The sequence below is a fragment of the Chlorocebus sabaeus genome, chromosome 20 (assembly GCF_047675955.1).
Source record: "Chlorocebus sabaeus isolate Y175 chromosome 20, mChlSab1.0.hap1, whole genome shotgun sequence".
NCBI classification, from domain to species: Eukaryota; Metazoa; Chordata; class Mammalia; order Primates; family Cercopithecidae; genus Chlorocebus; species Chlorocebus sabaeus.
The window spans coordinates 9,983,063-10,052,656 of NC_132923.1; the positions used below are offsets into that span (position 1 = coordinate 9,983,063).

Below are 69,594 nucleotides of genomic sequence, written 5' to 3' on the forward strand. Positions count from 1 at the left end.
CTTTCTCGGAGGCCACACACACAGACAGTGCTGGGAAGTGACCCATGCGTACCCCAAGAAATGTATCTGTTCAACCAAATTTCACGTTGGCAATGATCATTCCTCACCTCACCCAAGTTTAAGAGGAGGCTGGGCCCTGTAGGTTAAAACTGGCAAGGCGGAGAAAGCAGTGGAGGCCACTCCAGGAAGGTTCTCTGGCCAAGGGGGACTTTACAATTTTGACTTACAGTCAGGGCTGTTCGTGTTACAGTTGGCCCCAGTCTGAGGCCCAGGATGAAACTCTGGCCCTGAGTGCAGACTTGGTTTTCTGTTTCCCAAGCTTCCACACGGTGGCGCCACCGAGCACCCACCTTGCCCTGGTTGCTGAGGGAGGCAGTACCAGGTAGCTGGGTCCTTCGAGGTTTCCGCCCTTCTTCAGGTTGTGAGTCCCATGTCGGGCACCAATCTTGCACTTTTTTAAAAAAGAGATCTTCACCAAAGGCTTCTGAAAGGCAGAGGGCTTTTCTTAATTAATCTGTATTCTTTTCTCTCTCCAATGCCTACCAGAGGGCACTGCACAAAATCATATACTGGGGATGCAATTGTTAATCGAGTTGGTAGAAACAGGAACAAATTAAGATAATTAAATTTTTAGTAATGATGAGTTAAGTAAATCTTGATGCCTGTACACATGGAATCCCTGTGATGATACGAAATGGACATTTGGTCTTTGTCCCTGTTCCTGATGCTGAGGGTCTGAAACCCCTGGAATCTCCTGAATGACAGGGGTGAGGGAGCGTCTTTTGTTACTCATAACAATCCCCTTCCAGCCATACTGAGTGTGTGCTAATCAGGTGACTCCTGGTGGACCCCTAGACAGCTTCAGGATGGGGCTGGTTGCCAGAGGAAGCAACCACGTGATTGGAGGGCTGGACCTTTCAGCCCCAGGCTGGGCCTCCAGAGAGCGGCTGGGGCAGGACTTCAATGACCAGTGGCTAATTGTTTAATCAACCATGCCGAAATAAAGTGACAGCCATAGAAACCCCAAACAATGGGGCTCAGAGAGCTGTCGGGCTGCTGAGCGGGTGGGGTGCCGGAAGGGTGGGCGCCTGGGGTGGGCCTGGGAGCTTCGTGCTGCCCCTCATACCCTCTGTGTCTCTTCCACGTGGCTTTTCCTAAGTTGTATTCTTTGTAATAAACCAGTAATCATGTGTAAAGTGCCTCCTTGAGTCCCGTGAACTCTTGTAGCAGATTATCCAACCTGAGGAGGGTTTTTTAGGAACCTCCAATTTTCGCCAGTCAGTCAGAAGGATGGGAGGTCAGGTGCTGCGATTGGCATCTGAAGTGGGGCCAGTGTTGTGGGGCTGAGCCTTCACTTGTGGGGTCTGTGCTAACTCTGGGTAGTTAGGGTCAGAATGGAGTTGCAGGATACCCCAGTGGTGTTCAGAGAGTTGGAGAATTGTTTTATGTGGGGATTTTAAAAAAAGGAAATATAACTCCCACACATTTGGAGTCAGAAGTGTTGTTAGTCAGAATGGTTCAGGAATTCCATATAATGTAGCTGTTTGGAATCAATCACTCAAAAATATTTAAGAATTGGGGAAATGTTTTAAACATAGTCCTCATTGAAAAAGCAGATGATAAAGCAGCTGGGAAAGGGCAAGGCCGTGGCCCACAGGGTGGACTTGGAGTGGGGATGAGGAGTGGGTTAATGGGACATGATTGCTCTGCGTGAGACAAGGCCACGGAACTTGGGAAACAAAGTTTGTTTTTTGCAAGAGTCATGTCAGATTTTGACAGGAGGCAGAACAGAGAGAAGATATCTTTACATAGGTGAAGCTTAGAGTTCGTGATAAAGTGTTCTCAGCCTTCACGTTCACAGTCAATTGATTTTCAACAAGCCCGCCAAGCCCATTCAATGGAGAAAGAATAGTCTTTCCAACAAACAGTGCTGAGACAATTGGGCGGCCACATGCAAGATAATGAAGCTGTACCCCTTCCTTCCTTTGTACACACAAATTAACTCAAAATGGGTCACAGCCCTACACATAAGAGCTAAAACTAAAACTCTTAGAAGAAAATATAGAAGTAAATCTTCAAGAAGGAGGGCTTGAATGTCTTTGCATATGCTATTGAGGCTTTATGACTTTACTTTCCACAGTTAGACCTACAGTCCACTTGGAATTGCCGTTTTGTCTGCTTGTGAGGTCTAGTTTCATGAGAATGAGCATCCAATTGATCCCATAAAATGTATCGAAAAGCTTGTGTTCAGCAGTGCCGCTTTTGTCACAGAATAAATATACTACACGTGTGTGTCTTTTTCTCAGGCCTCTGTTTAGTTCTGTTGATCTGTTTGTCCTTGAACCAGCCAGGCAGTATCTTAGTTACCGGAGTTATTATGATAAATTTTAACGTCTAGTACTGTGGATCCTCCCATGTCTTTTCTTTTTCACGATTCTCTTGGCTACTCTTGGCCTGTCTATATACTTTTTAGAGTTAACTTGTCAATTTCTATAATTTCAGCAAGAGCTTTGGGATTGGGATTGCACTGAATCTATATGTTACATTTGGGAGAACTGCCAGCTTTACAATGGCATATAAAGCTACTATGAACATGGCATATCCCTTACTAAAAATCTTTTAGTGGCTTCCTATCCTGCTTAAAGTCCAAATTTTGCAAAGTCCTCATTGGCTTGTCCTCTGCCTGCCCCTCAGACCTCATCTCCTGTCTCTCTGGGCTCCATTTATACCGTTCCAGCCCTTCTTTCTGCCCGTCCATCAGCCCAGGCTGGCTCCCACCTGAGCGCCTCTGTTCCAGCTCTTTCCTCTAACCATGGGGCTCTTCTCCTGCTCTCCCCAACGCTGGATTCCCTGTTATTTGGGGACAAGGTAATGTAGTGGATGAGAACGGGTATGTGGGACCCATGGGCCTGGGTTTGAAATGTGCCTCTGCATTACTAGCTGTGTCCCCAGCATGCTGCTGTAATTGTCATTCCTTGGACTTCTTCAGCAATTGTTAAGAAGATGAGATGAATGGGTGGATGTAGTGGAGCAGTGCTCAGCAAAGAGGAAGAACTTAATACTGTTAATCATCTTCTCACTCTCCAGCAGCCTCTGGGTCCTACAGAAGCAGCCTAGGGACTCCCTATGCTCGAATCCTACTCTTATTCTCTAAACAGCAATAATGCACCCTTTCTTTCTCTTTATCACATTCTCTGTGAGGGTTCTAATGCATCTAGCAGCTCCCCCTTCAAGCACAGCCCATCTAACATACATTTCAGATACTCTTGAGGCTGTTGACTGGGATATCAGGTTGCTCTAATCCTAAAGATTAAAAAGGTCTGGAGAGAAGAAAATAGGTATACGCTGATGAGAACTGGCAAAAATCCCTCAATATGCCATCGGTATAACCCGATTCATCGTCAAGTACCATACGACATTTCTTTACTTTTTAAGGTAATTACTTGATCCTCTTCACCACCACCTCACTGTTCTCTTAGTCAGAAATTGAATATTATCCTTCTTGAAGTATTTCCAATCCTTGAGGTGTCTAAAACCCCAGGTGTGGCAGGAGCGGGGGTGGGGTGCTTCAGGGCCAGTTTCAGATAACCTCCTTTCTCAATTTCACCAGAAAGCACTACTCCTTTGCTGTACTGGCTTCTGGATGCCACAGGACATTGCTTTCAGTGACTGGTCTGCGCACTGGAAAGACATGAAGATTGTGTCTGTCAAGATTACAATCTTGCCCTGGCCATAGGTGGTTGGGTAATGACATGGGAGATGCATGTTTGGCACCATGTTTATAGTTCTTTTCTAAGTACAGTACCCTGAAGTTTTGGCTAGATGTCTGTCTCCACCTACAGACTTGAGTTATTCAATTCATTTCCACCCCCTTTCTCCACAGCACTTAGCACAGGGGCACCTAGCACCTAACACGTGGCAAAATTCTGATAAACATTAAGGAAGAGTTGACATTAAAATGTATAAATAAAAGTAATTTAATGTCTAACAATAATGGATTCATAAGACAAATTCTGATAAATGCAAACAGATGATCGCAATGTACTCGCTAAAAATTAGGCTAGCATTGATTAAGCATGTGAGATGTTCACAGCATAACATCAAGCAAAAAGTGCAGTTACAGCGCAGCTGTGCAAGGGATCATCACCTGGGTACTGGCATGGTGTAGGGGGCTGTTTTATCCCAGAGTGAACAGAGGGTAGGGAGAAAAGGAGTGCAGTCTGCCCCCCATCCCCAGCCATAGGTCAGAAATGAAGTTTCTTCTGAACAACAAGCTATTATCCAGCAATTGTCCAATGGTGAACCATATGAGTAAACCAAATTTGTTAATTAGATAGTTTTAAGGTTTTGCTTTTATTTTTGTTTCTTGGTTATAGACATTGCTATGGTGAACATTTTCCTGATTATTGTTTTTAACATCTGCTTAATTAATTGTTTTGGGATAAATTGCCAGGGTAATGATGGCTGAACCAAAGAATTCAATTTTTTGTGACTCTAGCTTGGCAATGCTGAGAAATTCAAGCCATGTTTTTAGTTTAGAAACAAAGTGTATTGATGAACCACTTGTTTCCTGGGGAAATCACTATGTTGAGTAGATAAAGGCTCACCCAGCAAACTGGAAAAACTGTTGGCTTCAGTATCTACCTATGATTTTCTCTCCAACCTTCAGGGATGCATAGTGGAGTCTCTGGTTTGATGACCTGTCCTTTGGCGCCCCCTTATGGAAGACTCAGTCATCAGCCTGTGCCTGGCCCTCCCAAGAGAGCTGTGTGGGGTGAAATGGGGCCAAGTAGAAGGGGCCGGCTGGGAGAAGTCTTGTGTTGGGGTGAGTTGGCAGAGGGGACCCCACCCGTCACTCACACAAGGGCCCAGGTAGCATCTGTAAGGATGTCGAGCTTGAAGGTCTGGCCCCCTCAGAGTAGGGTGACTTCCACATTGCAGTTGGTGATTTACTAATGAACAAATCTGGTTCTACCACTTCTCTTTCACCTCCCATCCATCACTCAACTGATTAAAAAAATCCTCTATTAGCTTCCTCTCTTGTTTGTGTATCACAGTCTTGCCCTGGCCGTGGGTGGTGGGGGTTGTGAGGTGGGGGGTGCATGTTTGGCACCAAGTCTGTAGTGCTTTTCTAAGTACAGTACCTCGGAGTTTTGGCTAGATGTCTGCCTCCACTGACAGACTATGAGCTGGATAGGATAAAGTCCCAGGTATAGCTTGGCACAGAGTCTTCCGGTCTTGTCTCCCTCCTGCCTCTCCAGCCTTGTTTCTTCTAACTTCTTATGGTGCACCCTGTGGACTCCATCCCCTGAGCAGGTCGCACTCTTTTTTATTTTATTTTATTTTTATTTATACTTTAAGTTCTAGGGTATATGTGCACAATATGCAGATTTGTTACATATGTATACGTGTGCCATGTTGGTGTGCTGCACCCATTAACTCGTCATTTACATTAGGTATATCTCCTAATGCTACTCCTCCCCGCTCCCCCCACCCCTTGACAGCCCCCAGTGTGTGATGTTCCCCTTCCTGTGTCCAAGTGTTCTCATTGTTCAGTTCGCACCTAATAGTGAGAACATGTGGTGTCTGGTTTTCTGTTCTTGCAATAGTTTGCTGAGAATGATGGCTTCCAGCTGCATCCGTGTCCCTACAAAGGGCATGAACTCATCCTTTTTTATGCCTGCATAGTATTCCATGGTGTATATGTGTCACATTTTCTTAATCCAGTCTATCATAGATGGACATTTGGGTTGGTTCCAAGTCTTTGCTATTGTGAATAGTGCTGCAATAAACATATGTGTGCATGTGTCTTTATAGCAGCATAATTTATAATCCTTTGGGTATATACGCAATAATGGGATGGCTGGGTCATATGGTACTTCTAGTTCTAGATCCTTGAGGAATCGCCACGCTGTCTCTTTTGCACCCCCAGGCCTTTGCCTGTGCCGTGTCCTCTGTCTGGAGCGCCTGGTCCTCCTTTCCTCCGTGCAACTCAAAATGTCTCTTCCAGTCGCAGCTGAAATATGACCTCCCCAAGGAAGTCCCCCTCAACTCCCCAGGCGGAAGGTGTTCCTTTCTGGGTGCCTGGAGCACCTGTCTGTGTCACTCAGTTGGCTTCCACGTGCCTAGTGACAGTGTGTGACTGTCCCCTCACACGTCCCCACCCTGTGAGCTGGCCCTGTGTCTGATGCATATTGCCTAGCAGAAGGCCTGGCACACTGTAGGTACTCAAGAATATTTATTGAATGAATGAAGGAATGAATGTGCTTCATGACGGTGGAGTTTGGGGGTTCGCTAATTGAGGGAGGACACCCCAGGGAGATGTAGTTAAGTGTGTGTCTGACCCCACCCAAGCCCTGGAGGTGGGAGGACAAGCTCTGAGGCAGGGAGACGATAATGGGACCTTTTGTGATTCTTAGATGCTTCAGATCCTGCTCTGAGGGATGTGGGCTCCTGAAACTGGTTGAGTTAATCTTAGCAAGTTAAGTGTTGTGATGTCACCTGAGGAATGCAATCAAGGCTCAGTCCTGCTGCTGAAGGACCTGTGAAGCATCACAACACTGGCTGCCATAACTGGAGGCGCTGAGGATGGGTGGGATGTGGGGCTTGGTGGTGGGTTCCCGGCTCACACAGCTGCCTCCTGCCTGAGCTCTGGGGAATCTCTGGAATCAACTACAGGCTGGATCTGTGGTTTTGGATCCTCACCTCAATAGTGACAGGTCAGTGCCTCTTCCAAGAGAATTGTGGGGTGAGGGTCTGTGTTGGGTCTGTGCAGGTTCTAGAAAGCAGAGGTGGGTACAGCTTACTTGTTTTAGAGAACACGTACAGTGTGGATGGACATCCTAACAGTACAATTGTGGCCCAAGAGGGGTGTAGGACCCGAACTGAAAGCATGCCTTTGGGCTTGTTCCCAAAGACATGGGTTTGAGCAAAGCTCCAGGTAGATCGGTTGTGTGATCTTGGGGAAATTGCTTATCCTTTCTGGGTTTCATTTTCCCCTTAGGAAAATGGGAGTAATGATGCCTGCTTCCTATGGCCCGCGTGAGGGTTACGTGGGGTGTGGGATAATTTGTATAAAGTGTTCACCTGGTGCCAGGCTGGCTCCATGAGCGGTGGAAGCAGCAGTTGTCCTGATTCCTATCTGCAGAGTCCAGGGAGCACCGTTGACCTGACAGGGAGATCTTGTCACCCGAAAACTGGGGTCTCATCTCCACAGGAAGTGGGGAGTGGAAGGTCACAGGCATCAGAGCACCAGAGAGGAGCGGCACAGAGGCTCTGGGGCGGCCGTGGGATGTAAGGGCTGAAGGGATGGTGCTGATGGCACAGGGACTCCCTTTGGAGAGGGTGGCACAGTGTGGTGGCAGCAGGAAGACAGGTGGGATCCACTTGCTGCCTGTACATTCAACTGGGAAAGAACACAATCGCTCAGGAGCAGGGCCCAGTTTTCTGCGTAGTGTGGTTATTCTAATATTGTTTGTCGCACAAGACAGCTTATGGTAGTGCTGATTCTGCCTTTTCAAGGGTTTAAAAATGTTTCTATTGGAAAGCAACACAAACACTGACTTGCTTCAGAGTCTTTAGTTTCTCCCCATTCTTGACTTGAGGCATCTGCTAAATTGGGGTAGGTTGGAGGGAGGAGGATGCAGCTCCTGTGTCCAGGAAGCCCTCAGTCCCAGCAAACAGAGTCCTGTCTTGAGAATTTTCGGGGAAGCTTCTTGTAGGGCAGTGACTTTGAGTCACGTTTGCATGGGGTCGGATGAGTGCAGGGGTCCTGGTGGCCTGAGATTGCGTGTGGGAATGTGGGCAGGTACAAGAGGGAGAAGGCTCTTGGAGGAAGCACCATCTGCTGTGGACTGGCTGGGACAAGGTGCTGCTCTCTCCTCCCAGATTCTCCACCCACTGTCCCCAGCTGCTGCACCCCTGCACCTCCACGTCTGCCCCCTGCCTGGGGCCAGGGCCCAGCAGTCATGACAGACACCCCAGTGGAGGAATCCCTCTTCCAAATCATCCACTGCTTCCACCAGTATGCAGCCCGGCAAGGCGATGTGGAGACCCTGTCCCTGCAGGAGTTGCAGGCCATGCTCATGGACAACATGCCCCGCTTCATGGACAGCTTGGTACGCAGGGTCTGGGATCAGGGTGGGGGTTGAAGTGGGGCCCGGGCACCAATACAGGGTGGATTCTGGGGTGGCAAGTGAGTGTTGAAAGCAAATGCTGAGGTTATTACAGAGGGCGCTGTCTCTCATGAGAATCTTTTTTTTTTTTTTTTTTTTTTTTTTTCTGGAGATGGAACCTGACTCTGTCGCCCAGGCTGGAGTGCAGTGGTGCAATCTCTGCTCACTGCAACCTCCGCTTCCCAGGTTCAAGTGATTCTCGTGCCTCAGCCTCCTGAGTAGCTGGGATTATAGGCGGCCACTATCACGCCTGGCTAATTTTTGTATTTTTAGTAGAGATGGGGTTTCACCATGTTGGCAAGGCTGGTCTTGAATTCCTGGCCTCAAGTAATCCACCCGCCTTAGCCTCCCAAAGTGCTGGGATTACAGGTGTGAGCAACCGTGCCTGGCCCTGAGAATCTTTAATTCATGGGACGGTGGGATCTGTGGCCACAGTGGGGTGGCCCCAGCACAGCTGTGTTTCTTGTCCTTCCCTCTCCCAGAACTCCCTGCCTGGCCTCTCTCCAGCCCAAACTTAGCTGATTTCCTGGAACTCAGTCCTAACCCCAAACCTGTTTATGCTTCTGTCCATCTACTTCCTGAGCACAGGCCCTCCACCTCCCCTCTGCCCACAGGCCCATCGAGGCAGTGCCTCTGCCCCTCACCCCATGCCACCTTCCAAGCCCTTTGAATTTAGCCCCTTCTCCTGGGCTGCACAAGCCTGGCCCTCCTGCTCCCGTGCATGGGGGAGGGATAGCAGGGGCTGCGGTGGCCCCCCTAACCAGAGTAGGAGTAGGGTGGGGTGGGGTTAGGAAACATTACTTCCCCTTCCACCTCCTGTCCCCAGAATCTCTCAGACCTGGACAGGCCCAGCTCCCAAATCCAGACTTAGACAGCCCTCAGGCCCTGCCCATCTTCTTTGTCATCAGACCCAGACCCGTGATTACTGGGCTCCTTGGGACCTGCAAGGCCTGCAAGGGTGTCTGTGGGATGCTCCTGTCTAGCCATGCCCCGGGGTGTCTGGACTGTCATCTCCAGAGGACTTCTGGTCCATCCTGACTCAAGGCCACTCCATCCAGGAAAACGCTCTTCTTTGATCACTTCCTGTCTCCTCAGCCTTGCCTCTGCTTACTGCAGTGTTCCTCTGAGGGTTGTAGAGAGGGACGGAGCGAGGGGGAAGTGATTGTGGGCGGTCCTGTTTCCAGGAAACCTTGTCCTTTCTAGGGCAAACTGTACCAGGACAGCCCGGACCCTGCACTCATGGGGCTCAAAGCCCCACCGGGGTACGGGGCCCTTGGGGACATACCCTGGACACAGGGCAGTCCTGGGGAAGGTGGGCTGAGGTGAGGGAAGCTGGGAGAGGCTGTCCCAGGCGGGAAGCCTCCAGCTGCTCTCTGGGTGACCAGCTTTGTGGAACAGTTAAGATCACAGGAACAGGTGGTGGGGTTGGGCCCTGAGGAGACAGAGGCTGCAAACCTGCCCACAGCTGCTTCCCCCAAATGGTTTCTAGGGCTTCACACTGGCTTCTCATACCCACCAGCCAAATCTTGCTGAAAGCTGCCCCATCTGCCCTGCCCAGTGCTCCCGATGTCCACCTGGTGTCTTCCCGCTCTGTCCCTGTGCTGTGCTCTGGCCCGTGACTTTCTTCATGCTGTTCCTTCCACCTCAAATGCCTCTTTCCTCTCCTCTACGATCCCCATTTCTCAGCCGTCAGGGCCATATCTGGGCCACCTGCCTCGGAACAACCTGGACAGCTCCAGGGCTCCTGGCTTTGTCCTTTCCCTTGTTCTGCGCTCTATGTGGGCCCAGCGCCCGGGGCTCAGAGGTTCGCACGCTGTGCCTCTGCCTGGGAATTGCTCCCGAAGCAGGCAAATGCACAGGCATGCAAACCTCTGACCCCCTGGGCACTAGCCTTGCAGCAGCGCTGGGGATGCAGACTCGAGGGCCAGGTCGACTCTGCTCCTGGGGAGCTCCCAGTGTGGAGGAGGAAGGCACCGCCCTGCCTTGAGGAAGCCCTGGCTGGGGTGTCCCTCCAGAGGAGCCTCCAGCCCAGCTGTGAAGAGAGGTATAAACAGCTGCTGCCAGTGGATGCAAAATCGTCTGGGATGCCAGGGCTCCCTGGGCACTGAAGACAGTTAACCATGAGTGGTGCCCAGTTTACCTCCTTTGTCTGCACACATGCAGCTGGCTCCAGGCTTGGTTATGGGGGCATCCACCATGCCCCTGTCTCTTGAGCCTGATTTTGCAGCATTCAGAGTCCTGGTCACTGACTATTGGAGTGAGGAGTCATTTCCTGTAAGCCCTTGCAGGCCAGGCCAGGCCACAGTTAGCCCATCCCCTCCCAGTGGGCTGTGGGGAGCCTGGCAGGTGGGCTGCAGGCCTGGGTGGGTGGTTGACACTCTGCCCGCTTTTCAGGGCCGGAAGGAGCCGTACTATATCACAGAACTGTTCCAGGCTGCAGACAAGAATAAGGACAACCAGATCTGCTTCGATGAGTTCCTCTATATCTTGGGAAAGCTGGTGAAGGACTACCACCTGCGGTACCACCGGCAGCTGTGCGCTCACCACTGTGCTCAACACAGCCTGTACTAGAGGGAGCTCAGGCAGCCTCCTGCCCACCGGAGCCTGACCCAGGAGGAGGTGTGGCCTGGCTATCAGGAACTGAATGGAGAACCCAGCTGTGTGTGTCTCTGCGTGTGCACATGTCTGTATACGTCTGTGGAAAGGAGGGCAGTGTGAGAGAGAATAAAGCAATTTCATACATATTTCCAAGGATTTGTCAGTATGTGGTTCTGGGCTTCACCTACAATCCAAAAAAAGAAGTTTCAGTCCCAACCTGGGAAAGATCCATTTTAGATGAATGAAATAGCCCTTGCCTCCAGGAAGCTCCTGTCTGAGGGGAAGAAACAGCTTCTATCTCCAGGGAGCCCCTGTCTGAGGGGGAGACACAGCTTATATCCCCAGGGAGCCCCTGTCTGAGGGGGAGACACAGCTTATATCCCCAGGGAGCCCCTGTCTGAGGGGAGACACGCTCCTATCTCCAGGGAGCCCCTGTCTGAGGGGAGACATGCTCCTATCTCCAGGGAGCCCCTGTCTGAGGGGAGACATGCTCCTATCTCCAGGGAGCCCCTGTCTGAGGGGGAGACACAGCTTATATCCCCAGGGAGCCCCTGTCTGAGGGGAGACATGCTCCTATCTCCAGGGAGCCCCTGTCTGAGGGGGAGGCACAGCTTATTCCTCTAGGGAGTTTATATCTGATGGGGGAGACACCACCTCTGATTCCAGGGAGCCCCATCTGATGGGGAGACAGTCCCCACCTGCAGTGTTCAGCCTGAGAAGGAAGAGTCTCCTCTCCTGGGGAGATAGAGAGCGAGGCCTCGTCCATGGTCACTCACTCACCCACCACGCAGGTGGTAGCAGGGGGTGAGGGTAGGGGTGAACTAACATGCCCCTCTGACAGCATCCCTGCTCTGAAAGAGAGCCTCAAGAATCAGCGAGCAAGGGTGGGGCTGAGCCTGGGACGAGACCAGGATAGGGAGGAAGGTGCATTTCTAGCAGAGGGAACAACAGTAGAAAATCATAAAGTATGTCCGGGAGCAACAGAAAGTTTGCTCAGAAATTAGCGTTCATGGAGAAAAGAGTAGAAAGTCAGCTTGAATAGGTGGGTTAGGACCAGAGTCTGGAAGTCCCTGAAAACTGAGCATTGGAATTTGGACTGTCTCCTTTTGGTAAGGGATCCTGAGTTGTTAAGTGTGGGGAAGGGGCGAGGGCCCTGGGACCAGCTCTGCTTTAGGAAACTAGTGGTGGGTGTTTGGGGTGGAGGAAGACAGAGCAGACCTGCACAGCCTAGCTGGAGGCTGTGAAGAGGAGGTAAACAGCTTCATGGGGACGGAAGCGAGGAGGCATCAGAAAAGGCAGAACATCAAAGCCCAGACCTGGGCACAGACTGAGGGAGAGGAGGATCCAGAATGAGGTGGAGGTTTCAGGTGCTGGCGATTGGCATGGGACCTCGGTGCCTGGGTGGGAGCCAGTCTGCAGGGAAAATTGTGTGCTGGGTTTGCACATGCTGAGTCAGACACTGACAGGAGCTGAGCCAACAATCCAGCCTGGCAGAACCACAGACACCTGTTAAGGGAACAGCAATGAGTAGAACCTGGGTGACAGTCAACCCAGGAAGGCTTCCTGGAGGAGAGAAGGGTTGGGTCTGTTTTTTTTCTACAACATGATGATGGATGTGAGGCTTACTCCTGACCGAGGGCTATTCATGACCCACTGATCCAAGTCCTCCCGTGTCCCTGACACCACCCACCTGAGACCTGCCCCTGCGCTTGCTCTGTTTCTTTTTCCTCTTCCTCTCTCCTGGGACACCAGGAAATTAATGCAGAATCTCTTAGGGAGGGTCTCCTCTGCCTTCAGGAACTGCCAGAGCCTATTTTAATGGGTTGTTTTCTTCTGAGGGTTGGTCTGGGAACCGGTGTCCTGAGCTTACTGAGATAGAAATCACGGATTTTGAAAGAGTGATGGAAGGTGATACACCACCTGTGCACAGGACTGCAGGGTCACTTAAGGAACTTGGTCTGGTTCCCTCTCCATCTGGTCCTTTGCGCCAAATGTGGTGGGTTGTCCCTGGAGCTGAGCTGGAGACCTTTTTTCTCATCAGTCAGGCTCTGGGGCAGAATTTGCCCCCGTTTCTCCAGACCTGGCCTGCTGTCCCTCCCACACTTGCCATCAGCTTAGTTTGCCTTTCAGGACCCTCCTTGGGAGATGTCTGCACCCCATTCCCCTTTTCATTCTCTCCTGTGGAGGGGCACCTTCTGCCGCACTGTGCTTGTTTCGTACTCTCCACCGAGACAGCATCTCAGCGTCCCCATTAAACGCTCAGCAGGTGCTAGGGGAAGGAATGCAGAATTGGAGCCTGGGGGACTGGAATTGATGACCTAGATCTGTGCTCCTTCCCACAGGCCCCTGACTGTCTAGAGGCATGAAGACCATTGCCTGAGTTACTTAGGCCACTCTTCTTCCAGGCCCAGAGGAGAAATGTCTGTCTCACCCGAGAGGTGCTGGGCTCCACAGGCATTGAGTACGAAGCAGGGGCGCCCAGCCTGAGCCCTCCCTGCCCCTCTCCTGCCCCCTTCTGGGGGTTTCTTCACCAGCTCTGCCTGCTCTGTCCTCATTTCCTTGGCCTCAGGATTGGGCCTGTCAGGTCTGTTGGGACACACCCAGGGACTGAGCCCTTTCCTGTAAACATGACCAGGTTCTGCTCCCTCTAGGTTGCCCCATGTCCGCCAGGCTGCTTACAGCCTCTGCCTTTCCCCCCATATGCTTACCCAAGTCCTGATACCTTTTGCTGCAAGGTCAGTTCAACCTGGCTCCTGCTGTCCCCAAAGCACCCAAGGCTGTCTGTCCAGGGGCACAGTTTCTGGGGAGGGGGCGACATTTCATGATCTTGCTGGTCAGCCTGTACACGGTGTGGGGAGGAGGTCACCGCTCAGGACTCCCTCACTGGACCTGGGAAAGGACCTGGAGTAACGCCCTATGCCTCAGTTTCCCCATCTGTCAAATAGGGATAATTACACTTGTAATGTCTACCTTACAAGGTTTCTGGGAATATCAAATGAGTCAGTGGATGCAAAATACTTCGAAAATATGATGCGGTGCTTTGAGGCAGGTCCTGTTAGGCCAGGTCACATAGGATAGTACGTGGTGAATAATAGGTATTAGCCAAGGGTGGATCCTTGGTTGAAAACTTGTCATGTCAGATATGGTGTTGTTTTCCTATAAGAGCTTGATTCACCTTTTGTCAAGGAAGTTAGACTGCATTTGGTTGATGAATTTATACCCTGCCTTCTTCCAGAAATGATTTAAGATGGCTGAGTGTGATAAAGAGAATTTCCGCCTTGGATAAGGGAAAGGCCAAATTTAATTTTGTATTCATTTATCCCCTCAATAAGTATTAATTGAACACTTAGTAGGCGCCAGGCCCTAGGGTTGTGAAAAGAAATGTGATTTCTTTTCTAAATGGTCTCCTGGTCCCAAAGAAAAGACAGACAATAAACAAATGAATCATAACATAGCAGGGCAAATGCTGTGATGGGTAAGGATTTGGGTAGTGTGGAGGAGAGAAGAATGAACTCTGCATTGATTGCGTGAAGGCAGGCAGATCAGGGATGGACTTGGAGCAGATGATGCCTGAGCTGGATCAGGAAGGGTGAGGAGGACATTACCGGGACAAGAGACATTACAGGTGGGAATAGGAAGTGGATGCTGTCACATCCCATCATGAGTCACTCAGTCATCTGATACACTGAATTACTAAGTCTCCCTGTGGGGCTCAGTTTCCTCATCTGTACAATGGGCATTATAATAGTACATACATCATTGGATTAGTGTGAGAATTAAAAGATCAATGCAAATAATGCAACTAATCTAAGTAAGCACTTAGAATAGTTCCTGGATGTGGGAAATGCCCAGTGAGTGTTAACTAGTATTTTGCCATGATTTGCTCTGATCAGTGATTATGGCTGCTGTTATCGTGTGTGCTGGGCTCCTTGCTGGGTCCCCAGTGGCTCACATTCAGAGAGAGCTGGATTTATTTTGGAGGGTGAAAGGCTCCCTGTATGTTTATGCAATGGCTCAGGCCCTTGTGCAGTGCAGAGGGACCCCAAGAAGCCTCCATCTCCCGGGGCATGGTGCATCCCCAGCTTCACAGAACAGGAGAGCTGTGAAGGAGTGTGGGCAGCAGGGTAGGAATGGATTTAGCCCTTGGCAACAACACGTGCCCACAAAACATTTTCTTCATCCATTCCTCTGTTGAGGGACACTTGGGTTGCTTCCACCTTTTGGCTCTTGTGAATAATGCTGCTATGAACATGAATGTATGAGCATCTGTTTGAATCCCTGCATTCAATTCTTTTGCATATATACCAGGAGCAGAATTACTGGATCATGTGGTAATTCTGTGTTTATTTATTTGAGGAACAAACTTGCAGTTTTCCATAGCAGCTGCACTATTTTACTTTCCCACCAACAGTGCATTCGGCTTCCAATTCTCTACGCCCTCGCCAACACTTGTTATTTTCTGGGTTTTAAAAGAAGTAGTAGTCATCCTGGTGGGTGTCAGGTGGTATCTCATTGTTGTTCTGCTCCATGTTTTCCTAATGATTAGTAATTTTCATGTGCTTATTGGCCATTTGTATATCTTAATTTTGAGTCTTTTCCCCATTTTTTGATTGGTTTGTTTGTTTTTTGTTGTTGAGTTGTAGGGATTCTTTTATATTCTGGATATTAATCCATTATCAGATATTTGTTTTACAAATATTTTCTTTGTAACAACAGAAACACACCACAGTCTTCAGGGTTGAAAGCCAGTTAATCTGAGTGGCATTTTGTTAGTGGTGGGGAGAGGATTTGTTTCTTCTGAAATCCTGGGGAATTGGCCACCTCCTCTTCTCCTCTTAGGCATGAAGCATGTCTAGCTTCTCCAAAGAACCCCTTCCCTCCGCTACCTCAGAGTTAGTTTCCTCTCTTCAGCCTGTGATCCTGTGGTCCCAGACACAATAGTTAACCGAGAGAGGGTGAAAGGCTCCCTGCTGTGTTTATGCAAAGGCTCGGGCCCTTGTGCAGTGCAGAGGGACCCCAAGCAGCCTCCATCTCCCATGGCATGGTCCATCCCCAGCTTCACAGAACAGGAGAGCTGTGGAGGAGTGTAGGTAGCAGGGTAGGAATGGATATAGTCCTTGGCAACAACACGTTTCCCCACAAAGCACCCACCCACCAAAAAGAACAACAACAATAGTTTTAGTTTTTAGTAATGAGAACAATAGTTTTCATTACTAATAGCCATCAGCCAGGACAAGTGTTCTAAACCCTTTTGCGGTCTTTGGACCCTTGGAAACTGATGGAAGTCATGAAGGAATGTTCTCATTGAGTGCATGCACTCAAAATGATGCATTCAACTTCAATTCAATTTCAGGGATGTATAGCCTGACCAACAAAGGAGGGGATTAACAGTCACAATAGTGGAGAGAGAATGGGAGTGGGAATCTGGTGGATCAAGCAAGTGGATGTCAGTAGCCCAGAAAAAGAGCCCCACTTCCTGCTTTTTCCTTCTGGGCACTATTGCCTAGCAAATGCCTTCCTCTTTCCGCTTCTCCTACCTCCCCACCCAAAATTTTCATTCTGCACAGTGATTGCCACATTCACCTGGTTGAGAAACCAGAGACTGTAGCAACTCTGGCAGGGAGCAGCTGTCTCTGATGGCCTGAAGCTGTGGGCAGCTGGCCAAGCCTAACCGCTATAAAAAGGAGCTGCCTCTCAGCTCTGCATGTCTGTTGTCTGCTGTCTTTCAGAAGACCTGGTAAGTGGGACTGTCTGGGTTGGCCCCACACTTTGGGCTTCCCTTGGGGAGGGTCAGGGAAGAGGAGTAGCCTTCCTGAGAGAGGAGAGAGAAAGCTCAGGGAGGTCTGGAGCAAAGATACTCCTGGAGGTGGGGAGTGAAGCAGGGATAAGGAAGGAGTGCATCCTCCAGCACCTTCCAGTGGGTAAGGGCACACTGTCTCCTAGGCTGGACCTTTCTTGGGCAGAGGGTGGGATGGTAAGGAAAGTCGACAGGTCCCGTGTGTGTGCATACGCCTCTGTGTGAACGGACCCTTCTCCTTCCCACACCTGTATCCCTATCATCCCCCCTCTTCCCACCAGAGCCATAGCCATCTGCTGATTTGGTTATTTGGAGAGTGCAGGCCAGGACAAGGATATCGCTTGGGGCATGAACCCTCTGATTACTGCCCTGGGCAGATGCAAACTCCCTGCCATGGGATTCCCAAGAGGGTTCTGTTTTTCAGGTGAGGCAAGTCCGTGGGCATCATGTTGACAGAGCTGGAGAAAGCCTTGAACTCCATCATCGACGTCTACCACAAGTACTCCCTGATAAAGGGGAATTACCATGCTATCTACAAGGATGACCTGAAGAAATTGCTAGAGGCTGAGTGTCCTCAGTATATCAGGGTGAGGAGGGGCTGGGTGTGGTGGGGGCTCTCTGCCTGGTCCTGGGGCTGCCCTGGGCCAGCGGTCCTCCCTACTGCCCTTTGTAGATGGCCATGCCTTGGTTGTCTCTGAGATCTTTAAACTCTGGCTTCTTCTCCTCAATCCTGACAGAAAAAGGGTGCAGATGCCTGGTTCAAAGAGTTGGACATCAACACCGATGGCGCAATTAACTTCCAGGAATTCCTCATACTTGTGATAAAGATGGGCGTGGAAGCCCACAAAGAAAGCCACAAAGAAGGCCACAAAGAGTAGCTGAGTTACTGGGCCCAGGGGCTGGGCCCCTGGACATGTACCTGCAGAATAATAAAGTCATCAATACCTCAGGCATCTTTCATTCGTGCTTTTGTGGGATGAGGTTCCTCGGTGTGGAGGGAGGGTTGGAAAACCCAAAGGAAGAAAAAGTAATCTATATTACCCAATCCCACCTCTCACAAGCCTTTCCTGCTTTACCCCTCATCTGGCCTCTACCCCACACTCCCTTCCAGCTCCACCATATTGAGCCATTGGATTTGAGGCTTAAGGATTCCAAAAAGTCCATGACACTACAGCTGATGATTTTACTAGTAGTTCTGAAATGGATCGGGGATTTGGGAACAGGGTGGTATAAGAACAACTGATACTGTTCTCTAAGCTAAATTTTAGTTTCCAGTTAAATGTCTTAGATGTGGCTCTTGGGAAATTAGGTTGATAGCTACATAGAAGTGTGTGTGTGTGTGTCTGTGTGTGTGTGAGAGAGAGACAGACAGAAAGAGAGAGCGAGCAAGGGAAGGGCTGATTCTGTGTGTGGTGTGATGTAGGTGGACAATGTTTAGAGTCCTCCATTAATAGGATAATCCCCACACCTGTCCCCATACCTGTAGTTTGTCCTTGGGAATTTTGAAAATTTTTCCTCCCTCTCCACTCCCAAGCTCCCAACTCAATTAAATGATAAAGGAATAGACAAGTAGGAAAATAAATTAGTAAAACTTAAGTCAAAGAATAGGTTATTCAAATGCTGCCCTATGGGATTCTATGGTTTGGTGATCAGAGAATTATCTAAAAAAAACTTCCCAAGGCCTGGTACAAGGGGAAGGCCCGAAGATGAATAGTTATTCTCTGAGATGTGCATCAAAAAAAGAAGAAAATGAAGGGGAACCTTTTGACAAGAACGTCACCCCAAACTGGATTTCCATGCTGTGGTGTGGGGAATTTTCTGTTGTCCTCACTTAGGTGCTGGGGCAATGATGTCAGTGATGGGTGAAGAGGTAGGAAGCTGTCACCAGAATCACTAAACCAGGGTTCTTAACTTGTCTGTCTATACATCTCTGAAATTGCGTTGAAGTTGAGTGCATCATTTTGAGTGCATGCACTGAGAACATTCCTCCACGGCTTCCATCAGAGTCTCAAAAAGGCCCAACATCTCAAAAAGGTTAAGAACGCTTGTCCTGCTTACTGGCTTTTAGTAATAAAAGGCAGAGTATTTCTCTTTGTCTCTCTCTTTGTCTCTCTCTTTTTTTTTTTTTTTTCTGAGACACAGGGTCTTGCTCTGTCACTTGCACTAGAGTACAATGGCATGATCATGGTTCACCGTAGCCTTGAACACCTGGGCTCAAGTAATCCTCCCAGCTAGTCTCTTTGGTAGCTGGGACTACTGGCATGAGCCACTGGCCTTGGCTAATTTTTAAATTATTTTTTTGTAGAAATGGAGACTTGCTATGTTGCCCAGGCTAGTGTCAAACTCCTGGACTCAAGCGATCCTCCTACCTTGGCTTCCCAAAGTGCTGAGATTACAGGTGTGATCCACACCACACCTGGCCAAAAGGTGGAGTATTTTTATTGCTATTGTTATGTTGGGTGGGTGGGTGGATGTTTTGTGGGGACATTTGTTATTGCCAAGGGTTAAACCAGTTCTTATCCTGCTGCCCACAGTCCTCCACAGCTCTCCTGCTCCGTGAAGCTGAGGATACGCCCTGGCCTGGAAGATGGAGGCTGCTTGGTGTCCCTCTGCACCGCACTAGGGCCCCAGCCATTGCCGAAGCACAGGCTACAGTGGCTGAACAAAAGACCTTATTTCAATGGAAAAGATTTTCCTGTTTATTCCTCCACTTGGGAACCAGAACAATTTTGGTTGGGTCCAGAACCCAGACCATTTTCTGCCCTCCTGCCTGGCAGAATTCAGTCTAAATTCAAATGGGCTGAAGAGGGGAGAAAAAGCTACCAACACTTATGGTGGGGTATGGTGGGGTCTGCGTGTGTGTGTGTGTGTGTGTGTGTGTGTGTGAGGGTGGGAGTGCAATCTATCCCAGTGCTTTTGATTCCCCTTGGAAGTACACTGTTGGACTTGCTGTCAATTGATTCTTTGCAGGAAGAGTTACTAAATACAGCAGGGAGCCTTCCACCCTCTCTGGGATAATTATTGTGCTTGGAACCCCAGGATCACGGGCTGAAGAGAGGAAGCTAACTCTGGGGTAGTGGAGGGGAGAGGATCTTTGGAGAAGCTAGATATGCTTCATGCCCAAGAGGAGAAGAGGAGGTGACCAATTCCCTAGGATTTCAGGAGGAGCAAAACATTTTTCTATCACTAGCAAAATGCCACTCAGATTAACTGGTTTCCAGTGCTGAAGATTACACAGCTCAGGCCACTGAGCTTTTTCTTTATACCTTAATCATATAAATTATGAATGAGCAGGGAAAGGTAACAGTTTAAGCCCTTATTCATGGATGTTTTAATTACCAGCCAATTTTATTTGTTATCAGCTAACATATTAGTGAAAATGGTTGGCAGCCAGCTGAAAGTTAAGATTGGGATCTAAGATGGGATGAGAAAATCTAGTCATCAGAATATGGAGATGGGCTTCTCCTGGGGCAAGGAGAAAGGCCTAGGCATTAAATTGCTTTCTTCTCAGTTTTGCTGAAGGATATCTATGCATCCCCCTATGCCAGTGCTTCTACTTAAGTCAGGAGTGTGGAATACACTCAGCATTGCAGAAACGGAGATTATGGAGCTCTGAGAGACACCACAGTGATCTTGCTATAATTTTCTCCAATACGTAGTCTAAAGGTGAGCAGCTGACCCGAATGTGGCCCAGGCTAAAAAAGGTGGTAAAGGTCTCAGGGTTCACCAAGCCACATCTCAGGTCAACTCAACATTTAGGGGACCTCACAAGAGAAAAGATAGTAACAGGAGTACACAAAACGAGCGAGCACCCCGATTCTGCCTCTCAGCTATCCACATTGGTGGTGGGGGTGGGGTGTGTGTGTGTGTGTGTGTGTGTGTGAGGGTGGTGAGGGGCAACCTATCTCAGTGCCTTTGATTCACCTTGAAAGTGCACTATTGGACTTGCTGTCAGTGGATTCTTTTGGGGAGAGTTACTATTCTCAGTTATCTGCCATCACTTGAAAGTCCAATAAGTCTTCTTTTTCTGAGCCCACCAGAAGAGGAAGGTGGCCCACAGTGCCCTTTGGAGTTTCACCATAAGTGATGGGTACTGGTTGTGAAGAATTGGGTCAACAGTTGATTCTTGAGTGCACAGTGGGGCAGGGGAGGTGGCACAGCTGTCACTGGCCATCTGGAGAAGAGAAGTGAGAGAGGCAGGCCTTGGAAGCTTCCTGCAGGACGCAGGCCTGGAGATGATGATTTACAAACAAGACCGTGCCCATTACCGAAACCACTGACTGGGCAGAATCAGACAGGACTCGTGGCCCAGAGCAAGGTGATTTTGTTTCCTGTTTCCCCAGCTGCAAAAGAAGAACAAGGGAGTGGGAAGTTTAGAAATAAGTAGTTTAGCAGGAAATCGCATGTAACATTTGAGCCCACAAAGGAGAGCTTGGCTCACCAGTTGAAGCAGATCCGGCCACTATGATTTCTGGTTCCTATAAGGATGACCTCTCTGAAATCTTGCTTCTCCTTCCAAGTTCTTCGCCCAAGGGTCCTGACTTCAGGTGTGTTCCTAGTGGTTGTGACAAAAGTCTTAAAAGGCATGGAGAGGATCTGGACTCGGGCAGTCCGTCTACAGTGGCTGAGTAAAAGGCCTGATTCCAAAGGAAAAGATTTTCCTGTTTATCCCTCCACTTGGGAACCAGAACAATTTTGATTGGGTCCAGAATCCAGCCCATTTTCTGCCCTCCTGCCGGGGGTGAATCCAGTCTAAACTCAAATGGGCTGAAAAGGGGAGGGAAATCCTACCAACACTTACTGGGCTCCAGCTGTGTGTCAGTGTGAAAGAAAAAAAAATCATCTCAAACCTGGAAAAAAGCAGACTGGTGATTGCTTACATTTTTGACCTCATGCTAGAGTCTGTCTGAATAAAAGCAGGTCCTTGCTACTAGTCCTCATCTGACACTTTCGAGAAAAGTAATCAGCAAAGTGTGTTTGATAGTAATCCATAAGAGATGAAGTAGACAGTTTACCTCTGCTGGCTAGGGCAATATGGCTTTAAGGGCTGGTCAAGACCTTAAATCCAAAACTGTTATGGTTTTTGTCACCCTATGAACAGTCAAAAGACTTGTATCTTGTCTTGTGTCTAAATTAAGAATCTTAGACATTACTTTCTGTCTTTCATATTCTTAATATCCTTCAAACCAGTTCAAAAAAGTCTTCCTTGCTGGTTCTCTCATTAATGAATTGAAACAAAAATTTTGACACAGGCCCATGATTTTGTTGATGATTTTGCTTTTTAGCTCAAGACATTGTGGTAACTTATCTCATTTCTCATAGCAACCCTGTGAGAGAGGTAATTGCTCTTTCCATTTTGCACATGAGGAGACTCAGACACTCATGTCTCCGAGCAAGAGACCCTAATTAAAACATGACGGTGCTCTCTTCTAGCCGTTTTCCACCCTGGGTGTGGATGGGACAGCCCTTCCTCACCTGACTGCCTGGCCTCTTTCTCCTCATTCCCCGGAGGGTCTCTGCGGTCCAGAGTGAGGAGCAGGGGGAGAAGGTACCAGATGAACTTCTCTCTTGGGCCACTCTCCCTTGCCCAGAACTTTACCTGGCACACCTCAGGGACTGAAGGATTGGTAGTTTTTTCCTGGTGTGAGCAATCCTCTAGGCAAGGAAAATCTCCTTACGTATAGAGCAAGAGGATTGGCATTTTGATTGCCCTAAACTATTAGGGGTTGCCCCAGTAACAATTCTGTCTTCTTCCCTGGGCGGAGGAGCTTTCCTTCCAGTCTTAGGAGATGGGGAAATTCCCCTGTGATCTAAAACATTGCTGAATCAGCCACCCATATACTCAGGGCACCTCCGTGCTGGAATAGTCCATCTGTGGCCTGTTACCAATTTGACTGGGGCCCCAACAGCCATCAGTGTTTCTAACTGGAGAGTGATGGCCTCAGTGCAGGTTACCTAAGACATAGACATAAAATCAGACAGATTTTAAACATTGTCAATGGTATTGGAAAGTAGGCACATCATACAATTTACCTTGCCACCTAACTCATGGCTAAATCTGACATGGGCTTTGTACACTTGAACAAGAGACTTTTATAATGACAGCTCCCTGACTGGAGTTACATGTGCTCCCCTGGCTAAAATATTCCTTTGTGGGGTATACTGCAGAATACCTGTCACTCTCAGATAGAGTATGCTGTTTTGGAATTTGGGATCCTCAAGTGTTTGTGCAAAAGCTGGAAAGGCTTCTGACATTGTAGGGTTGCCTGAGATACTCTTCTAGGAAGGCATTCTGATAGCTGATTCCATTTTGCTGTCTGTATCCACCTACCTGGCATAGATGTACATACCCTGGAAAAAATGGTACCCAGCTTGTCATTGACTATGTCAGTGATAACTAATGCTACCACCTGGGCTATTTAGGACCAATGAAACTCACCGAATTCATTAGCTAAGCTGGTGATGAACACCTGAACAGCCTCTGATCATCTGCTGGCAGAGCAGAGTGGCCTTTGATTGTTGCCAACACCTCCTGCTACACCTGAGTAAAAACCTTAGGGATTGTACAGACGGGGGAAGGGATCCAGAGGCAGACCCAGCCCTTTGGTTTCAAACAGTGAGGCCATCTGAAGGATCCTTCTTTGGTTTCTTTGCAAAAAAAAGTTATTTTAGATTCAGGGTATACGTGTGCAGATTTGTTACATGGGTATATTGCATGATGCTGAAGCTTGGGCTGCCAATGATCTCATTGCCCAAATAGTGAACATAGTACCTGTTAGGTCACTTTTCAACCCTGGTGCCCCTCCTACCCTCCCTCCTTTTGGAATCCCCAGTGTCTACCGCTCCCATCTTGATGTCGGTGTATACTCAGTGTTTAGCTCTCACTTATAAGCGAAAACTTCTGGTACCTGGTTTTCTGTTTCTGCATTAATTCACTTAGCATAATGGCCTCCAGCTGCATCCATGTTGCTGCAAACGGCATGATCGTGTCCTTTTTTATGGCTTCATAGTATTGACGTATATGACATATATGTACTACCTTTTCTTTATCCAACTGCCATTGATAGGTACCTGGGTAGATTCCATGTCTTTGCTAATGTGAATAGTGTTTTGATAAACATACTAGTGCAGGTGTCTTTTCCTTTGGGTATATACTCACTAATGGGATTGATGGGTTGAATGGCAATTCTATTTTTAGTTCTTTGAGAAATCTCCAAACTGCTGAACTAATTTGCATTTCTACTAACAGTGTATAACAATTCCTTTTTTTCTTCAACCTTGCCAACATCTGTTATTTTTTGACTTTTAAATAATAGTCATCCTGACTTGTGAGATGGTATTTCATTGTGGTTTTGATTCACATCTTCCTGATGATTAGTTTTTGCATACGTTTGTTGGCTACTTGTGTTTCTTTTTTGAGAAATGTCTGTTCATGTCCTGTGCCCACTTTTTAATGGGGTTATTTGTTTCCTTCTTGTTAAGTTGTTTGAGTTCCTTGTAGATTCTGGGTATTAGCCTTTTGTCAGATGCATAGTTTGTGAATGTTTTCTCCCATTATGTAGATTATCTGTTTACTCTGTTATTAGTTTCTTTCACTGTGTGGAATCTTTTTAGTTTAATATTAGGTCCCACATCAATTTTCATTTTTGTTGCATTGCTTTCGAGGACTTAATCATAAATTCTTTGCCTAGAACATGTCTAGAAGAGTATTTCCTAGGTTTTCTTCCAGGATTTTAATAGTTTAAGGTCTTAACATTTAAGTCTTTAATCCATCTTGAGTTAATTTTTGTATATGATGAGAGGTAGGGGTTCAGTTTCATTCTTCTGCATATGGTTAGCCAGTTTCCCCAGCACCATTTATTGAATAAGATTTCCTTTTCCCATTGTTTATTTTTTGCCAGTCTTGTTCAAGGTCAATTGGTTGTAGGTATGTGGCTTTATTTCAGTGGTCTCCATGCTGTTCCATTGGTCTATGTGTCTATTTTTGTACAAATACCATACTGTTTTGGTTACTATAGTCTTGTAGTATAGTTTGAAATTGGGTAATGGGGTACCTCTGGTTATATTCTTTTTGCTTAAGATTGCTTTGGCTATTTGTGCTCTTTTTGGTTCTATATGAATTTTAGACTAGTTTTGTAAAGTTGTCCGAAAAATGACTTTGGTAATTTGATAGGAATAGCATTGAATCTATAGATTGCTTTGGGCAATGTGGACGTATTAAATTAACTATAACAATTCTTCCAATCCATGAGCATGAAATGCTTTTTCATTTGTTTGTGTCATCTATGATTTCTTGTAGCAGTGTTTTATAGTTCTTCTTGTAGAGGTCTTTCACCTCACTGGTTAGATGTTTTCTTAGGTATTTTATTTTTTTGTGTGACTGTTGTAAATGGAATTATATCTTTGATTCGGTTCTCAGCTTGAATATTATTGGTGTATAGCAATGCTACTGATTTTTCTATGTTGATTTCATTTTTTGAGATTTGCTGAAGTTGTTTATCAGGTCTAGGAGTCTTTTGGCAGAATCTTTAGAGTTTTCTGGACATGGAATCATATTGTCAGTGAAGAAAGATAATTTGATTTCCTCTTTTCAATTTGGGTTCCTTTTATATCTTTCTCATGTCTAATTGCTCTGGTTAGGACTTTTAGTACTATGTTGAATAGGAGTAGTGAGAGTAGACATCCGTATCTTGTTCTAGTTCTTAGGCAGAATGCACCCAAAATATACTTATTCAGTATGATGTCAACTGTGGATTTGTCATAGATGGCTCTTATTATTTTGAGGTATGTTTCTTTGATGTCCAATTTATCAACAGCTTTTATTGTGAAGAAATGTTGAATTTTTATCGAATGCTTTTCTGCATCGATTGAGATGATCATATAGTTTTTGTTTTTAATTCTGTTTATGTGGTGAATCACAGGTATTTATTTGCATATGTTGAACCATCCCTGCATTCCAGGAATAAAGTCCACTTATTTGGGAAATTAACTTTTTGATATGCTCCTGTATTTGGTTTTCTAGTATTTTATTGAAGAGTTTTACATCTATGCTCATCGGGGATATTGGACTGTAGTTTTGTTTTTTTTTTGTTGTGCCTTTGCTGAATTTTGGTGTCATGAGGATAATGGTGTCATAGAATGAGTTAGGGAAGAACCCCTGCTTGATTTTTTGCAATAGTTTCTTTAGGATTGATACCAGCTCTTCTTTGTAGATCTAGTAGAATTTGGCTATGAATCCATCTGATACAGGTTTTTTTTGTAGTTGTTGTTGTTATTATTGGTAGGTCTTTTATTACTGATTCAATTTCATTTCTTGTTATTGGTCTGTTCAGAAATTCTATTTCTTCCTGGCTTCCACCAATGTATCCATTTCCTCTACATTTTCTAGTTTGTATGCATAGAGAGGTTCATATCTCTGAGGATCTCTTGTATTTCTGTGGAATCGGTTGTAATATCACCTTTGTCATTTCTGATTGTGTTTAGTTTGATCTTCTCTCATTTTCTTTGTTAATCTAGGTAATGGTCTTGTTTATCCTTTCAAAAAAGCAAGTTTTCATTTCACTGATCCTTTGTGTGGCTTTTTGGGTCTCAATCCATTTAGTTCTGCTCTTACTTTAGTTACTTCTTTTCTTCTGCTAGCTTTGGTTTAGTTGTTCTTGATTTTCTTGTTTTTTAATTTTTTAATTTTTACTTTAAGTGTGAGGTTGGGTTGGTAATTTGAGATCTTTTTATTAATATCTTCTTGATATAGGCATTTAGCGCTATAAAATTCCCTCTTGGGGGGATACACTAGCCAGGCCGGCGGGCGCACGGGCGAGCGGGCCAGGAGTGGCCGAAGAGCCTGCAGCAGCAGCACAGCAGACCCCGGGCAAGGAGGTCAACGCTCCTGGAAACTTGGGCGCACCTCCGCGCCAGGAGCCATGAAGACGGTCGCGCCCCGGTCGCGTCCTGGATGCGGTTCTACTCCAACAGCTGCTGCCTGTGTCACCATGTCAGCCCTGGCACCATCCAGCTCGGTGTCTGGTACCTGATCATCAATGCCGTGGTACTGTTGATTTTGTTGAGTGCCCGGCTGATCCGGATCAGTATCACTTTTCAAGTTCTGAACTGGGAGGTGACTCTGAGTTCATGGATGATGCCAATATGTGCATTGCCATTGTGATTTACCTTCTTATGATACTGATATGCACTATGGCTAATTACTATAAGCATATAGGCAACACACAACCTGGATCGTCCCATTCTCCTGTTACCAGATCTTTGATTTTTGTCTGAACACCTTGGTTGCAATCACTGTGCTTGTTTATCCAAACTCCATTTAGGAATGCATAGGACAACTGCCTCCTAATTTTCCCTGCAGAGATGATGTCATGTCAGTGAATCCTACCTGTTTGGTCCTTATTATTCTTCTGTTTATTAGCATTATCTTAACTATTAAGGGTTACTTGATTAGCTGTGTTTGGAACTGCTGCTGATACATCAATGGCAGGAGCGCCTCCTATGTCCTGGTTTATGTTACCAGCAATGACGCTACGGTGCTCCTACCCCCCTATGATAATACCACTGTGAATGGTGCTGCCAAGGAGCCGCCGCCACCCTACATGTCTGCCTAAGCCTTTGAGTGGGCGGAGCTGGGGGCAGCAGCTTGACTTTTCAGGTACCTGAGCAGTAGTTCTGTTATTTCACTCTTGAGGTGAGCTCTCTGCGCTTGTTTGTTGCTGAAATGCTACTTTAAAAAATTTAGATGCTAAGTTGAAACCTGTAGTTTTCCTCAACATATGCTTTGCTGGAACACTGTGATAGATTCGCTGTAGAACACTTTCTGTAGGATTAGGGGTGTAAAGGGCTTCACCAACCTTCCTTAGGCATTGAAACTTCCCCCAAATCTAGATGGACCTAGAGTCAGAGAAGTCTGCTTTCCTACCTGCGGGACCCCAAAGTTGGGCAATTAGTCACACGTTTCTCTCCGTTCCCTCTCTTTTGAAAGTGAAAAATAAAACAAAAAAATAGACAACTTTTCTTAAACCATTCCAATATAGAGAACAAAACTTTATGAAAACAGGAATGCCAATTGTGTAATTGTTGTTCTAATTAGGTAAATAGAAGTCCTTATGTATGTGTTTCAAGAATTTCCCCCATAACCTCCTTTTTGACTTAAGTTCAATGACAGTTTGCATTTGGTGGTAAAGGATTTTCTCCATGGCCTGACTTAGACCTTTGGAAAGCACCAGGCAGTGGGAGCAGTAATCACCTGATGTCTGTTCTCCTGCATACCATGTCCAGGGTCATGGGGCAGTGTGCCTCGCCTGTGTTAGAGGGTGAAACGGATGTGTTTGGCGCTGCATGGGATCTGGTGCTCCTCTTCTGGATTCACATCCCCACCCCGGGCCCGCTTTTACTGAGTGTTCCGCCCTAGCCTGGTTCAAGGAAGTCATCCAACTGACTTTATCAAGTGGAATTGGGATATGTTTGTTGTATATTTGCCTGATGACATGGAAAATGTTTTCCTCCTTCTTCCCCTGCAAAGTACATTCTACTTCTTTGAACTCCAAGTACACCTAATCATCTTTTAAAATGTAAAAGTCTTCAGAAAAATGAGGATTGCTTTCCTTTTATGTGCTTATTATCTTGACTACCTAAATTGCAAGAGATTTTTATATATTCATATGTTCAAAAGTCGGCAACTCTCCTGTTGGTTCATTATTGAATGTGCTGTGAATGAAGTCTTTTGCAATTAAAATGAGATTCGCCCACAACCAAGATGAAAAAGAAAATCCCTCTTAACACTACTTTTGCTACATTCCAGATGTTTTGATATGTTGTGTTATGTCTCTATTTTTGTATGTGTCAAAGAATTTTTTGACTTCTGCCTTAATTTTGTTGTTTAACCAAAAGTCAGGAGCAAGTTGTTTAGTTTCCACTTATTTGTGTGGTTTTGAGAGTTCCTTTTGGTATTGATTTCTACTTTTATTCCACTGTGGTCCAAGATTCTTGGTATAATTTTGATTTTTTGAATTTATTGAGATTTACCTTATGACTGAGCATGTGGTTGATCTTAGAGTATGTTCCATGTGCAGATGAAAATAATATATTCTATGGTTGTTGGGTGCATTGTTCTATAGATGTCTATTAGGTCTAATTGGTCAACTGTCAAATTTAAGTCCATAATTTCTTCGTTAGTTTTCTGCCTTGATGATCTGTCTACTGATGTCAGTGGGGTGTTGTCCCCTGCTATTATTGTGTGGCTGCCAAAATCTTTTCTTAGATCCAGAAGTACTTGTTTTATAAATCTGGGTGCTCCAATGTTGGGTGTGTATTTATTTAAGATGGTTAAATTTTCTTGTTAAATAGAACCCTTTATCACTATGTAATGCCCTTCTTTATCCTTTTCTACTGTTGTTGGTTTAAAGTCTATTGGATCTGATTCAAGAATAGCAACTTCTGGTCTTTTTTGTTTTCCGTTTGCATGATAAATCTTTCTCCATCCCTTTACTTTGAACCAACAAGTGTCATTACGTGTGAGACAGGTGTCTTGAAGACAGCAGAAGGATGGGTCTTGTTAAATCGAATTTGCCACTGTTTGTGTTTTAAGTGCAGTGTTTAGGCCATTTACATATTTGTGTGTGAGGCTGTGTTCCCGCTTGTTTAATTTCTTTTTTTCTTTTGAGTCTCACTCTGTCACCCAGGCTGGAGTGCAGTGGCGAGATCTTGGCTCACTGCAAACTCCGCCTCCCGGGTTCACACCATTCTCCTGCCTCAGCCTCCTGAGTAGCTGGGACTACAGGCACCTGCCACCATGCCTGGCTAATTTTTTGTATTTTTAGTAGAGATGGGTTTCCCGTGTTAGCCAGGATGGTCTCGATCTCCTGATCTCGTGATCCGCCTTTAGCAACCTCTTGCCTGGATGATTGGGATCCTGGGCTAGTCCCTTCTCCAGGCATATGTGAAAAAAAAAAAAAAAATCTCAGGACCCCTAACATACTAAGCCAGAGAGAAATATCAAGCTGGGAATGGGTCATGCAAACCTGCCCCTCGAGGTTGGTTTCTAAATAAGATAGCTACAAATATAAAAAGCCATATACCATCCTCACAATTTGCCCACAAGGAAATTTCTTGTGAACCTCAAGATCCTTACCCTAAAACAGTTCTATTGAATTTCACCCTGGCAGTGTAATTGATAGCTTATCTTCACAGGTGTGGGAAAAATGACAGAACATAAAGTCATCCCTCTGCTCACCCAAGACAAATCCATATCTGATTGCCTCCTCTGCCCTATTTTTGTGATCTTATGTAAAAATGCAGATACACTGAGCCAGATGAAGGCATAAGTGACTATTTCCTCTACTCCCCTCCCACTTGAAAATTGTGTATTCAGTGAAAGATCGATCAAAGACTCAAAAGGATGCAATCACTTGCCTCTTATCTACTGACACATTTAAAAAGTATTTCTTCCTCTTCCCCCAATATCCACTGTTTCTCCTTCAAATATTGAAGCCCTCAAAATCATCTTTGGAGAAAGGCATAGATCTACCTCCTGGGCACGCACCCTTAACTTTGGCCAAATAAACCTAAAATGATTGAAACTCGCCTTGGTCACTTTCATTGATTTACACAGGCCTGATCATCCTGCTGTGGTGGTGTCCTCCTGGGCCTAGTGAAACAAATACTGTCAGTGGCTCAACAATGTTGCACTGAGATTGTGTCAGTCAAGGTGTCACACGGATCTGAGAGACAAACTTTTGCCTCCAGATCCAGGGAGGTCGGTGGGCACATGAAATGAACTAGCTTTGCTAAGGGGGATATCTGGGTTGTGGGGCAGATGGCAGTACAGGTTCTCACATGGCCTTGGCTGCTCAGCAGTCTTATTGACCTCTAGGCATAAACCAAGGGCAGAGTGCTTTTGGATGTCCCTCAGCTTTGGTGCGACATGGGTAATGTACAGATGAGACTTAATCCGTTTTGGGCAGGTTTCTGAGTCTTGAAGGACCACCTGTCCATGAATCCTGGGCATCTGTTGTCCCTTGCTGCCTCTCTGTGAATAATAAAGTTGCTTTACTAAAACTCATGTGAATGTTCTGTCTTACTGAACTCATGAACGTGGCAAAGTAACCCAGGTATGGCGAACTTGCTTCACACACAGTGATTACCCTACTCCAGCTTTCTAGGTCTTTGTAACAGCCAAGTTGGAAAGTGTGATGGGAACGCAAAGGGAAAGCATAGTAGTATTGCTCTCTCCTTTTTTGAAAACCTTGGAATCTTTTTTGAAAATTTATCCACTGCTCCAGTGATGAGCTTTGCATCCCAGAATGACTTAGGAGGAGGTCTCCCTTCCTGTCTCCTTAGCTGCATACAGATCTTTAAGCTGATATTCCATTTGCCAAAAGGAGCTGGTAACCTCATCTGTTAAAACAAGACACCCATGCTGTAAAGTTTGTTCTCCTAGTCTTTTATTAGGGAGAAGCGGAGTAGAGCTAAACCTGAAGGCTGGGCCCTGGTTCAGCGCTAAAAAAAGTGCAGGGCACCCATGTGTGGGTGGATGGGGTGGGGGTGATTTTGCTTCAGGCTGAGCAGGAGGGTAAAATTCGAGCTGGGTACAATCTGGGCTGCTCCTGTGGCAGCCAAAGCCACAGGTTTGAAGCTTCTGTTGAGCAACAGAGTACTTTACATAAATTGCCTCAAGATGAATCAGAGATTTCTTCACCCAAGGGCGAAGATGAAGCCTGGACTGATGATAAAACCTTCCTTGGCTCAGTGCCCTTCACCACTGATGGCTTTTTGCTGTAGCTCCATATTCCTGTGCATTGAGGGGCAAGTGCCTTTTCCTTGGATGGGTTCTTAGGTGGTCCACAGGGTAGTGACTGCAGTGAAATCACAAGGTGTTGGAAGCCACAATCCTCCACTTGCCTGAGCACCTCTGGGGTGACATTGCATTTTGGACCCAAGTAGATCAGCTCTTGTGCTAGGTAGACTCAGTCCCATGACTTAAGAATGGCTAAACAGGGGTGAGCTATGGACCATTTGTAGGGGACATGTGGCCATAGTGCTATCACCTGAGGAAAGCAAACAGCCTGGCCAATCACAGAACCCTTCCCAAGGGCGCTTGAGTAAGCAATACTCTCCAAGTTATACTCCCCGGTGGATGAGGTGGTATGGAACATGGGCAACTGAGGCTGATTCTTTTAGACATTAGACAGTATTATATGTTTTCTCCTCCTCATCCTATCCATACATGAGAAGTTCACCATGGATCAAACAGAGCAGAGAGACCACAAATAGATATGGAGGATGTTATGTTTTCTTTAGGCCCTTGATTCAGAAAGAAAGGGGAGAGTGGATGTTGAGGGGTAGGGGAGAAACTGGCGCTAGATCTCTCTTGTTTCCTTGAAGGTTAATGTTAGGCTGGGAAGATGACAAAACTTGAAGAGTACCTGGAGGGAATTGTCAATATCTTCCACAATCTCAGTTTGGATGGGGCATTTTGACACCGTCTCTAAGGGTGAGCTGAAGCAGCTGCTGCCAAAGGAGCTTGCAAACACCATCAAGGTAGGTTATGCCCCTCTCACTGCAAACTTGCCCACACACCTGCACTGAGGAGAGTGGCAAGGCCTGGCAGAGGATGGTGGGGCAAGGACTAGGGTGGAGTTGGCCCCAGTTTGAGCTCCCAAAGGATGCTCCCCACTGCTGTGGGAGAGGGCCTTTGCTTCCCTCTCTCAATAACTCACTTAAGGCTCTACTCAGTTCCTCTCTCTGAGTCTGTTTCCTTATATGTAAAATGGAGAGAGGCAGGGCACCGGAGGGGTTGAATGAGTGAGCAGAAGAGTACCTTCCAGGTCCAAGACTTGTTAATTCCCGTGTGGTTCATGACCATTGTGTCCTCTGTTTTGTTACACTGGATTCTCCAACACAGTGTTGGCTAATGAGTTAATGTGCCTGGGCTTCCCTAACTCGAGCTCTGAGGGATAAGAGGCCTAAGAAAGGGTCTTGTGTGGAGGTTCTGAACTCAAGGTCTCTGTTATCCTTTTTTCCTAGAATACCAGAGACAAAGCTGTCATTAACAAAATATTCCAAGGCCTGGATGCTAATCAAGATGAACAGGTCGACTTTCAGGAATTCATATCCCTGTCAGCCATTGCGCTGAAGGCTGCCCATGACCATACCCACAAAGAGTAGGTAGCTCTCTGAAGGCCTTTTACCCAGCAATGTCATCAATGAGGGTCTTTCCTTTCCCTCACCAAAACTCAGCCTTGCCTGTGGGGAGTGAGAGTTAATAAATACACTCATGAAAAGTTCTGAATAGTGTCTGTGAACTTTTTTCTTTCCATGCCTGTGGTTCCCAGACTTGATCACACCTTACCCCTGCTCTTCTGGCAGCCTAATCTAGATCCCTTAGAACTCCCACTCCATTTGTTCATTTGATAACCAATTATTTATTTATTGAATTATTTGTTGAATGTCCACTATTCATTCATTCATTTATTCATTCACTCAACAAATGTTCACTGAGCATCAGAGACCAAAGATACAAAGTCCTTGTTTCCTTAGAGCTTGTATATTATTGGGGAGAGGTTAGAAAATAAATGAATAGACAAGCAAATCAAGATATATTGTATGGCTGGCCCTCGTGGCATGTGCCTGTAGTTCCAGTACTCAGGAGGCTGGAGCGAGAGGATTGTTTGAGTCCGAGAGTTTGAGGCTGTAGTGTGCTATGATTGCGCTTGTGAATAGCTATTGAATTCCAGCCTGGCCAACATAGCAAGATCCTGTCTTTAAACATATATATATATATATACACACATATATATATATATATATATGTATATATATGATATCATATGACATGATGTGATCATATGATACAATAGTAGTTAATGATAAGTTATATGAAAAAAACTAATGTAGAGAAGTAGAGTTGGGGAGGAAAGGGAAGGAAGGTGATGTTGGTTAAGATGGAGTGGTCAGGGTGTACATTTGAGCAGAAATCTGAAAGAAATGAAGAAGAGTGACTTGCATATGTCTAGGGGCCAAGAGTTCCTGGCAGTGAGTAGCCAAGGCCCTTGGTGGGCACATACCTGACCTACTCAAAGAGTAGCACAGAAGCCAGTATACCTGGAGTACAGCGACTGAAATGGGGAGTGGTGGGGAATACGGGCCTTTAAGTATCAGGAAGCAGATAACAGCAGCTTGTAGATCATGGGAAGACTTTGGACTTTATTCTAAATATGCTAAGGAGACACTGAGGGATTTTGACCAGGAAAGCGAAATGATTCCATTTATGCTTTGAAGGATTACTTTGGCTGCTTTTGCGGAGAACAGATTGTAGGGCACAGACAAGCGTGGAAGCTAAGAGATCAGCTAAGAAGAGACTCCCCAGGGCAACCCTGTTCAAGAGAAATATATGTGTAACTTAAGCTTTACTAGAAACTATGTTTAAAAAAGTAAAAATAAAGGGGAAATTAATTTTAATAACATATTTTGTTAGCCTAATAGATACAAAATATTATCACTTCAGCTATATAAAACTATTGTTGAGATAGTTTACATTCTTTTCTTTCATTTTAAGACTCTGAAATCCGAAGATTCACATATGACCATGTTTTAAGTGCTCAGTAGTCATGCATAGATCATGGCAACCATATTGGATCCTGAAGCCCTAGATCATTTCAGAGACAGAATGGGGCTGGACTAGGGTGGTGATAATGGTAGTGACAAGGGGTGGTCAGATTATCAAAACATTTCAAAGGTGGAAATTGAAAAATCAAGGGTTACTCCAAAGGTTTTCCCCTAAGACACTGGGCTGGATGCTAGGGATACAGAGATGAAAGAACAAGTCCTTGCCTTAGATGTTCATCTTTGGTTGGGGAAGGCCTGAATCACGAGGAATCCCCATGCCATGTCATCTATGTTTTGGCAGAAGTAAGTATAGGATGTCATGGGAGAATAGAGACTGACCCAGCTTTGGGGGCAGGCTGGGGCCCATTAGGCTACCTGAAAGAGTGGACACATGGTCATAAAATTTGGGGCAGAACTTTGAAAGGGGGGAGATGATATAGAATTTGCATGTCTGTGGGCATGGGATAGTAAGAAACACTCTGTTTGGTTTTCTTAAAGAAGGAAAAGGATGGAAAGGAGTTGGGAAGAACAAGGAGGAAGAGACCAGGGAGAAGAGTATTATGTCCTATCCAACATAGGGTCGGGGGAGACTTCCCTGACTAGACTCTTCACACTAGTCTAGGCCAGGTTCTTTGTTCAACACTCCCAAAGGACCATGCTGCTCTGCTTTGGTGTTCTTGTCTTCTTTCGTGATTCTGGATCCATGGCCATGATTATTTGTTTAATATTCATCTTCTCTGATGGACTAGGTTGTTAAAGAGCAGGTGGTGAATCACTGAATCACTAGCACAAGCACAGTGCCTGGAAAGAAGTGGTTGTTTGTTATGGATTGAATATTTGTGTTCCTTCTGAGATTCATGTTGAAACTTAATCCCCAATGCGAGTATTAAGAGGCTGGGGTTTAGGGGGCGATTAGGTCATGAGGCTTCCACCCTTTTGAATGGGTTGGTGCATTATGAAATGGCTTGAGGAGGCAAGTTTTCCCCTTTTAAACCTTTCACCAAGTGAGGACACAGTGTTCCTCCCCTCTGGAGGAAGCAGCAACAAGGTACCATTTTGGAAGCACAGAGCAGCCCTCACCAGGCACCTGAACCTGCCAGCACCTTGATCTTGGACTTCTCAGCCTCCAAAACTGTGGGAAATAAATTTGTGTTGTTTATGAATTATCCATTCTATGATATTTTGTTATAGTGGCATGAGGACACTAGGACAATGTTTGATAAACATTTCTTAAATGAATAAATGTGTGGAAATCAGTAAGTCTGTAGGCTTGACTCTCTATAACTGGTCCTAGGGAAAATACAAAGAAGTATGGCCTCGGGGACAGGTGTTGTGCCCTGGTGAGAAGTGCAATTCAATCTGATCAGCGGGTCACTGGAAACCTCCCTGTCCTCCAAACCCTGATTCCTCCAACCAACCACTAAAATCAGGTCTGGCACTGATGGGGAGCATGAAATCAGAAGTCAGTCCCAGTCTCTGTTTAGTGGGACCATCAAGATACCCACAGAAGAGGCAGCAGAGGCATAGCCTTGGGCTCTGGTAGAGCCTCCTGTGACTGCTCCCTCTGTAGCAGGATATTTTAAAAAATAAGAGAGACCAATGGGGTTGAGGAGGATATTTATTAATTATTTAGGTGCACTGGTCCAGTTGGATTAACATCCAAAGGACTGAGCCCTGAACTATGAAATCAGCGGAAGTCACTTGAAAGTCATTTCCACCTTCAAAATGTATTGATAATTGGACTACCCCTTGTCATCACCATTATCACCACCCTAGTCCAGCCCCATTCCATCTCTGAAATGATCTAGGGCTTCAGGGTCCAATATGGTTGCCATGATCTATACATGACTACTGAGTGCTTGAAAAATGGTCATATGTGTGAGATGAGCTAGAACTGTAATACACTGGATTTCAATTAATTGAGACATGCATTATATCATTTCTTACTTTTCAAGGAAAAATGTGTTTTACAACTTGAGTTTATCTGTCTAGTGACCTTTCAGCTGCAAAGCTAGAGAAACAGGGTCTTTACAATGCCTGGGAAAGGAGGAGAGATAAGGCTCACTAGCCACAGAAAAACAGGCAGTTAATTTTTAAAGGACTCCAGCTCTTTCTCTTTCTCAGGGGAAATTGGGTTTTCTTACATACAACTGAGTTTCTGCTTACACATTCTTTAATTTCTTTGAATTCCTGTTCTACCTCTGGATCTTCTTCAGCAGCAGGGGCAGGCCAGGTGGCAAAATTAAAGAATTTTAGAAAGATTAGATACCCTACTGGAGGTCAGGCATGACAGATGTGAGGAAAAGTGGGAAGGGAGGCTTTTTACTACAGGAGGGTGGATTTGGCTTTTGGCTTATTTACTGTAAAGCCATGCGGAGACAGTGTATGGGAAGCTGTGAGATGCAGTTGCATGGAAAGTGTGCGAGAAAGTAGAAGCCTGTGGATGGGGCTGAGGGGAGAGGCTAAAGATGGGGGTGAAGTGGGATTGACAGAAGAGGAAGGAGTGTGTGACCCAGAGAAGGGAGTCCTGGAATGGCCTGAGCCTGGAAGGCTTCCATCACCAAATGTGAATGAGAATGTGAGAGCATTTGGGGAAAGCCCTCCCTCACAGCACAACCTTGGCCAAATCACTTTGCCTCTCTGGGCCTTTGTTTTCTTTATTTTTGAAGAATTCAAAGGTATTTTAAACATTTATTTTGAAAAGTTTTAGACTAGGTGAATACTCAGGTGCCACCCAGTGTTAGTACTCTGAGAGACTTCAGTTGGATAGAGAGGAACTTTGCACAGGGTCTAGAAGGAGAACATCACTTAGTGAGAGGGTAGGAAGCAAGATGTCCCTTGATGCTAAAGAGTAGCAGTCAAGAGTGTGAGGTTAGAACTTATACTTCTGTGTTCAAATCCTAGCATTATCACTTACTAATTGTGAGACCTTGAACAAGTTACTTAGAATCTTTAAACCTCAATTTCCCTGTCAGTAGCATGGGGATAACCATAGCACCCCTCTCCCAGAGTTGGTGAGAGGATTAGGTCATCTCATAGCACATGGAAAGCACTTGGCACAATATCTGATGCAGAGTAAGCACTCAGCAAACATTAGCAATAACAGTAAGATCATAATTTAGACAGGAGGTAATGATTGCAGCTGACCCACTCTCTGCCGCAGCACAATAGGTATTTTAAATAGGTATCTATTTTGGTTTAAAATAGATTATTAGATTATTTTAAACCAAAGCAGTTTGAGGTTATATTTGGGGGTGGCTTGGTTAGTTAAAGTTGACCAGTGTAAGGTAAGGAACCAAGGGAAGTTAAGCAATATCTTCCTCTAAAGGCCTTTGAACTAGACCAAGCTGTTCTGCAAACTAGGCCACTCCCTTGATGCACTCGCCTTGATTTGGGAACGCTTCTGATATATATAGTAGTATTAGAATCTCTTAAAAAACCCAAAAAACCAACAACTAACCAATGAGAACAAAAGCCCAGCATATTTGCTGTTGTGAAAACACTCACCAACTATAATTTTGTTTCAAAATAGCCCACTGAACCACAAGTTGAACTTGAATCATGGCTAGAAAAATTTTAAGGGCTGCTAACCTTGGTCAAAATCCATCAGCCAGCGGCACCTAAGGACAATGACAAGGGCCCTTGACTTGGAATCAAATGAACTTGGTTAGACTCCCAGCTCAACTGCTTGGCTCTGTGAGTTTGGCCGAGTGGCTTCCCTTCTCTGAGCCTCGGTTTTTTCAGGTATATAGTGTGCTGTTTGCACAAGTGATCTCCAGTCCCTTCATGAATACACAGAGACTAGACCATGTGACTGTGGCTGGTGTCGTGGAACAAGCAAATGAACACAAGCACTGTTAGATCCACTGAGCCCAGGGATTGGCCCTGTTGTTTCTGGAGGCCCTGTCTCACTGTCACTCTCTGTCCACCCCCAGAGGCCCTATCCTCCAGCCACTCCAGAACAGTCTGTAGTTTCTCCATGGCTTTCAAACTTCTTGAGTTTTGCTCCTGTTGTCCCCTTGTTCTCTTTGTCTAAAGGGCCTTTTCATCCCTTCGTTCACAAACATATTTTTGTGTCTGCTCTGTTGCAGACACAGGCTACCTGGGCCCTTCTCTGGCTCTAGAACACCTGCTTATATATCATGACCCGACTCAACCATCACATCCTCGAGGGAGCTCACCTGTTCGTTATGTTCCTCATGTATTTCCATCAAGAGTAGACTTTAGGTCCCTTCCAATTTGGGGCTAGCCTCCCTCTTCTGCTCTCTGGCTCCTGATGGAGTGATGAGTCTGACAAAGCTGTCTGGGCAAAGGCATTACTGAGTGATAAAGGACACCAATATCCTCCTGAGGGCAAAGTATTGCACATATAGCACCCAAAAGAGTGGCATTGGTGTCCTTTATCACTCAGTAATGCCTTTGCCCAGACAGCTTTGTTAGACTTCCAGTACACCACAAGTCAAGCCATGCCAGCCTGTGCATCAGGCCCTTGGATCTCAGGAGAAGGATCTGGGCTCAACAAAGTGGCTATCAGAAGCCCCTGACGTGAGAATGGCTAGGTCTTGTCATTTTGACTTGGCCAACACAAGAAGCCTTTCAAGTTAAGATAAAGCAAACTAAAAATCTGGAGGGCAAAGCCCCTACTTCCTATGTTTCTCTGATTTCTCTTATTGCCTAACACAGGACTGGGCACACGGAAGTGCAATTCTTGCCCTTTCAAAACTTAGCATGGGCATTAGTCCAAGCAAACTTTCCTTCTCCCTCCTTCCCTCTACCTGTGCCCCCTGGCTCCCCCCACCCACCCCAACCACCACCACAGCCAAGAAGACAGCAAAAAGTGCCTCTCTGTACTCTCAGGGCACCTTGTGCTTACCATCTGCCTTTTCTTGTATTGTAGAGAAAATATCTGTTTGGTAATTGTGTCCCCACTGGACTGAGGGCTCTGTAAAGGCAGGGAATCTAGCACAGTACTTGACATAAGACCAGGCTCAGCAGCCTCCTAACTGGTCCTCATGCTCCTACTCTGGGGTTCCCCAGGCTACCCTCTACATAACCACCAAATGATCTCCTCCAGATACATCATATCACATCACCTGCCTGATTAAACCCCTCCAAAGGCTCTCCAATGTATTTGGGGTGAAATCTTTGTGGAGATGGCTTCTTGTCATCCAGGCCTCATTTCCAGCGTTGCTTCCTTGCCTGGTTGCTGGCCCATGGAGCAGTCCTGCTAGCAGGTCTCCTTTATTTTCTTTGTGGAACTCATCAACATCTGAAATGATCTGGGCTATCTATTTCTTGACTTGCCTCTGGTCTGACTCTCCCCTAGATGCAGTTTTGTTGACCCGGCAACTACAACAGGGCGCTGCATTTAGTTCTTACTCAGTGAATATTTGCAGACTGAACAACTGATGAATGTTGGCTTCTTTGCATGGAGCTGTTTCCTACCAGAGGGAATGAACACCTGCTTGAGGCGGTGCTGGGAGAGTGGGAGGGCCTGGCAGCAAATGAGCCACACCACAGTGGGTTTTGGAGGCCTTGCCCCTGGCGTGGGCTCCTCTCTCTGGACCTCAGCAATATTTGAAGGCAGTTGTCATGGTTCCCTTGCTTACCTTTTCCAGACTCGATTCCCCAAGACCTTCAACAATTTTCCCCGGTGATTGTCTCCTTTTGTTATTAGGAGTAGACTCGAAAGTGGGACATGCTGTGTTTTGAGGGAGCAATTCCTGGTTAGATATGACTCCTAGTTACTTCACAAAGATTAGATATGACCCCTAGTTGCTTCCCTGAAAGCACCCAGCCACATAGAACTGCATTTTACCACAGAGAACAAGAAGGCAGAAGGCAGTAAGTGAGAAAAAGCTTGGGGAGAGGATGTAGAAAAGGTAGGGAGAGAAAGAGACAGGGCAAATCAAGAGGGAAAATGTTAGGGGAGAGGCAGGGGAGAGGAGGGAGGATCAGACTCCAAGTCAAGGCAGGGGCTGCTGAAGGTGCTGGCTGCATGCTGGAACCCTGACGGCCCTGCCGTCCCTGCCGACGGCCACCTTCCTCTTCCTCTTCACCTCAGGTCTTGGCAACAAACCCCTTCCTCACTGTATAGTCTGCATGTGGCAATTTTGGGTATGTGGGCAAGAGTGGGAGAATTCATGGAGAAAAGGAAAGCCTGGATGTAGTTGCTTTGAGCTGGCACCAATAGCGGTGCTCTGTGTTTAGTTGGGACTCTGCATTCTGTGGGACACTCAGGAAGGAGGCCAGTCGGCTCTCTGTCAGGGGCTCCCTTTCCCTGTCTCCTGTGTCTGGGAGCAGATTTCTGAAGATAGGGGTGGTTTAATCTTCCAGGGACTGATTGTGGTCTTGGGATAGAGAAACTGTTTCAGGTCAGAGCCCCAAGAGGCAATAGGACTTGAGAAACCAGATGTTTCAGTCCTGCTGTCACTTTGGTAATTGGAATGTCAAAATCCATGACACGGGGCTTTCTAAAATATATATTTTAAGCAACTGCTGGAAGGGGGGGCAGTGTGTTGGGGTTGGATTATGGAGCTTACTTCAGAGCAGGGCTGCATCAGGGTTGTGTAAGGTTGGCTCACTGGGCTGGTGAAAGCTGAGATCTTCCTTCCTGGAAAGGTCTTGGCAAATAGCATGAAATGCTTATTTATCATGTTGCAGTCACACCTCTCCTAATTGAGGTGAAGCTCGGGGTAGTTTGAGGCTCTAACTTTACTTTTTCTGAGAAGCACCGCTTCAGCTCTCTGAAGTGCTCACCTGTGCTATTGCAACAGACTTCCCACAGGCCGTGTGCCTGGGGTTTCACTCCCACCCCAAATCCATCCCATAAAACACAGCTAGAGAAACTTCTATGCAATGCAAATGTGATTATATCACTGCCCTCCTGAAGCCTTCGGGGCTCTGCCCCTGTTCTGTTGAATGGAGTGTGAGCTCCTTGGCCTGGTACCTACCCTGTTCTTCTCTGTCTCTCTTACCTCTCCCTGTCACACCCCCAGTGCTCCTCATTCACCCTCAAACCCCACTCCTGCCCATTTCAAGGCCTTTGCACACATGGCCTCCTGAAGCACCTTCATGTTTATCCTGGGATGTCTACAGGTACCAGCCTTGATGTCACACTGATACTCACCCCTCCATGGACATGGCCCCAGTGAAGGGCATCATTCCCACCTCAAAGTCCCACTGAACTACATCCCACCGAAGTCTTTTAGCTGGACCTCCTCGGACTCTCATTTTCCACATCAGAATAATTTGAGGAGCTATCTTGGCTCCCTAAAGGCCTGAGAGCTCCTTGACAACATGGACAAGCTTTATTTATCATGAAGGCCACTCAGAGCATTATACTGTGCCGGACACATAGTAAGTCTGCAGTTAATGTCTGTTGAGTGAATGAGAGGAAATACAAGTGAATGGACAAGTGAATTCATTTTTCCCCCAAGTTCTGGAGTCATCCCACCACCACCCAGGTCCCAGACCACATTCAGAGCACTATGAAGTGTCTGGAAAGAGTTTCACAGCTTAGACCACTACTGATCCTTCCTCATTCCTCCAGAAAGGCATCTAGCAGTTCAGGTTCCACAGCTAACACCAGACTGGAGGGCAACTCATTGTTGCAGGAATTGTTGGATTGTCATCTGAAGACAGGTTGTCTCTGGTTCTTTAGTCACCACAATGCTGGGAAAGTTCCCAAAGGTCATGTTTCCCCAAAGGACTCATTAATCACAGAGATAGTTACTGATTCTCAATTGGAGTGGGAATCTTAACCTTGACATGGACCTGGACATGCTTGCTGTCTCTGAGCAAAGAAGCCCACTCTGCTCTACTCAACAGAATGAGGTTTTTTTTTTTTTTTAAATGAAAGAGGCTAATGGGAAGGAAGAGGTTAAGTCACCTTGATGAGTTCTGTTCAACTGTGTTTAAAGAAAATTCAACAGGGTGCAAGTGGCTTGCTGTTAGACCATCCCCTGGGGTCTGAAACAATTGCCTACATGCAGACTGAGTTACTAGCGACAAGGCAAATGGAAGAATGCTTGGTATCTGAGGAGGTCTCTGGGTCATCCTGCTGCTCAGCTGCTCTGCTGTCTGCCAGCCCCAGGTCTCCAGACAGCTGGCACCCCCCACTCCCCACCAGTTCCTGAGAGTCACCCCTACCTCACACCCACATTCAAGCAAAGCACCCATTTCTGCTCTAGAATCATCCTATCTTCACTTTGTGGATGAACAAGTGGATAATCTATGCTGGGACCTTGAATGTGGGGGAAAATCAGCCACAGTCCCTGCTTTCAGGGGCTCATAGTCTTGGCAAATGGATATTTTCAATTCAGTATTTGAAGTGCAATGGTGGAATTATTAGAGTTCTGTGGTCCTGGAGGAGGAAGTCCCTATCTTCTTGAGAAGGGTGGATGGTGAGGAAGCAGTAACACTGGCTCTGAGGCTTGATGGATCCTAAGGGACTTACAAGAGACACCAGGATGGTGCACAGCATTTTTGGTGCAAAGGTGAAGAGGCTGGAGAAAGCCTGGATGTAATTTAAGGAGGGCGTTTTGAAGAAGCAGAGGAATAAACATGTGGATAGGAGGATGGATGATAAGGGGTTAGATTTGTTCTGTGCCCTCAAAGGGGAGGAAAAGTAGGACTAATGCTGGGTGGGCATGAGGAGATGGATTTTGGCTCAGTATAATGAGGAACATTCCAAGTGCCACTCCCAAAGGAGGAAACTCTCTTTTCCTGGAGGAATTCAGGCAGGGTTGGTTCAATCACTTGGCAGGGACATTGGCAAGAATCACTCTAGGGTGTGGGTGGGGCAGATTGGATTAAGTCCATAGTTTTCACACATTTTTCAAGACAAATCTCTTTCTTCAAATCAAATTGGTCTGATTGAACAGAGGGGTAGAGGGGCCTTCAGATTCCCTCAACTTTCTGCTCCTTACCTTCAGGTTTGAGATTCTGTAATGCTAATGCAGAAGCCTTCCATTTGCAGGTTTTGATCTCCTCTTGCCTTTTTCCCCCCACATCATCCCTTGAGAAGAGAGCATAGAATGTGTGAGAAATTTTAGACCATTATACAGGCAATATTTGTTGAGATCCTTCTATGTAGCAGCCACTACTCTAGGTGCTGGGAATAAATCAGAAAAAAGACAGATGGACTTTGCTCTCTTGGAGTTATTAGTCTGGAGGAGTAGGCAGAGTCATAAACATATTTAGGCACATTGTAATCAGTAATGGTGGGCATAGGGCCTAGGGGGAGCACTTACCACCCTACTGGAAGCATCTGGTCTAAGGCCCTCCAATCCCCAGGATGCTTCTCTCTCCCCATTACCAAGCTGTGTTCAGAAGGGGGTGAAGACAGTGACTCCTCCCTGGATGTGAGCATGGGAGCAGAAGGGCTGTCAGAAGATGAGTGTCTCCAGATGTCAGGTCTCCAAGTCAGGCACAGAAGGGACTGGTGAGGGCTTCTAGACTCTGCTGCCTGAGCTCTCAGCCTGAGACAGTTCCTGGAAACATCCTCATACCCTTGAATGGGAGCCCTTATAACCCTGCACCCAGAGCAGAGCCCCCAGGCCCTTAGAGCAGAAGTCTGCAACAGGCAGGTTGGGGGCACAACCGTAGCCAGGCTGTGAGGGGAGGGCTGAAATCCATCCATGGCAGCTCTGTATCTTCCTGCTCTGCACTGGGGAAGGGGCTGGTGCAGCCAGTAGGGCAGATATGATTCAAGCTATTTTTCATACTGCACTATTTTGAGCAACTCTGTCACTTGTGTGACTTTGGACTAGTCTCTTCTCCATGTTATGCCTTGGTTTCTTCACTTATGACAAGGGAGAGACTGCTAGTCTTTTCCCAGCTTCCCCAGATCCTAATTCTGTGAGTCTTCTTTCTGCTGAAAGGACAGGGGTCAGAGGACCTTGATCTGAACTCTGGTTTTTGGAAGGCCCACCCCCACTGGTTATAACCTAGGAAAGGGACTTTATAGCCAAAGGGCAGGAAGATGGCAGAGGAGTCCCTGAAGTTAAGGTCTAGGGCAGCTTGAAGTGGGAGCAGCAGCAGTAGCCTTGAGGCAGCTGGGGCCAGGCCTGGTAATAGGCTTTGCAGAGAGAAGCAGATACTTGTGCTGGTCCCAGCTCTCAGCTACCCACCAGAAAGGACAGCTGGCCCTCAAAGCTTAAAATCAGAATCTTTAGACCCCCAGGCTCTCTGGACCCAGAGCACAGACTCCTCATGGTAGTCACTGAGTCTTTTAGCTGCAGAGCCAGGACTGGCGCTCATTTCTTCACTCTGCCATTCTGTTGAGACCAGGGTGGGCATAGAGCTAAGCTCCCAGACTCCCACTTGTGTGAGCACCCCTGTCGCTTAGGATGGCAGGTCTGTTAAGACAGACCCAATTGCTCTCTTGGATCCAGAAAAATTATGAGAGTAAGCACGCCGGATCGGTCCTTGTTTCCACTGCCTTAGTGCCAGTATTCCTCCCCAGACATGGCACTATCTGGGTCCATTTCTGGAAGACTTTCAGAGGAATAGAATTATATTAGGTGAGAGAGGGCTGTGTAGACAGTGATGGGTGAAGACAGGGTTGGAGCTGGTTGGGAAGGTAGCTGACATATCAAGGGGTAGGGATATGCCCTTTTGCTTTCTACAGTGTACAGTGACAAGGGCCACTTGTCAGGCTGGACAGGCTGGACGGGGTGTCTAAGATGGGGCAGGGTGCCTGGGATCTGAGCAGTGGGGCCTGAAGTCAGAGGTGAGGACATGGCCAGGGAGGTGAGCCCAAGGGGCTCAGCACAGACCCACGTTTTGCTGCTTCTCATTTTGTTAATACTGAATGAGGGGGGCTGAGTCACAGATAAGGACAGGGCTCTCTAATGCCCAGAGCCCTGGGAAGGAAGGGTTGGAGAAGAGGTGGAAGAAGCACACAGAGCACTGATTTGGAGGAAGACTTTATTTGGCCCCAGCCCCTACCGCCACAGCCAGGACAGTTTGGCACAAGAGGTCCCGGGGCCCTGGTTGGGTAGAGGCAGGGTGGCCTGGCCTCCTGATTAGTGGCTGTGGCGTGGCCATGGCCACTGCGATCTTGGACACTGTGGTCTTAGCGAGCGTCCTCCCCGAGACCTGGCTTATGGTGGTGGCCAGGGCCCTCGTCATCCTCGTGCATCTTCTCGTGGGAGGCCCAGGTTAGCCTCGCCATCAGCATGATGAACTCCTCGAAGCTCAGCTGCTTGTCTGCATTTGTGTCCAGGTCCTCCATGATGTGGTCTATGATCTTATCATTCTTTTTCTCCTTCTGCAGGTGGGGAGAGAAGGCTGTGAGAGCTGGGTGTGGCCAGAAGTGGGGACTGGGAGCACAGTAAATGACCAGCTGGCAAATGTGCAGGGACGCCTCACCCTGGAGCTTGATTTAAAAATTAAAAATGACCATGGGCTGAATGCCCACAATGGAGCAGACAATGAGCACGCACCAAACGCTCTCCAGTTTATTCCCTCCATGATCCTGTGACTTGGGTGCTGATTCTCTATTTATGGAAGAGGAAGCTGAGTTCCAGGGTCTTGCCCTGGTCATGGCATGAGTAAGCCTGGAAATATCACCTCATTTGGTCCTCATAACAATTTTAACAGCTAGGAATGGTATCTTCCTGGAGGAAACCAGTCCTAGAGAGGGTCATTGGTTTTCACAGCTTGACTACTCAGGACATGCAAATTCAGATCTGACTTAGAGGCCAGTTCTACTCCGCTAACCCTCTGCACTTCACTTTCTCCCATGCCCTCCTTTCCCTTCCCTCTGGAGGTTACCAATTAGTGAAACTTATTTCAACCAACTCAATGGGGAAACACCTAGAAAAACTAGGTGTGTGCAGGGGAGATGGAGGGGGAGAGAGCAGAGTATTTGCTCCGTTGACCTTCAAGAGTGTGATAAAGTATAAAAGGGGAGATTATAGGCATGAGCCGGGCAGGGTGGCTCATGCCTATAATCCTAGCATTTTGAGAGCCCGAGGCAGGCAGATCACCTAAGGTTGAGAGTTCGAGACCAGCCTGACCAACATGGAGAAACCTCGTCTCTACTAAAAATACAAAATTAGCCTGGCGTGGTGGTGCATGCCTGTAATCCCAGCTATTCAGGAGGCTGAAGCAGGAGAATTGCTCAAACCCGGGAGGTGGAGGTTGCAGTGAGCTGAGATTGTGCCATTGCACTCCAGCCTGGGCAACAAGAGCGAAACTCCATCTCAAACAAACAAACAAACAAAACAAACAAACAAACAAAAAACCAGGGGAGACATTAGGGGAGGTGGAAGACCCAGGTGGTATCCAAGAGAGCACTGGCTGGTTCCAGCTCTGCCACCCTCTGGCAGAGTCACCTCACTAAGTCCCCTCCCAGAACCTGTGGGGCACCCAGCCAATGCGAGCTGTCTCCTGCGCAGCCCATCCATGAGGCTCTGCTTCTTTCCCCACAGCATCACTGCTTCTGGCAGGGGATGTCAGGTGGGCGGGGAGAGCAGGCATAGGGGATCACATGGAGGAGAGCTTCACCATGCAGCTTCTCTGCTGGGCCCTCTCTTGCCTACCCCACCCAGCATCTTGCCTGCCTGAGGCCCCCACCTATGGGGAGATGTCAGGGCCCCAACTCTGAAGGCTGCAATTCTCCACCTTACCAAGGTGGAGAGAGGGGCACTGGGAGGGCTAGGGACCTACCCCAGGATGTCTGGCTCCGGGAGTGGAACTGAGACCGAGACCCATGTGTTCCACCCTTCTTAATGCAGGCCTCTGTTTCCCGACTTTCCCCAAATTTGAAAAGAAAACAAAAAGGCTGTTGGAAGTGCTCAACCTTTTTCTTAGAACTGCCTAATCATTTTTGGAGCAGGGGAAAAACCTCCCACTTCCCTGAGTGCTATGCAGGTGCTCTCCATGTGCTATTTATGCATTCATTTTCCACCGCAGACCCTTAGGATTAGAAAAACCCTCCAAGTCTTCCACCGCAAGTTCCCACCTGAGGCTTAGGGTCTCCTCAGCTTTGTGCCAAGGGTGGTCCTCAGGGGCTTCCTTCCCCAGCATTTGGGGCTCAGCTCAAATGTTACCTCCTCAAAGAGGACCTTCTCATGTACCCTAACTGGTCACCTCCACTCCACCTAGCCCACGCTGCCCACAGCACTCTGTCTCATTTTCTTCCACACACTTACTGGCATTTGGCTTTATCTGTGCTCTTTATTGGCCAACAATTTTATTGTGTATCCCCCTCCACTGGAATGGTGGGCTCCCCATTTTCCACTATGTTCCTCTGCCCAGAACAGGGCCCGACAAATAGCAGGCGTTCAATTGAGCAATCTCTTGACCCTGTCGTCCTGTGTAACTGTGAGCATCCACCCTGTATAACAGGACACCCGCTGCGTCTGGGGGCTCGGCTCGAGGAACTCAAATCTTCCCCTTGATTGCTGTAGGCCACACTCCCATCCTCCCTTGTCAACCCAAACTGCTGTGAGGCTGGGTCAGACCTGCCGGAGTCCAGTTTTACCTTGAGAAAGTTTTGCAGATCTTTTTCCACCAGCTGTTTGAATTCCCTCCGGTTCAGGGTGTCTGGGTGCCCCAGCCTCACAGAGTACTGGTGGAAGGTGTTGATGATGGTCTCTATGTTGCGTTCCAGCTGTGACATTTTGCAGGACATCTCCTTGCGCTCTGCCTGTGTAATGGAAAAACAAGAGTTGGGGCACCTAGAAGAAAAGGCTGTCAAGCTTCTTTGACACTTCCTACTAAGCACTCACAGAAATAGTGGGGGAAGCGCAAAATAAAAAGAAAGCACAGGCTGCAAGTTAACTGGGAGATGGTCTGTCACACACATGTACAAAATGATTTTTTAGAATATCTAGGGAGTGCCGAAAAGCAAAGCATTTGAGGGCAGGAGGCCCCAGGGGAACACGACCTAAGAAAATGTGAAAGAAGTTTTAAACTGGGCAGGGCCAACCAAGGAGGGCTTCCAGGAGGAGGATTTGGAAGGAAGTTGGGTCAGGGAAGGAAAGAAGGAATTGGCAGGCAGGCTTCTGCCTGGGGAAGCTGGCAGTTCACTTACCAAAGCCGAGGAGCCACACAGAGCGTTTGCCAGAGCTGTGCAGGCTCGGCATTTATAGGCAGCTCCTGGCTGGGGCACTTGGCCCTTTGGCCCTGTCTCCGGAAGATTGCTTCACAGGTGAGCAGTGTGGTAATGCTGCCAGGAAGGGGGCTGGGGCGGAGCAGGAAATGTTCACAGAGCGCCTTTTGCTTATTTGTGAAATTCCCAGCCCTGGCCTGAAACTGGTTTGGGAGGAAACTGGTTGTTTAGTTCATTTCCCTTCTATTCTGAGCCCCTCCTCTCCCCGAGTGAGCCTGCTGCTCCTCTGGCACCACTGAGCCCCCCGTCTCCTTTGAGGTTGAAGTAGGCTGAGGACCTTTGGGAGCCTGACCCCCTCGGTCACCCCCCGTGGACAGTCTGCCCCTTCCTTTTAGTCCAACAAGGATGGACTGAGCCCTCCCCCATGCTTGTCTGGCTCTGTGATACTTAGGATGGCGAAGGGTTGGTGTGGGATTCTTAGATTCATAGGGTGGGAGTTGGGGTTAGACAGGTTCTCGGAGGTGAGCAACTCTCTTGCATTGTAGATGAAGAAACTGACACCCAGAGATGGACCTGAGCAAGGTCACATAGCTGGTTGCTGACTTGGCAGGAAGTGGACCCAGCTACTCTGGTTCCCGGTTAAGGGTGATTCCGATGATACCTCCCTCTTGGAGTCTGAGTGAGAGAGCCGCAGGGCGAATATGTTTCTAGCATCTCTCAGCATCATTTTTCTAAATCCTGCTCCCAGCAAGGGTTCCAGGAACATAACTTGGGAGACAACTGTTTTTACGTAGCCTCCTGGTGGGCAAGATAGGTCCTTCCCCTGCTACAAACCTCCAGTAGCTCCCCATTGCCTATGGAGAAAGCTTGACTTAGCCCTGCACACAAAGCCCTCTTGGAATGGCCCTGCCTGTCTGGCCAGATGCGCTTTCACTACCTCCCTGCCCACTACGGGAACATAGGGCCCACCTCCCACTTTGCCACTTCAGGAGTGCCCTTCCCCTACTCCACAGTGATATCCTACCCACCCCCACGGCTCAGTTCTAATGCACTCTCTTCCAAGGAGACTGCTCTGTGCTTCCCATTTGGAAACAGTTTCTGTCCTCCTGACAATGATTTTCATACCACTTCTGGCTCTCAACACTTGCTTTCCTGGAGTAAAATTATTTACATATTTTGCTTCTGTCTGACAATTGACTGTAGATCCTCAAAGGTAGGTTCTCATTCAGGTTCGTGTTCTCCTATGCACACACAGCCCAGGGCTTGGCACGAGGGACACCCTTGGATTTGCCGATTGATCCTTGCTGATGTCCTTGCCGGCACCCTTTCCCTCACCCCTGGAAGCCAGTGTGGAGGATCCACCCTGGGACTCCCTCTTGCTTGCTGCCCGCTCTTTCTATCAGGAAAGATGGTTCTCTTCTACCTGTACTGGTCCTTTTGTTCTGTCTCCATGAAGCCTTCCTTTATTGCTCCGGCCCCTCCTGACCGCTTTGTCCTCTGAAAGCCTGAGGCGATCTCTGTGTGTGCTAAGCATTGGCCCTCAGCATGGCCTGCCTTGCACTGCTGAGATGCACATGGAGTAGTGGTTAAGACTTCAGACTGTCTGTGTGACCTTAGGCAATTTACTTAACTTCTCTGTGCCTTACTTTTCTTATCAGTAAAATAGGATAATAACAGGACTTATCTTGAGGATTTCGACAATACATGGAAAGTTGGGAAGAGCTCAGTAAATAAAAGGTATTGTTACTAATAATCTTTTCCTTCATTTATGTAACAAATATTTGTTGAGCACCTACTGAGTGCCATACACGAATGCTAGACGCCAGTAGAACTTGATCAGTGAGTGGCGACACACGGGAGACATGGTCTTATATCCTGTCTTCCAATCACATTTTAAACTCTTGGTAGCTAAGGACAGGGCTTGGCACAGTGCTAAGCACACAGCAAGCATTTAATAAATAAATGAATGAGTGCTCGAATACATGAGTGGTCTATGAATGAATGAATGGTGCAGAACAGCTCAGGAATGCATGAGGTAGAGTTCCTATCCGAGTCCAGTTTCCATTGTTCAAGCTAACGGAGGAAGCCCAGCCAGCAGCCAGCAGCCCACCCTGTGTGCCCATGCAGCGTGTTCTGCAGTCCCTGCACGTGCCCCAGGCGCCCTTCCTGTGTGCTCCCATGGCGCCCTCTGCTGCCTCTGTCAAAGCACTTCTCACCCTGGACCAAGGATCTCCAACTCAGCCTTGCAGGAACCAGACCCAAGGTGAAGCTGGTGGGGCATGAGAACATCAACATCAGCAGTAGGGTAACTTGTGGCCACTAATATGGGGCCTCAGGGTTGGGGACACTGGACAGTGGTGGCGACTGTGGGGAATGAGAACGCTCCTAACTTGAAGGGACAACCAGTCTCAGGCCAGGGCTGCCACGTGGGAAAGTAGACCAGATGTTCTTGGACCTCTTGAGGACTCAATACATGTGAATCTTTATGTGAAAATTCCTGTTTAATATAATTTGTCCATTAATTTAAAATAAAAACAAAAAAAGCATGACAATGAAGCAGGGTGTGTGTTAATCAAACCCTGAGCGATGGTGTGCGGCAGGCACCTCTGCTTTGCCATGGAGCTCTCAACTGTCAGGTCGACTTTCTGACTCCTCCACACCACTGTGGCTCCTCTAGGCAGGGATGCTGCGTGCTCACCTCTGAAGTCTTAGCACCGGGCAAGGGCTGGCTCAGTAGGCACTGGATGAACGCTTGTTGGTTGAATAAATGCAGGAGTGCATGAATCAATGACGAAGTGAGTGAATGTGGCATAAACACTGGCCTGTCGCCCTCTGTTCTGTGACTTTCTGCAGAGCCACTGACTGGTCATTTAGTGCTGACTCAGAAGGAAAGTAAAATTGGGAGTGAGGGAGAGAAGGCTTAGCAGTGGGTGGGAGTGAGCAGCCAGTCAGGGTTTCAAAACAGACGGGAGTCTGCACTTGGGGGATCCGATGCTGACAGTGGGCTCCCATCTAAGAAGGCCACTGCAGGCCCCCAGGTTCCAGGCTAGCCCAGGCGCAGGTGAGACCAGGGCCGACCCATTCCGGTTCTGACCGGAGCAGACAATTCCTGGCATGATCAGTAGGTGCTCGACCCCCCACCGGCCTCCTCGCTGCCAGCCGAGGCCAGAGGTTGGATTGAGGGATGGTGGGATGGGGGTCTTCCCCTCTGTGTACTGATTTTCCAGGGAAATTCAGAGCCTTCTGCTAGGGCATGAAGTGGGTAGGCCAATTTTCCTGGCTTCGTACAATGACTCCAGGTTAAGGGCTTGGCTTTTTGGGTTAAAAAACAAATAAGTGGCTGGGCGTGGTGGCTCATGCCTGTAATCCCAGCACTTTGGGAGCGTGAGGTGGGTGGATCACGAGGTCAGGAGTTCAAGACCAGCCTGGCCAATATGGTGAAACCCCCATCTTTACTAAAAATAAAAAAATTTGCCTGGTGTGGGGGCGCACACCTGTAGTCCCAGCTACTCGGGAGGCTGAGGCAGGAGAACCGCTTGAACCTGGGAGGCAGAGGTTGCAGTGAACTGAAATTGTGCCATTGCACTCTGACCTGGGTGACAGGGTGAGACTCCATCTCAAACAAACAAACAAACAAACAAACAAGCAAGCAAACAAACAGGCAGGCAGAGGCTCCTGCAGCTGCCATCAGATCGTTGTGTTCTTTCCCAGATGCCTGGGACCCACTATGGGTCTGTCTTTCCCTTCTCTGCAGCCCCCACTGTGGCCTTTTGGGGAGCTTTGCCCCTCCTGTGTTGTAATGGGGGTGTTATAGCAAGCACACAGTGGGACCAGACTGAGGGACTGAGCTGGGTTTTAGTGCTAGCTTTCCCAGACTTGCTGGTGGTCTTTAGAAGTGATTTCCACGTTCGGGCCTTCATTTTCTTATCCATTACATAAGGAGATTGGGACAGCTGACCCTTGGTCATTTCTAGCACAGATTCCAAGTTTTGATGGACTCTTGGTGGGCTCCATGACTACCACTAGCCTCGTGGCCCCTGGGCACTGTCTCCTGGCTTACTTGCTCCACCTGCAGGTGAAGTCAGGTCCCTGTCCTCACAGGGACTGATGCCTGAGGCCCAGCCCCACTCAGGCTGTGCCCAGCCTGCTGCCTATTCCTCCACTCCCTCTCTTCCTCCTTGCTGGGAGTCCCAGGTGCTCTTCCTTGGAGATCTCTGGATATGGGTCTCCTAACCACAAGCCCCCTGACATCCCCCATTTCCCCAGTGATCATTCTAGATTCTAGTACCTTAGGATGACTTAGAGAAGCTATCCATGGGTAGCTTCAGACCATTTTCCTACCACGTTTGGGTTCAGTCTACACCAAGCTTTGACCACCCCTGGCATCCTTGTGGCCTCCATTGACTGGCCATCCTGAGTTCTCTGAGGCCCCCTGCTGACCGCAGCCCCACTCCCTGCCTCCATGCTGGGCCGCTCCAGCATCCACAGTGAAGACCTTCCAGTGATCTGGCTTCCTAGACATTCAGCCTAAGCTTCCCCAAGTCTGGACCCCTCCCCCTGTCTCCACCTTGGCTGTCTCTGCTCACCGTCCTCCTAATTTCTCAGACAAACTACTTTCAAAATTGAGAAAGCTGGCATTCCCTTTTGTCCCCTGGCTTCTGTTGCTCCAATCCTTTCTCCTCCCCAATCTCCTGGGAACCTGGCTTTCTCCCTCACTATGTGCCTAGGTTCCAGATCCCTGCAGAAATTTTTGGCGAGTATCTCAGCATCTGACTTTTGGCGACCTCTGCTCTCAGGACTCCCTTTGAAGTCCACAGCCCTTTGTAAAGAATAAAGGGTTTTCACACTCAGCAGGTATTATAATCACTGGCCTTTGGATCTGTCTCCCTCATCAGATTATTAACTACTTGAAAACAGTGTTCTCAATGTACTCATCCCTGGATGATAAGCTTTGCATATGAGTGACACCTGATAAATGTTTGCAGAATAAAATGAATGACTGGCTTGGTTTGGCCAGAACTTATGCTTAGGAGATTGCTATTTCCTGTAATTATGAAGGCGTTGGTGGATAAAGCTAGTTAGAAAAAAAAAAAAAAAAAAAAAAAGACGTGCAACACAGAAGCATGAAGGTAAGAAAGGAAGTGGTGGGGAGTGACGGAGAAAAGAGGTTGCTCAGAGACTCCAAGTGAGTGAAGGTGTCTCCGGAGTTATCAGAGGACGCATGCTGCCACCTTGTGGTCTATCTGCATCAGGACAGGCTGTGGGATTCCCTTGGCCCCAGGTTTTCAATCTTTTTGCTCTCTGGATCCTTTTATATGTACGCATAGAAGTTATTGAGTATCCCGAAGAGCTTTTGTGGATTATATGTATCAATATTTACTTACATTAAAAGTTTAAAAAATTTAAAATGATTTATTAACTCACTTAAAGTACCATTAACAAACACATTACATATTACCACATTTTTAAACGATTAAAAATAATTATATATATATATCAAAAGCTAGTGAGAAGAGTGTTTATTTTTTACATTTTGCAGACCTATTTACTGTATGGCTTCAAAGAAGACAGCTGGATTATCACATCTACTTCTGCATACAAGGTATTGCTATATGTTGCTTTGGTCGAAGAGTTGAAGAAAATCCAATCTCTCACAGATAAGTAGTTGCAAAGGGGATGAATACATTAATAGCCTTTAAATATATAATTGTGGATATTCTTCTCTCGTATTACATCAAAACCCAACAAGTGGTGGTTTCTCAAAGGTTAGTTGCAACGTAGAGTCTGAAACCATATCAGTGAATTCTTTGTTCTCTGTTACATTAGAATCAACTGGTCCATCTTAAAATTTAATGGATCTTTTATCCAAACTTTGTGACTTTGTGACTTCATATATTGATCATTTGGAAAATATTGGTTAACTGAGTTATGTACATCTTCTAAATGCTGACATCATTTATTACTCAATATATATACATATTTATATGTATCACACACACATATAAATAAACCACATTTGGCTGGGTATGGTGGCTCACACCTGTAATCCCAGCACTTTGGGAGGCTGAGGCAGGCAGATCACGAGGTCAGGAGATTGAGACCATCCTGGTTAACACTATGAAACCCCGTCTCTACTAAAAATACAAAAAAATTAATCATGTGTGGTGGCACATGCCGGTAGTCCCAGGTACTTGGGAGGCCTAGGCAGGAGAATCACTTGAACCTGGGAAGGCAGAGGTTGCAGTGACTAGAGATCGTGCCACTGCACTTCAGCCTGGGCAACAGAGATAGATTACGTCTCAAAAACAAAACAAAACAAAACAAAAAAAGCAAAAAACCCCCACCACATTTGTTAACATCACCACTGACCTCATCAGTAGTCTTCAAGTATTGGGAAGCTGTCAAAGTCATGGTGGCAGACACAAATTTTCCAAAGTTCATATTTTTGCCTGAAAGTTCCAATTTTATTATGCTAACAATTTCTAGTTGTTTTCCTGGAAGTGAAAAGCTCACTTTGTTAATTTTTAGGAAAATGTATGCCGCATACCCGAATATAAGTATCCATAGTTTGGCCATCATTTGTTCTATGTTATTTGTTCATGGCGTTCATGCAAAAGTGGCTGGTTCAATTCACAACTCTAGCACAAAAATGCTTTTCCTTGAGAGAATCAGGGTTGAGGTTTAATAAAATGAATAATTCTCACTGCTTTATTAAGAACATTCCTAAGTGAGGCTCCTTTTCTTGAAAGAATACATTGTGAGCAATAAGAGGACTGCTAGTGCAGTTTGACGCCACACATAGGTTCATGTCTCCAATGGTTTTATCGACTACTGTTTTTGTGTCATCGGTGCAAATATTAGCACAGCAAGGAAAGTGAGGAGCCGGGAGTCTTGGTTTATGGGCAGTTTCCTGTGGTGGGCAGTTCGGGGAATATTGTTCTGGAATTAGTTTTGATCTGATGGACCCCTCAAGGGGCCTTGGGGTCCCCCAGTTTCCCCTGGGCCACTCTTTGAGAACCACTGCCTTAGGTACTTGAAGATAGGACCCCCCAAGGGGCCTTGGGGTCCCCCAGGTTCCCCTGGGCCACTCTTTGAGAACCACTGCCTTAGGTACTTGAAGATATGCATTATTTGAAGCAGGTGGGTGTGCTGGCTTGCTTTTCCTTTCCATTTCTTCTTTTGACACCTTTTAAAAGTGTGTCCTGTTTAAGTCTCTCTTTCTTTCTTTCTTTCTTTCTTTCTTTCTTTCTTTCTTTCTTTCTTTCTTTCTTTCTTTCTTTCTTTCTTTCTTTCTCTTTCTCTCTTTCTTTCTTTCTCTCTCTCTTTCTCTTTCTTTCTTTCTTTCTTTCTTTCTTTCTTTCTTTCTTTCTTTCTTTCTTTCTTTCTTTCTTTCTTTCTTTCTCTTCCTCCCTCCCTTCTTTCCTTCCTTCCTTCCTTCCTTCCTTCCTTCCTTCCTTCCTTCCTTCCTTCCTTCCTTCCTTGCTTCCTTCCTTCCTTCCTTGCTTCCTTCCTTCTTTCTTTATCTGGCAAGTACTTATTGAGTTTCTTATGTGCGTCAGCACTATGCCAGACACTATGCTAAGCCCCGAGACTACAGAGTAAAGTATAATTTCCACCTCTGTGAAGTTCACAACTGGAGGGAAGCTTAAGACAGAGGACAAAAAAAAAAAAAAAAAAAAAAAAAAGTAAATATAAGCAATGATATTATTAAAGGCAGGTAAAGAGATAGACTTGGGAACTGTCTTGAGGAGGTTATAATTACAATTCATGACAGGTGCTAGAATGGAGAAGAGAGACTCTGAGACTCTACCAGTCCCGACTAGTCACGGAGCCCTTTCCAAAGATGCCAGGATGAAGTGGAGCCTCTGGTTGCAGGTGGGGAGCGAGGCTGGGCACTTGGGAAGGGTCCTGAGATGGTGGGAGGTAGGGCAGAGAGCACTGGGAGCCTGCTCTGGCAGTGTGGAGTGAGATGGGGCTGGGGGCCGGATAATTCAGGACTTAGGAGGTCCTCTTGGGATTCTGAGTTCACAGAATCAGAGAGGGACGACCCACACTGCTCTCTTCCTCCCTCCTGATGCCCTCGTCCCGGACAGCCCTCAGTCTGTTAGTCCTCAAGAATCTCTTGGTCTCTGGATGGGGCAGAGAATCTGGTGGTCCCCTTAGGCAGCCACCACCCAACCTCCCCTTGGGCTTCCCCTCCCCAAACCCCTCCAAAAAGGGGAACCGAGTCTCCTCAAGTCCTTGGTGCCCTGGATGCAAGCCCAGAAACCTTCTCATTTTGAGAGTTGTTCTACTCAGTTAGGATGGGCAGCCAGCTAAAGGCATGGAGAAACAGCATGCTGCCAGGCTGGGGAAATCGCCAGGTCTCTACAGTGCTGGTGCCAGGCTCCAGTTCTTGGTCTCCTTCATCTCTGTCTCTGGTTCTGCCCCACGTTAATCCTTGCCCCAGGACAGAGCTTAGCAGCCCCTGCTCATCACACAGCTCCAGCCTGGGTCTGGGTGCATGACTGGGGTGAATGCCAGGTAGACCTGGTGCATGCAAGGGGCCCCATCCAGAGAGCGCTCCTGGGGAGCTGGGGCTGAGAGTGGGACTGCAGCTCACTGAGAGCAACTGTTCTGGATTCAAGGCACTTCCTCAGTGTCTAGGGAGGCTGCCCCATGAGAGGCTCTGCAGGTCCCCGTGAAGACTGAACCCTACTGTGTTCTTGGAAAGTGTCATGGAGAGTTTCCTCTGTGAATATTCAAGGCCTGGAAGTTCAGGTTGCAGAATGTGGAATGAGATTAGGTGACAACTGGAACATGGCGAGGAGCTGGAGATTCTTGGTTTGTGGGAGGCTTTCTGTGGTGGGTGGCAGCTTGATGCCGACAGTGGGGAGCGGCAGGTGGGAGGATGGTGGGCAGACATGTAGGCTATTGGGGTGGAATTAGGCATCGTGAGCTGTTTCCTGAGATTGTACTTTCCAGTTTCTCTCTGTCCATCCTGACCCTGCTCATGACCCTGGTAAAAGGGAGTGTTGGTGAGTGACTGCAATCCACAGTCTTCAGACTCCCGGAGCAGATCTTCACAGGTAGGAAGTTTCTAGATATTGCAGACACAGCCATCAGGCCCTGCAGGCTTTCCCAGGTTGGGGCTGAGCACGAACTCTCCGGAGTGTTGGGCAATCTTGCCCTTTCCCAGGGAGGAGCTACCTGAGCTTATTCACAGGGCGGGTCCCCAGGTGCTCTCAGCCTGAGTCTGGTCCCACTTGCATTTCTCCAGGTGCTGTGAAAGGAGCTGGCTCAGAGCCTTCCCCTTCTCTTCCATCTTTAGTTAGGGATCCTGAGCTCTCCTCTTCTCTCTGGGAAGCTGGAGCCCGATTGCTCCATTCCCAGGGAGGGAGTGCCCTCTAGGGCCAGAGAGAGTTAAGGCTGGAGGAGAAGGCACCAGCTGGTGAAAGAGGGCAGGGCCTGGAGGCCAAGTCTGGAAGGGAAGGAGCTGCCGGCCAATGAGGGGCAAACCGACTGCACTCTGACCTACTGGGCTGGAACAGCACAGGACCCACAGGTATCTGTGAGTTGAGTGTGTGTTTCTTCTTCAGAAGCCCTCTTCCAGCAAAGGGACTGGAATCCACCAGAAAGGGTGTTAAGGGTTGGATTTCCTCTGCCCTAGAACTAGGAACCCCTGCTACTCCTATATCTCCCTCACCCGGCATATTCCCAGCGGGGAAGGGATTCTCTGCATCAGACCCATCCATATGAGTCTGGATTTCTTGGTTGTACCATTCTTGGATCTTACTTCCTTTGTCTGTAAAAATGGGGGTTAACAGTCTTACATGACAGGATTAGGGTGAGGACTAATTAAATAAGACTGCATGTGCAAGTGTATACACAGGCCTTGCACACGGTGGGCACGTGATGAAATTCAGTTGCTCGGGTAATAATAGTTCAGGGATGCTGAGCACCTGCTGTGTGCTGGGGGCCCTGAGAAGCCTGAGCCAGGTGCTGGCCCTCAGGAGGCCACAGGATGGTAGAGGAGTCGGACGGCACCCCCTGCAGTCAGGGTGGGGGACACTCTGCAGATTGAGCATGGTCATGTTAACAACTGTCAACATCTGTCTCAGGCTGCCATCCACACTCTCTGGGTTGGTGTCCTGGGACCGCGTAGGGATGCTGCCGTGGCTTCTTGTCTTCTCTGCTCTGGGTCTCCAGGCCTGGGGTAAGTTTTCTTTCCCTGGGCCAAAGAGCAACCAAGAAGGGTGATCCTAAAGTCTCGTAATAGGAATTTAAAAAATACCTACTCTCCATCTGAGCCTGAGGAGTTCAAGGCTGCGGTGAGCCGAGATCCCGCCACTGCACTCCAGCCTGGGTGGCAGAGCAAGAACTTGTCTCAAAAACAAACAAACAAACAAACAAACACCTACTCTCTCTTGGCCAGGGGTGGTGGCTCACGCTTGTAATCCCAGCACTTTGGGAGGCCGAGGCGGGTGGATCACGAGGTCAAGAGATTGAGACCATCCTGGCCAACATGGTGAAATCTCATCTCTACTAAAAATACAAAAATTAGCTGGGTGTGGTGGCATGTGCCTCTAGTCCCAGCTACTTGGGAGGGAGACTGAGGTGGGAGAATTGCTTGAAGCCGGGAGGTGGAGGTTATAGTGAGCAGAGATTTTGCCACTTCACTCCAGCCTGGGTGACAGAGCGAGAACTTGTCTCAAAAACAAAAGCAAACAAACAAACAACAACAACAACAACAACAAAACAAACCTATTCTTTCTTGGCTGGGCATGGTGGCTCATGCCTGTAATCCCTGCACTTTGGGAGGCCGAGGTGGATGGATAATGAGGTCAAGAGATCGAGACCATCCTGGCCAACATGGTGAAACCCCATCTCTACTACAAATACAAAAATTAGCCGGGCATGGTGGTGCACACCTGTAGTCCCAGCTACTCAGGAGGGAGGCATGAGAGAATCGCTTGAACCTGGGAGGCAGAGGTTTTAGTGAGCCGAGGTTGCACCACTGCACTCCAGTCTGGTGACAGAGTGAGACTCGGTCTCAAACAAACAAACAAAAAACAAAACAAAACAACCCCCCCACCAAAATAAAAACCTACTCTCTCTTAAGGCAAAAGAATAGATCGTAGGTAGAGCACAGAACTTGGAGCCTATAGACCTGGATTCAAGTCCTTGCTCTGCCTCTAGGAATGATTTTAAACAAGCAATTCAGCTCTATAATGCTTTATTTTCCCACCTGAAAATTGAGAAAGTTATGACTTCCTAAACTCACTGTGAGGATTAAATGAGATAATGCACCTGAAGGTATAGCAATACGTGGGCACTAAAAGCAGATAAGCAGGAGCAAGGATTGCATTTGTATTATTATGACGTTAATCAGAGTTCAACCCATGGCTTGGGTTTGTGCTTGTCAATAAGAGAAAGCTCCTTGCGGGTAAGGGTCTCAATCAACACACCCTGCCCATCCCCCATGGGCCTTCAGACAGGAGAATGGGCACAGCACATGTCCCTAAAATTAATCCTGGGGAAACTGGTCTGAGCCATGCAGGTAATTCTAACCCGTTCTCCACACACGCTTCCCCATTACTTTGGTAAAATAATGCACACAGGAGAGGACTTTGTGGTTTTGAAGTGTCTGAATACATTTCCACGTTTTTTTTTTTTTTTTTTTTGCCAATTGTGTGTGTAGATACACCTCATGAGAAAACGATAACATTTCCAACTCCCTGCCTATCCCAGGGGATTGCCCAGAGTTGGCGTGGGAAGAAACTATGCCACTTGCTGCTATTAGAGGTGGCCCTCTGGTCAGTCCAGAGGGATTTCTTAGAGGGGGCTCTGGGATTTGAGGAGGCAGAGGGGCAGTGGAGAGGGGATGGCTGTTTCTGTTCAGAGCTGGTGCCACCACCATGGCTGGTATTGGTGCTCTCTGATGCAAAATGGGATATTCCTTTGCAGGTGATTCCTCCTGGAACAAAACACAAGCTAAACAGGTATCAGAGGGGCTTCAGAACCCATTGGAGAACATCCCCCAGCTCACTGAAAAAGGTAAACTGGATCTGGATAGTAAGGGGGCTTGGGGACCAGCTGGGGTTTTTCATGTGATCGGAAATGTTTCTGAGGTCTGCAGAGCCACATGCGACTGGGGAGGGGGCAAATGGGGTTGAGGTGCAGAGAGCAGTACCAGTAAACCACCTGCATTAATTGCCCTAGGTCCGTGGAATGGAAGGCTGGTGCTGGAGGGCTAGAAAACCAGGAAGGGGGGAAACAGCCTCTTCAGACAGGGAGCCCCTGTGGAGGGAGACCCAAACCTTGCCCTCAGGGAGTCCTCAGACTGAGGGGGCAACACATTCCCTGCTTGGGGGAGAAGGTGCAGTCCCCTCAGGGAACACTCAGAGCCACAGAGGAAATGATCAGAGAGCACATGCTGAATGCTGAGGTGACACCAAGCCAGGCTGTTCAGGGCTTTCCCCAGGGATAAGCAGGTGATGCTTCCTGAAGTGCAGGGCCTGGAACACAGCAGGGCAGGAGCTGAGTAGGGGACATTCTGGGATGGGGAAACAAAGCATTAGGTTCCCTGGCCGGGTGCAGAGTCTGTGTTGGGGGTGAGTGTTGGAGAGATGGGGTTGCAGAGGTGAGCAGGGCAGGTGTACCTGCCTGTTGAAGGCTTCCTTCTCAGGCTCTTCCACTACTATGGGGCCGACACAGCCCATGCCTGCATGTTCAGCTTGGCCCGCTAATGTGGTAGTGATGGGGCAGGTGCGCTGAATGACGTCCCCAAGGCCTCCCCACAGATGTCTCCACCCCGGTCTCTCGCAAGGCGTGGGGGGCAGAAGCTGTTGGCTGCAGTATTCAGCTGACCGCGCCAGTGAATGTTCTTGTTATACACCATGTCCCTGGACTGGAGTGTCACGACCAGAGAGTCTGCAGCCAGAGACTGCGGGAACTGCAGGCCCATCATGTCCACAACAACAGCGGGTGTGACGTAGCCTACAAGTAAGAGGCTGGGTCTGGGTCCCAAGGCAAATAGTCAGTGTTGCTTCCCTGGGATGCTTCTCCTGTCCCTTCTCATCCCTTTTCCTCATTTTCTGGGTTGTGGTCCTATATGTTTTATAATGAATAAAATATTTAAAACCCTCATGAAACTCCCAATCCTTTGGATTTTTTCTGTGAGGTGCCTGTCTCTGAGAGCTCCCGGAAGGAAGCAAGGAAGGTTAAGTAATAACTGTATTCTCTACTCTCCCCCAACCCTGGCTTACACAGCACACCACAAATTACATACATGAGGGCTTTAGCTCCCGCGACTGGTAGGCAGGTGTCACCATCTCTTTGCCCTGGGAGAGGGGCCCAAGGGAGGGAGGCTGATTAAATTGAGGTCACACATCTGTGGACTCATGGAGCCTAAACTGGCTCTCTTCATCCCTGGTGTGTTCCTCCATACCACACACATGGGCTCTGGTCTCAGTGAGGCAACTGTCCATCAGTTGCTGTAATGATCTCTCTAGTAGTTCCTACTGGTGTCCATACCACATGCTTCTGGCTCACCTCTGACTTTGACTAGCTATGGACAGTTCCTGAGTGTGGTGATGGCTTCCTGCCTCAAGTGTCCAACACATCTCTCTGCCTTCCTGCTTCAGACCTTCCCCTAGCCCCTGACGACAAAAGGGAGTAAATGCCTTTGTGGGGGGCAGTGATTGGTGTGTAGCTTCCTCAACCCTAGCCCTTCTGAGAGGCAGTTCTAAAGCGCATGTACACAGCTCCTGGGAAGGCCAAAGGGTGGGGTGGAGCTGCGGGTGGCCCCTGTGAGTCAGCCCAATTTCACACACTTTGCTGGCTTTCTTCCTTCTGTCTCACTCTCCTCACCCTGGCTTCTGGGATCCTGCAAGAATTGAAGACAGAGGAAAGAAACATGAAAGGTGGCTTGACAGTTGAGGGCAGGTTTATTTCAGAAAAAACAAAACTGAGAGAGGCTTCTGGCCAAGTTAGGTCAGAGCCCAATCTCTTACAGACTAAGAGTTTTTAAGGATTCAGGGTGGGAAAATTTATCAGAGGCTTGGACTGCTTCTGTGTCTTTGTTGTGCTTATCTGGGAGGGAGAGTTGTGCGTCTGTTCCCATACATCCTTCTTCAGCTGCAGGCATACTCCCACTGCCCCCCAGTCTGCTTTTAGCTTCCATGTCTTAGTGCACCTGAAGGGAAAGGAACGTGCTTATTCAGGCCCACTGTTTTACTGGGGCCAGTTGTATGAGGGTGAAGTTTGGCAGTTACCCAAGAGACTTTCCCCCCGCCTCCCTCTGTGCCTGAGCTGTCTTATCTGTGTTTTACTGTCTGCTCTTTCTGGCTGCTTGTTGTTAGAAGAGAAGTGATTTCCTTGAAATACATGAGGCTAGAAAGGGAGCTGGAACTTAAAGTGGTGGTGTTTGTCTGAGATGATGGTGCTCCTGCTCTGTCAGGTCCCTTTGCAAATAAAGTGCCTGCATCCTCGTCCTTGTCTCAGGAGCTACTTCTTGGGAAGTCTATGTAGGACAGTTACTTGACAGGGAGAAATCGAATGAACAACTCTGCATGGATCACACAGACAGCACACACTTTGGAGGAGGAAGGAGAGCTATGTTTAAGGAAGTGTGGAAGACAGAAGACCCTTCCATTGTGTGGTCATGTCAGTGTTAGTTACTGTGGAACCTCTAGGACCTCTTCTCCTGAGTATGTAGAATGATTTATGGTAAAACTGCAGCCTCTGAAAAGGGATGGAGGTAGGGAGTGTGAGAGTGGTTTCTTCTGAATTCTAAGGACTAGTATAAATGACTTGTTCTTTCCAGTGTCTGGGAAGAGTTCGTACAAATTCCTTTTAGTGAACATGGCTTCAGCCCTTCTCCATTTTGAGGCTGGGTAAGTGGTTTCCCCTCTGAGGAATGTCCTACAGTGCCAGCCATGAAACCAGTATTATCTTGCTCCATAGCTTCCTGGTTGGGGATGATGGCAGGGTGTACGAAGGTGTTGGCTGGAACATCCAAGGAGTGCACACCCAAGGCTACAACAACATCTCCCTGGGCTTTGCCTTCTTCGGCACTAAGAAAGGTAACAGTTATCACGCTGACCTTCTCCAAAGAATTCTCTAATCCTTTGTCTCAGGAGCCACTTCATGGGAAGTAGTTGTCTGCTACTCTGCTGTCTTCTTATCCTTCTCATACTTCTCTGAAGACCCACTCTCTCTTGAAATTCTCTTCTTCCTCGATTTCCAGGAAATGATGTTGTGAAGGGTCTCTTCCTACTAGCCTGGCATCCTTCTCAACTCCTGTAAACAGGCTCCTCTTCCTCTAGCCATCTCAATGGCTAACCAGTCGTCTCTCTGCAAGCTTATCTGGGCTTCAGCTCTCTCCTCTACGTCAATGACTATCACATCTTCCTCTTGAGCGCTGACCATTCTGTGACTGTGGGCCATGCTTTCCAAGTTCCTGCCAGGCACCTCTTCCTTTCATCTCTTACTACTAGATTTTCTATATATTTCTAAAAAAAAAAAAAAACAACTCTGAGTCCTCTAATCTCTGACTCTCTTTCACTTCTTTCTGGGCTATTGCTCCAAGGCCCCTTGCCACATGCATCCTAACATACGTACTCCAGGACCATTCCTTTGAATTTGTGCACCCTTTGCTGTTAACAGAGATCTTGCATACCTAGTTTCTCATTTTCCTCTCCCAGTACCCTTTGAGATAGTTCAGGTAGATTTAATAACCCCTGTTGTGCAGAGGTGCAGCCTGGGATTCAGAGAGGTCGATGACTCCAAGTGGCACAGCTAGAAGGAGAGGAATCAGAACATGGTCTGTATCTTTTACCTCCAGCTCCTGGGTGGTTTCCCCAGCATTCCAGAGGACTCTGTGTTTATCTTGTTTTTGCTTTTGTTTTCATGACTACTCATTTCCATTTGTTGTTAACTTGGGATCTTGAGCATGTTACTTCTTGGAGCCTCAAGTTCTTCTTCACAAATCATGCAGTTAATAATAGCATCTCTCAGAGGTTTGTGCTGAGGATTAAATGAGTTATTGTAGGCAAAGAGTCTGGCACACACCTGGAGGGGTCCCCTTCTGATGAGAAACCCTGGCCTGACCTGGCGGGTGCTGCTGAGCTTGGTGCTGCTTCTGAGCTCTTTCATGGAGAGAGGGGGTGAAGTTTGGCAGGTATTTGGGATGGAAAAGGACTTCATTTTGAGTCACTGAGAGATCTTTCCAGGCAGATCCTTAATTCCCAGCCTCTCCAACTGGAGGCATAACCTGTTCCCTTTTCTTCTTCTCCATCAGCTGTGCAGGGGCTGGCAGAACATCTCCTCCTCCCCGAAAAGATCCCCTGAAACTATTCAGGCTGGGTGGAGGTTTCCCACAGATTTCTCTCTTCCAGGCCACAGTCCCAGCCCTGCTGCCCTGTCAGCCATGGAAAACCTAATCTCCTATGCTGTCCAGAAGGGCCGCCTGTCATCCAACTATGTTCAGCCGCTTCTTGTGAAAGGTGAGAACTGCCTGGCCCCTCGACAGAAGGCGAGCCTGAAGAAAGGTAAGACCTTCAACCCTACTGGGCCTGCCACTGGGTTCACCCCAACTAACTTGCAAACACCATTGGGAGTGACCTTTTCAGTAGGGCTCATTAGATTCCTTCTGTTAGGCAACAGGCCACCCAACTCTCTGAACTCTTGGGGCTGGCAAATCTTGAGAGGAAACCTCCGGGCCACCTCTTTATTCCCCAGATTCCTCATATGAAAGAGCCATAGCATTATCCCTGGTGTCATATATGCACACTCCTTTCTTCTGTCACTCAACAAGCATTTACTGAACACCTTCTAGACTCTGAAAATATACGAAGGAATGAAAAGCAAAAGTCCCTGGCCTCGTGAAGTTTCAGTCTAGAGGGCAGAGAAAGACAATAAGCAAATAAATAAGTGACATATTTGGTACGTTATACGGAGAAAAGTGCAAGGGAGGAAACAATGGAAAGGGACTAGATGTATTTATACACATATTTATACATTGATATGTTTACACATGAACACACACACACTGACACACATTTCTGAATACAAAAACCAAAACAACACAAATAGACTGAAGTGCTGCAGAAAACTTAGATCACCACTTATACAGACTTTAAAGAAAGAGCTTAACATAATTCAGATAATAAAAGGTGGATACTATTTTGGGTTTGGCAAGCAGCAATATCAAAACAAGTAAATTTAATAAGCACTTTCAGCCTTTTCTTGAGCTTAATCAAGATTGAAAGAAGATTCATCTCCATTATGTTAAATCCTTGAGTAAATTTGATCTCTGGTGCCATCTGTCAATATAAATGATCGCTTACACTGACGGAGAGTTTCATGGATTACAAATGACTCAAAGACATATTCTTAGAATAAAATGTCCATTTCCCACTGTGGGACACTGTCTGCTCTCAAGTCTCACTGTTTGGGTCAGGGTGGGAGACCTAGAAGGGTTTGGGAAGTTGAGGGTCCTGAGCATTTTGTCAGCCTACAGTGGAGAAGTGGCTAGCATGGATGGGGAAGATGAACCTTCTGTGGTTTCTTGCCCTACCTCAGCTTGCCCCAGCATTGTCCCACGGTCTGCGTGGGGGGCCAGGGAGACCCACTGTCCCAGGATGACCCTCCCAGCGAAGTATGGCATCATTATCCACACTGCCGGGAGGACCTGCAACATTTCCGATGAGTGCCGCTTGCTGGTCCGGGACATCCAGTCTGTCTACATAGACAGGCTCAAGTCGTGCGACATTGGTTATAAGTAAGTGGGTCTGGGTACTGTGGGCTTCTCTTCCCTTGGGGGCAGAAACTGAACCTTTGAAAGGAAGAGGAAAGGGAACTATTTACTGGGTAGTCACCATAGGAGAGGCACTGTATGGATAACCAAATGGATTCATCACACGACCCTGCATGGGTCTTACTTAGGAGATAGCCAAGGGGGTAGTCATTTGCCCAAACATGTTCTCAAGACGTGTACCTACTAAAGGTAGTAAACTGGCATGATGGATGCTAAAACTCTGCCAAAAAGTCACTGGAGGAAGCAGTGCGCATGCAAGACTGTGGTACCTGTAGAAAAGATAATCGAAAGATTGTGCTTTGTTTGTGTAACCACCGCCTACTACTCAGAGGCTGGGACTCTGCTGCTCACTTTGCTACAACCTGAAGTGGTTTCCCCTCAGGGTAGACTCGTGCTGCTTCTCTGTTTCTAGAAACCACCAATCTTCTTGTGAAGAATATCCTTCCTGTCTGAAGGCGGGGGAGAGACCAGATACTATCTTCTGATTTCTGTAATGCTAAGGTCTGTGATTCTTTAATAAGTAACACACCGACCTAAGTGCAAGAGTAAATATTTCTTTTTTTCCCCTATTAAACATTATCTTAAAGGGTCTCAAAATCCTGTGATACATTTCTGATCAAGATGTTTCCATTAAAAAGTACTGATTTTAAAAACTGCCGCACAAACACACAAAACAAATAGTCCACAAAACAAATAATCCACAAAACAAATAGAAATTTCTTGAAGGATGCTTTCAGAGCTTGCAGATAAGACATCCGGGGTTAGACCCCATGTAATGTCCCATCAGGAACAATCACACTAAATTTTAAATCTCAGGAAAGGCTACTGCTCGCCCATTTGGCATATTCATGCACATTCATAGAAGGAGCCCTTAACTCTAGGGCCATTTATGGCTTAGTGATGAATTTACCATCGCTTGGTACATGATTCTGGGCTGACTGTCTTTCCCCTCCCTGGCCTCCCTGTTCTCTGTCCCCATTTTAGTATCTTTTCAAGATAGGAGAAAACTTTCCCTCCAACATCTATGACGTATCAGAACCTACCAAGTGCTTTGCTAGGTCCCGCCGTACAGGATTGCTTGCAGCGTAGCTGTCTTTAATGAGAGTGGATAGTTGAAAATTGACTGTAAATTTGGAAAGCCTAAACTGGAAAGTGGTGGAGGCTGAGGGGAGGTCCGTTCCCTTTTTCCATTCAGGTCTCAGAGGGTAGTTGCCTGTCCCTTGACTTGGACCTTGTATTGTATCCTCTTCTATTATAGCATTATGACAGTGTCATTTTCTTTCCTTGAGGTGCTCTGTGGTCGGGATGACACACTCCCTGCCTCATAGATTACAATTCACAGAACATGTAATTGAATGTGTACTCTGCGTGGCACAAGACTATCCTCTGGGGGTGCCATTGGATGTGCCTCACAGATATGGTTCTTGCCTGAATGGAGCCAATGCTTTAGTGAGGAAGAAAAATAATTCAAACAAATAAGTTCTAATAGGGTAGGTTAAACATTATGATAAGGGACACATGAAGGGTAGACGGGAGGCTTAGGATGCCAGGAAAATGGGAGTGAAGGAAGCAATCTCTGTGGGATCATCAGATTAGCTGGGGCCTCATGGGTGAGTGGGAGGAGGAAGCAGGAAGAGTGATTCAGGAAGTGGGAAAGGGCTCCGTGGAAAGGACTGAATTCCAGCCTGAGAAAGGTGCCTTTAGGCAGCTGAGAGAAGTTCATCAGGATAAATATAGATGTCAAAGAGGGGTGCGGGAGAGCTGATGCTGGGGAGGCACACAGGGCCCATGTCAGAAGGATCTTGTAACTTAAGCTGGGGTGTGTGCACTCAGTGCTGAGGGACTGAAAACAGGGTTTTGACACAGTAAGATTTGTATTTTAGAAAGACTAGTCTGGCTACCCTTTAGGAATAGATTGGATGGGAAAGGGTGGAACTGGAGGCAGTGAGATCTGAGGACTGTGCAGCAATCCAGGCAGGACTAAGTGGTGACATCCCTGTGATGGTAGCAGAGGTCACAGAGAGAAGTGGAGGAATTTCAGAGGTCAGTGGAGGTTAATGGTTAAGGACCAGGGCTCAGGGCAGATCAGGGAGTGTAGTTGGGAGACATCATTGACAAGCCTGGGTTAATGAGTGGATGAAGTGGGTGGCCTGATGCCTGTATTCCTGGCTGGGGCCAGTGGGTATGCGACCATGCCTTTCATCAAGATGGGAATCCCAGAAAGGGGAACAGATGAGGAAGAAGATGGGTCCAGTTGTGAACATGTGGATTTTCATGGATGGCAACTGAAGCCAAGGAAGTGGATGGGTTAGTCCTGTGTTGAGTAAGGGGAGAAGAGGGCTTAGGATAGCATCCTGAGGAACCCCACATTTAATAAAAGGGTGCAGGAAGATGAGGTGTGGAGGGAGAGCAGCTGGAGAAGAAAGCCAAGAGAATGTGGTGTGTTGGAAGCTAAGGGAAGAGAATGTTTGGAGAAGTCAAGAGGGGTGGCAGAGTCAAACTTACAGAGAGATCAAGTCAGGAAAGATTGGGGAAGTTTACGTTGTACTTAATGGTAAGGAGATCCTGGGTCACCTTGGGGGAAACTGTTTTCTTGGTGAGAAGGAGAAAAGGCGTAGGGATTGAAAGCTGTCATTCTCTTTTTTCTTTATTGACTGTGAGCTACTTGGGGGCTGCAGGGGTGTGCTGGAGTTGAGTGGACTCGTGCCAGCTCATGAGAGCTGATTGTTAGAGATTCTGGAATTTTGAGAGCTGGTTGTTAAATTGTTGGTCACCTGAAATCTGCTATAGTGAGAGGTTTACACCACAGAAATCAGTATATGCTGTAAACTGGGATTCCGTCTCCTTACTCTGCCTCCCTCATTCCCCCTGGGCTAGTTTACCAGCACTCCATTGGCAAGGACTCTGTCTTGTTTCTGTAACCCAGTGCTTAGAATCCAATAGATAATCAAAGTCTGAAGCAGTAAAGACATGAATAAATTAATACATGAAAGAGAGAAGCAATTCCAGAGTTTCATGCTGGTCTCCATCTCCCCTTGTGGTCCTCTAGCTTCCTGGTGGGCCAGGATGGTGCCATTTATGAAGGGGTGGGCTGGAATGTCCAAGGCTCCTCCACCCCTGGCTACGAAGACATTGCTCTGGGCATTACCTTCATGGGCACCTTCACAGGTAAGTGGATACTTTGGGCAGTAGGGTCATTGCATGGTATTTGAAAGAGAGCATCTGACATGGAAGACAAAGTCTCAGTCTCAAGCGTCATTTTAGTGCCTGCATATGCTTGATTGACCCAGCTTCCAATCCAACATTTGACTCAGCTGAGTGTGACCAGAGATCCCCAGACATAATGCTTACCCTACATCCACCCTCCTTTGCACCCAGCCAAATGTCTCTTTCTTGCAGTATGTAAGGAACATGCAAAGCAAGGGGAAAAGATCTTTGTGCTTATTTTTAGCTCATCTTGGTCAGCAGATTCATCCTCTCTTGGTTACCATGACAACAATGTAGAGACACTTTGCATTTGTAGAGACATATGCCAAAGCCACAGTGAGCC

The 69,594-nt window shown here is 47.3% G+C and overlaps 5 protein-coding genes and 1 pseudogene across 6 annotated transcripts in view; 5 read left to right on the forward strand and 1 right to left on the reverse strand.

The window, feature by feature from the left end:
• The first annotated feature begins 7,907 nt into the window (after positions 1-7,907).
• On the forward strand, positions 7,908-10,873 carry LOC103223966 (protein S100-A15A). Its single transcript, XM_007977087.3, has 2 exons — positions 7,908-8,117; positions 10,569-10,873. The coding sequence occupies exons 1-2, from the start codon at positions 7,968-7,970 to the stop codon at positions 10,743-10,745; spliced, it is 327 nt and encodes a 108-aa protein (XP_007975278.3). The 5' UTR covers positions 7,908-7,967; the 3' UTR covers positions 10,746-10,873.
• Positions 10,874-16,416: 5,543 nt separating this feature from the next.
• S100A8 (S100 calcium binding protein A8) lies at positions 16,417-17,518 on the forward strand. Its single transcript, XM_007977089.3, has 3 exons — positions 16,417-16,509; positions 16,994-17,156; positions 17,307-17,518. The coding sequence occupies exons 2-3, from the start codon at positions 17,016-17,018 to the stop codon at positions 17,445-17,447; spliced, it is 282 nt and encodes a 93-aa protein (XP_007975280.1). The 5' UTR covers positions 16,417-16,509; positions 16,994-17,015; the 3' UTR covers positions 17,448-17,518.
• Positions 17,483-27,182, forward strand: LOC103225874 (lysosomal-associated transmembrane protein 4B pseudogene; annotated as a pseudogene).
• Positions 27,183-31,976: 4,794 nt separating this feature from the next.
• On the forward strand, positions 31,977-32,933 carry LOC103223968 (protein S100-A12). The gene is given in 3 exon segments (XM_007977090.3): positions 31,977-32,026; positions 32,028-32,112; positions 32,599-32,933. Coding segments are annotated over 3 exon segments (276 nt in total). The 3' UTR covers positions 32,740-32,933.
• A 12,161-nt stretch (positions 32,934-45,094) lies between these two features.
• S100A9 (S100 calcium binding protein A9) lies at positions 45,095-48,309 on the reverse strand. The gene is made up of 3 exons (XM_007977092.3): positions 48,227-48,309; positions 47,675-47,839; positions 45,095-45,454 (listed from the first exon to the last, which is right to left on the reverse strand). Exons 2-3 carry the CDS (start codon positions 47,822-47,824, stop codon positions 45,260-45,262), a joined length of 345 nt encoding a protein of 114 aa, XP_007975283.2. The 5' UTR covers positions 47,825-47,839; positions 48,227-48,309; the 3' UTR covers positions 45,095-45,259.
• A 10,081-nt stretch (positions 48,310-58,390) lies between these two features.
• Positions 58,391-69,594, forward strand: part of PGLYRP4 (peptidoglycan recognition protein 4) — a 17,710-nt gene continuing 6,506 nt past the window's right edge. The window contains exons 1-7 of one of the 2 annotated variants that reach the window (XM_007977093.3): positions 58,391-58,439; positions 60,191-60,280; positions 61,015-61,228; positions 63,191-63,309; positions 64,624-64,776; positions 65,810-66,008; positions 69,094-69,212. In XM_007977093.3, the coding sequence (XP_007975284.3) occupies positions 58,391-58,439; positions 60,191-60,280; positions 61,015-61,228; positions 63,191-63,309; positions 64,624-64,776; positions 65,810-66,008; positions 69,094-69,212 (943 nt within the window). The remainder of the gene's footprint in view (positions 58,440-60,190; positions 60,281-61,014; positions 61,229-63,190; positions 63,310-64,623; positions 64,777-65,809; positions 66,009-69,093; positions 69,213-69,594) is intronic. The other variant, XM_037997553.2, reaches the window with a different exon arrangement.

Bases quoted from the DNA above. Each gene is read 5' to 3' on its own strand.
- LOC103223966 (XM_007977087.3), top strand. From the start codon at position 7,968: ATGACAGACACCCCAGTGGAGGAATCCCTCTTCCAAATCATCCACTGC. The intron at 8,118-10,568 runs GTACGCAGGGTC...CCCGCTTTTCAG, and splicing joins CCCGCTTCATGGACAGCTTG to GGCCGGAAGGAGCCGTACTA.
- S100A9 (XM_007977092.3), bottom strand. From the start codon at position 47,824: ATGTCCTGCAAAATGTCACAGCTGGAACGCAACATAGAGACCATCATC. The intron at 45,455-47,674 runs GTAAAACTGGAC...CCCCACCTGCAG, and splicing joins ATCTGCAAAACTTTCTCAAG to AAGGAGAAAAAGAATGATAA.
- S100A8 (XM_007977089.3), top strand. From the start codon at position 17,016: ATGTTGACAGAGCTGGAGAAAGCCTTGAACTCCATCATCGACGTCTAC. The intron at 17,157-17,306 runs GTGAGGAGGGGC...CAATCCTGACAG, and splicing joins AGTGTCCTCAGTATATCAGG to AAAAAGGGTGCAGATGCCTG.